General features: G+C 41.5%; 1 protein-coding gene across 3 annotated transcripts; it reads left to right on the plus strand.

Moving 5' to 3' along the window:
- The first annotated feature begins 23,715 nt into the window (after nucleotides 1-23,715).
- map3k7 (mitogen-activated protein kinase kinase kinase 7) lies at nucleotides 23,716-54,703 on the plus strand. 3 transcript variants are annotated; one of them, XM_030722314.1, is made up of 18 exons: nucleotides 23,716-23,986; nucleotides 24,477-24,596; nucleotides 24,718-24,828; nucleotides 24,936-25,001; nucleotides 25,082-25,127; nucleotides 28,398-28,536; nucleotides 30,137-30,261; nucleotides 31,137-31,265; nucleotides 32,042-32,172; nucleotides 33,081-33,162; nucleotides 35,804-35,934; nucleotides 38,063-38,210; nucleotides 38,968-39,048; nucleotides 43,944-44,011; nucleotides 46,542-46,641; nucleotides 49,927-49,988; nucleotides 50,248-50,363; nucleotides 53,081-54,703. In XM_030722314.1, exons 2-18 carry the CDS (start codon nucleotides 24,504-24,506, stop codon nucleotides 53,259-53,261), a joined length of 1,809 nt encoding a protein of 602 aa, XP_030578174.1. In that variant the 5' UTR covers nucleotides 23,716-23,986; nucleotides 24,477-24,503; the 3' UTR covers nucleotides 53,262-54,703. The 3 variants fall into 3 exon arrangements, with proteins under 3 accessions (XP_030578174.1, XP_030578175.1, XP_030578176.1); XM_030722315.1 differs by lacking the exon at nucleotides 38,968-39,048 and having other exon boundaries at nucleotides 53,081-53,261; XM_030722316.1 differs by lacking the exons at nucleotides 23,716-23,986; nucleotides 24,477-24,596; nucleotides 24,718-24,828; nucleotides 24,936-25,001; nucleotides 25,082-25,127 and adding an exon at nucleotides 28,729-28,756 and having other exon boundaries at nucleotides 28,406-28,536; nucleotides 53,081-53,261.
- Nucleotides 54,704-72,089: the final 17,386 nt, after the last annotated feature.

A 72,089-nucleotide genomic window follows, 5' to 3' on the forward strand; every position in this document is an offset into this window, starting at 1 on the left:
GCTGAGTTGTATAGACAAATGCAATTTCTAATTCAGTTCAAAGAAGTAAACCTGGATCTTAGCTGGAAAAGGGTGGAGCGCTCACTCTGGGTCAGGGATGAGTTGTTGTTGTTTATAAGTATCTCAGGGTCTTGTTCACAAGTAAGGGAAGAGGGGAGCGAGAGTTTGACAGATGGGTTGGGGCTGCAGCTGCAGTGATGTGGATGCTGTACTGGTCTGTTGTGGTGAAGACAGAGCTGAGCATAAAAGCAAAGCTGTAGATTTGCTGGCCGATCTACATCCCTACCCTCCCTGATGGTCACGAGCTTTGGGTAGTGAGTGAAAGAGCAAGGCCGCAGAAATAAGCCTTTCTCCTCATGGCTGGCTTCTCCTCAGAGAGAGGGTGAAGAGTGCAGTCACTCAAGAGGGGCTCAGAGTAGACCCACTACTCCTCCACATCCAAAGGAGCCAGCTGAGGTGGTTTGGCATCTGATTAGGATGCCTCCTGGGTGAGGGAGGTCTGAGTTTCTCTGCTTAGGCTGCTGCTCCCGTGACCCAGCCCTGGATACGGGAAGAACATGGATGGATGGATGGATGGATGGATGGATGGAAGTAAACCTTAGTAGTGATCAGAAATCTTGCTTCATTTATGTGTTTTCATGATAAACATGCTTTTTTGAATGACATTTTGTAACAAAAAAGGAATAGGGTTTTTGTTTATAAATGTGCTTTAACAGGGGTAAATTAAATATTTTAATCATGTATATTGTTTGTATTTATTGGAATTAAGATAACGTAAACATCTGTTAAGTATTTTTGCATAAACTGTTATCAGAATCAGAATCAGAATCAGAATCTTTATTGTCATTGTACACAGAAGTTGCACAACGAAATTTAAAATGCATTCCTTTCTAGGTGCCTCAGACAATAAATAATAAAATAATAAAAATATGAGTGATAAAAATGATTACTAAAATACAGTGCACAATAGTAAATTAACAGACGAATCTAGCCCCAATACACACCAACGCACGCACACAGTCAGCACTACCACCCCACATCACTGTCCAAACCACACAGAGTTCAGTTCAATGATAGCCCTGGCATAAAAGCTGTTCCTCAGTCTGTTTGTTCTGGCCTTCATTGTCCTGAAACGTCTGCCTGATGGCAGTAGCTGAAACAAGGAGTGTCCAGGGTGTGAGGGGTCCTGGAGGATGTTCTGTGCCCTCCTCTGGCAGCGGGCATTGAACAGTTCCTGGAGGGAGGGCAGGGGACAGCCTATGATCTTTTGAGCCGTGTTGATGATTCGCTGGAGTGTTTTCCTGTCTGCTGCTGTGCAGCTGTTGAACCACACGCACAGACAGTAGGTCAGGATGCTCTCTACAGAGCAACGGTAGAAGGCCACCAGCAGATTCTGGGTCAGATGGTTGCTCCTAAGAACCCTCAGGAAATGCAGTCTCTGTTGGGCCTTCCTGACAATGCTGGTCGTATTGATACTCCAGGTCAAATCATCCTGCAGATGTACTCCCAGGAACCTAAAATCTGAAACCAGCTCCACTTCATCCCCCTCGATGAACAGAGGTTGAATGACATGTGTTGTCCTCCTAAAGTCTACTACCATCTCCTTTGTCTTAGTGGTGTTCAGGGTCAAGTTATTCTCACTGCACCACCTTGACAGCCGCTGCACCTCGTCCCGGTATGCTGACTCATCCCCGCCTGATATGAGCCCCACCACAGTGGTGTCATCCGCAAACTTAATGATGCAGTTACTGGCATGTATGGAGGTGCAGTCATGTGTGTAGAGGGTGGAGAGTAGGGGACTCAGCACACAGCCCTGTGGAGAGCCGGTGCTGAGGCTGATGGCTGAAGAGAGGTGGGGACCTACTCTTACCCTCTGGGAACGGTCTGTCAGGAAGTCCTTGATCCAAAGACAGGTGGAGCGTGGTATCCCCAGATCTGACAGTTTAGTCACCAGTCTGCCAGGAAGGATGGTGTTAAACGCCGAGCTGAAGTCCACAAAGAGCAGCCGAGCGTAGTTCCCCCCCTGCTCCAGGTGAGAGAAGGCAGAGTGGAGGGCCGTGGCAATGGCGTCCTCTGTGGACCGGTTGGCTCTGTAGGCAAACTGGTGGGGGTCTAGTCTGGGGGAGAGACTGGAGATGACGTGAGCCCGGACAAGCTTTTCAAAGCACTTCATAACAATTGGTGTGAGTGCTACTGGCCTGTAGTCATTCAAACCTCTGATAGTGTTCTTCTTGGGGATGGGGACGATAATGGAGGACTTCAGGCAGGAAGGGACAGCAGCCTGGCTCAGGGACTGGTTAAAAATGCTGGTAAAAATACCAGCCAGCTGAGCCGCACAGACCTTCAGTATCCGTCCAGAGACACCATCGGGCCCCACAGCTTTCCTGGGGTTCACAGTTTCCAGCATACGCCTCACCTCTTGCTCTTGCAGCCTGAGGATGCTGCTGCTGCCTGCTGATGGATGTTGGATGGCTGTCTCTGGTTGCTGTACCTCAAAGCGTGCAAAGAAGCTGTTCAGCTCCTCTGCCAGATTGATGTTACGCTGATCAACTAACAGGCTGGGTTTGTAGTTCAAAATATGCCGAACCCCTTGCCACACCTGCCTGAAGTCGTGGCTCTGGAAACAGTCCTCAATCCTCCTCTTATACACAGCCTTGGCCTCCCTGATGCCCCTCTTCAGGTTGGCTCTGGCAGCGCTGTAAAGCGCCCCATCACCAGCTCTGAAGGCGATGTTCCTCTCTCTGAGTAAGCTCTGCACCTTTCCATTCATCCATGGCTTTCTATTTGGAAAAACCCGGATATTCTTGTCCACAGTTACAGTGTCGGTGCAGAACTTGATGTAGTCCAGAACAGCTGAGGTATACTGCTCCAGGTCCTGGTGCTTGAATACGTCCCAGTCAGTTGTTTCAAAGCAGTCCTGCAGCTGTTGAGAGGCACCTTCAGGCCAGGTCTGAACAGTCTTAGATGTAGAAAGAGCAGTTTTGCTGAGGGGGGTGTATGCTGGAATCATAAGCAGGGACAGATGGTCTGACTGGCCCAGATGTGGCAGTGGCACAGCCCTGAAACCCAGCTTGATGTTAGAGTAGACTTTATCCAGTGTGCTGTTCCCTCTTGTAGGGCATTTAACATGCTGATGGAACTTGGGTAGAACAGTCTTTAAATCGACATGGTTAAAGTCTCCTGCAATGATGTGTACAGCCTCAGGATATCTGCTCTGTTGACTGCAAACCGTGTCATGTAAGAGACTAACAGCCGAGTTAGCATTAGCATCAGGGGGAAGATAAACAACAGTGATCAAAACAGCTGTAAACTCACGGGGCAGATAGATGGGCCTGCATTTAACAGTCATGTACTCCAGGTCCGGAGAGCAGTGGCTGTTCACAGTCATACTGTCTGTACACCAGCTGTTGTTTACATACAAGCACACACCCCCTCCTCTGCTCTTACCGGAGGTCCGCATTCTGTCATGCCGGTGCGTTGTCCTGCCGGCTAGCTCGATGGCTGCATCAGGAATGGATGAATGAAGCCAGGTCTCAGTGAAGAGCAAAACGCAGCAGTCCTTCACGGTCCTGTTATGGGTGTATTGATTTAATAACACAATAATGTGATGGGTCCACCAAACCCATCAACATTTGCTGATGTGAAAACCACACAAGGCTAGAGAAACAGAGCACTTCATGACCAAAATTATTGCAACCATGTGCAACTTGTGATCTCCCTGCCTATGAAGTTGTCTCTGAAGATGGGGGCCAGGTCGAGACAGGTTGCAGTCTGTTGTGCTCTTCAAACCGACTTTGGTATGTCAATAAATGAGAAAGCAGAGATAAAACGGAGCCGGTCTGCTATCAGTTTTTGATTGAATGGGCTTAAGTGTGCAATTACATGCAGTCTATTTGCAATAATATGATAATGTGATAACTCGCCACTGGTGGAGCGCATAGCATCCACACATCAGGTGTGACTCTATCAGCCACAGAGTGGGCCAGATCTTAACAGGCAAATACATAGAGGTGCAACTATTTAATTTCATTAATAACTAGCATGCTATCAGGAGCAGCACAAATTTACAGCTTAAAAATGAGGGCATGAGAAATATAACAAACAAAATAATACAGTGTAAGTGCAGGTTTTATCTTTATCTCTGAAAACAACATGGCAGTTCAGATAAATCAGAGGAGGCTGAAGACGAATCAATATGTTTATGATATAAATGATTGCTGGGGACTCTGTGGACCTGAGGACTGAGACTCAAGTGGAGTACAGGATTTACCCAGAGGACAGGTGCTTTATTACAAAATATTCCTTCCTATAAACCTGAATTCTATATGTAATGCTTACATGTACAATATGTAGAATAACACAGAACATTATTTACTGTCAGGTCCCAAGCCATCTGTGTGTTAATGAAGATGCTGTTACTGCACTAGGTGCCTAAATACATGTATCATGCTGCGTTTTTTTTCTGTAGTGTATGAAACTGAACTGGAGTAAATTGGAGGGCTGCTGTCGCACATCCTGCAGTTAGAGTTTGCTATGAGGGCATCTCTGAAGAAACGTTACATGCATGGCTTGCTCACTTTGCGACTGATGGTACAGCTGCTGTGATGTGCCGACAGGGAGAAGCAGACACATTCCTGAATGAAAAGATTAACTCTGACATAATCATCATTCACTGCGTCATTCACAGTTAGAACTTAGACTAAAATAGAATAGAATAGAATAGAATAGAATAGAATAGAATAGAATAGAATAGAATAGAATAGAATAGCGTTTTATTGTCACTGAGAAAAACAATGCTAAGAACAATGTTAAAACAGTGAAATGCAGCATCCTCTCTGAGGCAGTGGTTAAAAAGATAAAAAACTGTATATATGTTTCTTTCAACTTGCAGTCCATGATGCTGTAAAACACATTACAGAGCCAAGTCATTATGTATATGTATCGTATATTTATTAACTCTCGAACTCTGAAACTCTGCAGTCGATTTTGGTGAATGGAACAGGATGCCTCCTTCCCTGTACCCAGATTTACACAATATGTGAACAAAAATATGCAACCGTTTGCATGTTGTATTTGTTCTCACGTGTCTGAGAATATTGCACATATTAAAATGGTAAATGGACTAGTTCTTATATAGCGCTTTTCTACTCAGTATGAGCACTCAAAGCGCTTATACAACCTGTGCATTCACCCATGCACTCCCATTCATACAAGCACTTCCATTTTTACGAAGCTAAGTGCTTTTTAATTAACTAACATTCACACACATTCATACTCCGACAGAACGGTCGGAGAGCAACTTGGGGTTAAGTATCTTGCCCAAGGATACATTGGCATGTAGCCTGGAGTAGCCAGGATTCGAACCGCTGACCTTCCGATCAGTAGGTGACCTGCTCTACCTACTGAGCTACAACTAACCCTAACATACTGTAACATTCAGACATTAATCTAGCACACTTACACTGTCCCATTAAAAAGGGCCCTGCCACCAAGGAATTGTTTCACCCCCTCAGTGACCTCACCCCCAGTGATGAACAAGTCATGGGCCAATCCAAGGTGTGTCAGTGGGATTAAGGAGGTCCTTGAAGTATTCCTTACACTGCCTGACTATAGCTGAATAATTGTAGTCAGCAGCAACCCACCTGCACTATAGACTGTGTGAATAAAGCACCACTTTCCCTGAGTCACCTGATGGTTTGCCAGAATCGCTTCGAGGCCATCTGAAAGTCTTTTTCCATGGCCTCACCAAACTCCTGCATCACGTGTGTTTTTGCTTCGGCCACTGCCCAACTGTGTTCCGCTTGGTCTGCCAGAACCCATCAGCTGCCTCCAGAGTCCCACAGGCTAACCAAGCCCAATAGGACTCCTTCTTCAGCTTGATGGCTCCCTTCAGTGGCCACCATCTACTTTGTGATTACCACCACATCAGGCACCAACCACCTCAGAGCAATCACAGCTCTGAGCAGCACCCTCAACAATGGAGGTGCAGAACATGGTCCATTCAGACTCAGTGTTGTCATCCTCACACAGAATGGTGTCAAAGATCTGCCGGAGGTGGGAGTTGAACATCTTGCGGACTGGGGCCTCTGCCAGGCGTTCCCAGAGCCTGGGAGATGCACCAATATATTTAGGTGCACCGGGTCTGTCCAGCATCCTCCCCCACCACCTGATCCACCTCACCACCAGGTGGTGATCAATTAACAGCTCAGCTCCTCTCTTCACCCAAGTGTCCAGGACATACGGCCACAGATCTGATCATACAATTACAAAATTGATCATCAACCTGCCACCTAGAGTGTCCTGGTGCCACGTGCTCTTATGGACATCCTTATCTTTGAACATGGTGTTCATTATGGACAAACTGTGGTTTACACAGAAGTCCAATAACAGAACACCATTTGGGTTCAGATCAGGCAGGCCGTTCCTCCCAATCACACCCCTCCAGCTCTCACTGTCACTGCTCACACAAGCGTTGAACTCTCCCAGTAGGACAATGGAGTCACCAGATGGAGCACCCTCGAGCACCCCACCACACCCCACCCCCGCCCCAAGCAACTCCAAGAAGGGTGGGTGCTCTGACCTGTAATTTGGTGCACAAGCGCAAACAACAGTAAGGACTAGTTCCCCTGCCCAAAGGCACAAGGAAGCAACCCTGTCATCCACCGGTGAAAACTCAGACGTGCACACAGCAAGCCAAGAAGATTCAAGAATACAGTAAAAAAACAAGATGCATACATAAAAAAGATGTATGTATCTTGTTTTGGGAATCTCCTTCTCCCTCGCTCTGATGCTCCATTAAGTTCAGTACAGTTCTCTGTTTCAGTAAAATACCAGTATTATTGCATAGCAGGAATGTGTGGGGCTTGGCTCTAAACGCTCAGTGTATGCTGTCCACCACATTCTCCAGATCACTGAAAAGCTACCCAACAGTTTTAGTTGGTGATTGATTCTAAAGAAACGAAAAATTCAGTTAAAGTTGTGCTGAATGCAGAGAAAGTAAGGTAAAAGTTTTCATTTCATTTTTCATACTACATTGAGATATGCAGGAAATGAAAATGCTGACTGTACTACTGAAAAGAAATACAAAAGAACACAGTTACTCATTTATGTTCCTGTGGCGCACAAAATATACATTGATTTGGGATGAAGGAGTTCTGTGTTTAATCCATGTAATCTCATGAGGCTGACTGAGGCATCACACTGAGATGTGTGTGAGAAACAATGATAGTTGAGTCGCATGACCCAAGAGGAAGCCACTCTAGAGAGGATATTAAGCCACTCTGAGCTCATCAGGGAGCAATGGATGGATTGTTAATGCTCAGGAAATGACTTCAAAGTCTGTCATTTAGAAAATGACTGACAACTTTACCAAAGGAAGAAATCTAATTATCTTGCAACTACTCTCAGTGAAGTATAGTTTGTCAAAGAAATACAGTGTTGTTGAACTGCATCCAAAGCTCACATAGAAAGTGGGTGTTATGTGTTCATATATGGCTTTAACTTAAGCCAATTTACTACAATGAAAACCAGATCCATCCCTAGGACCTGCAGTGCAGCATGCTACAGTGTATTCAACTTAATGACTAGGGTATATAGTTTCTTTTTTTTTTCTTTGACAGGGTTTTATGATGAGTATAGGCATAGCCTTGGGAAAGGAACACATTGTTTAAATGTTGTAAATTGTAGTAATGGAGAAGAATTAGACCGCATCAAGCTGAGCAGTTGAAAATAACACACTAACAATGTGTAACGTAAATTAATGTTCCACTTTGAAAAAATTATCTTGCACATGATGCAACTTACTAGTATCGTCTATTAAATCTGTTTTGGGACTGTTTTTAAAGGCTGAAAAGGACATGCTTGCTCCACTGCATGTTTTTATGTTTAGTTTGTTGTTATATTTTTACTAAAAAGTAACTCAGATGAATCAGATATCTTTTCCATATCTGTTTAACATCATCAATCCCAGTGGTCCCAGTCAGTGGAATTAACGTGGAAAGTCCACCCAGGGTTTTCTTGTTTAGAGCGCTCACGTTAAAGGGAGTGTTGTGGGCAGTATATATTAGGGATGGCACAATACCACTTTTTTATGTCCGATACCGATATTTTACATTTGGATATCGGCCGATACCGATATGAATCCTTTATTTAAAATTGATCCAGGCATTTAAAAACATTTAAAAAAAAAAGAAATTAAAAAAAAAAGAAGTCAACAGTCTCTCACACAACAAAAACAAAGTCTTTTAGTTGTCCCACATATAAGACTAAGGACCAGGGCAGGCAGAGCTTTTTAGGCAGTGGCACCAAAGCTCTGGAACTGTTTACCACTCCAGCTCCATTTAGCTGACTCTGTGGCGTCATTTAAAAAATAGTTGAAAGCTTTTCTGTTTAACCAGGCTTTCTGGTTTCTGACTTTATTTTTAATCTTTTTCTTTTAATATGGTAATGTTATTATGTTTTTAACACAGTGTTTTCTGGGGTTGGGGGGGTGATATTGTGTTTTAATTATTGTACAGCGCTTTTCTGTCTGTGAAAAACACTATATAAATAAACTTTACTTACAACAATAACTATCACCTGAATCCTGTTGCTTCTGTGTGAGAAGGTGATGCTTATGGCATGTTGCAAATTTCATTAGGGCTGCAACTATCGATTATTTTAGCAATTGTGTATTCTATTTATATTGATTACCCAAGTAACTGGATAAGAAATACTTTTTTCATATTAACAGTTCATCAGCATATTTTAACTTCCGTACTGCAGTTTTTCCCTGTGTGAAACAAACAGGGTGGATGGAGCAGCTACAAAGTTCTCTTTTCTTCACTTACTGATCAGGTGGTTGATGAAGGACCTCCAGCTATTTCCCAGTAAAGGTTTAATGGAGGTTACAGGGACGAAAAGGCTTCTTTTGTACACTAGAAAAACATTTCCTTCTGCTCCATCTGAGCGCGCCGGCTCCGCCTCTTTCCGCTTGTGCAGACAGACTGCATGTAAATCAGCTGATTGCTGCTGTTGCGTCATCAGTGTTCACGTGAAAAACTAGGGGCTGCGTGAGCGCAATCTTGTAATGCTTTATATTTACAAGCATTCTCCTAAATATGTTTCTACTGCAGGTCTATATTTAGTCACAAATCAGGGATTAAAGTATCAAAAATATTTTGACGGGGAAGGGGTTCTTCCGGTACCGGATGGTCACTAGTGCTAATAGCTGCGCTCGCTAGCAGTATGTCTGAGAGCTGAATTAGAGAAAAAAATAACAGCTGATTCTCAGCACAGCGAGCACAACACACAAACAAGGCAGAGAGCGGTGGAGGCGGAAAAACATGTCAGCGATGATCGCTCAGTGTCAAAGGGAATCCGTCGCAGCGACGGAGGATCTGAGGGGGTTGTTTTCTAACTCCTGATCCCCCACTCCATTCCAGGAGGTGGGGGTAATGCAGCTCTAAGCTGGTTTGGTCAACCGCAAACTCACAAGAAGAAGAAGACGACTGATCCCTGTAATGCAGCTAATGTGAGCGAAACGTTATTTAATGTATCGGATTACATTTTTTTATTTCTTTCCGATATCCGATCCAGTAATTTAGGCCAGTATCGGACCAATACCGACACTGAATATCGGATCGGCGCATCCCTAGTATATATCCAGGAAGGAAAGATGGCAAAAAAAATGCTGTTAGTCAACAGGCTTATCAGTATTACTGTCCTGTCATAAAGAAGTGGGAGGTTCTGTCTGTAACTGCAATTCTATATTCCATAAGATTAATGTATTTCCAAAATGAAGGATTTTCTATGGTGTGTAACACAATTTTTTGTCTTATTTTATCAATAGCTTCCCCAGCAATTAATGTATGAGAGCAAGTAAAGAACTAAATTTTATAAAAATATCAGTAACTATAGAAGGCTTATATTTTAAAGTTGCTGCTAAGAATCTGGTTTTTGTTTTGGTTTGTTTTTTTTATTGATGCTCATCAAGGAAAGACAAAATCTTTGGGCAGTTTCTAAAATATATAAACCAATATACTCGCATGACATGGCTGGTGGCTGTTGACGGCGATGAAGACCTAATGAAGGCTGGCAACAGGATATCTCTACAGGCTTAGCTGAGGGCCGATATTAGCTTTGGTAATGGGGCCCCTACAGAGGCTCGGCCAGTGGCCCAGAACGAAGGCAGAGACCCGTAGAAAAAGGTGGTGCTGGACTGGAACCTTTGCACTCTAACAGGCAGAGCTGAGCTGGACCTACTGGCTCTGAACGCTCTGGCTCAGGCAGAGCAGGACCTATCAAAAGTCTTTGAACTGGCCAGGGCATAGGCAGGCAGAAGGGGCCTGGCATCAGCAGATGTAGGCAGAAAAGCAGTCTTTGGCTGGGACCTGGTTGCACAGGCTGCAACTTTGCAGGGCCCACAGCTGACTCCTCTGATGACTGGGGCAGTGGTCAGTTTAGCTCAGGCTCAGAATATACAGGATGCACCAGGCAGACATGGCTGTCTGCCTGGTGCAAAAAGCCAGTTTCACTTGCACCTGTGGTGGAATCTGGAAAACCAATTTTGGAGACGCAAACTGAAGAGCAGTCTCTGTTTGTGGCAAGGAGCACCAATAGCAAGACCCTCCTTTCCCACGGGAAAAAGGAGATCGAGGAGCAGTGGATATCCCCAATGGGCCCCCCAAAGGTGCAGAACCTTCGACAAGTTGTACAGTGTCATTGAGGCAGAATCACTGGATGTCGTCAAGGCAGAAGATCTGGCCAACACAGCCTGGAATCCCCAGAAACCAGGCGAAGGAGAGTTTTGCTGAGATGCTGCAGGTCTCAGGCTCATAAATTACTCTTCCGTCTCTCATCCCCTCTCTCTCAAGCAAGATGCAGGTGTTGGCAGAGGAGAAGAGCTAGCGAGCAGGAAGGTTGAGACTGAGCAGCTGGTGAAAGGCTGAACCTGTCCACTCTCATCACTGGAGGATCAAGAAGTGTTGGCGCACGCGCCTGCTTGCATGCCTACAGCTGTAGACAGCTTAGAGAGATTGGTGAGCAGTGTCACTGAGGACCACACCTTCCAGCAGGACCTCCTAGGGCTAGGTGAGAGAGCAACTCACAAACTGGGGCAAGCCACGATGGCTTCGACCGTACAGTCTCTTTCAAGAAAGAAAGAAGTACCTACTGCTGCTTACACAGATCTGAGTCCACTGGGTCTATTCTAATGGTTGCATTCTTCTGTCATGATTCATTTTATGGTAGGCATGGAGAACAGGGAATAAACTCAAGGTCAGCTTTATTACTCGAACTTGTAGGGAAAAAATACAAAACAAGGCTGGGCTGGTCTGGAGCCAAATGTACAAAAACTTGGAGACAAAAGGGAAAACACAGAATGAAGGAGCACAAGGAACTGAGGAGACGGTCGCACTAGCTCTCTCTCCCTGCCCTCCCCATCTCTCCGCTTGCTGCTTGCTGTGAGAGCGTCTCTTGCACACTGTTCGAATAAGAATAAGAATGAGAGCAATATGGATTTGGCAATCTGGGCCTTCACCATCATTGATCGAATTTTTTCCACTATGAGATCGGGGAAAGGGGAGCCTGCGTGTCCGAGTGGAACAGACCCGGTTGGATACGTCATCGATTCTTGGAGCTCGTGGAGACCTGTGTGCTTCTCGGCCCTTGAGGTCGAAGACGTGGAAGACGCCTATATATTCGGCCTTTTGGTAATGGTATCTTTTCTGTTTGGGCTCGGAGGATACCTGATTTACCGGGAAATCAAGAAAATCTGGGCGGCAGTTCGACATCTGCAGAGGCTGCCGACCCAGGTGGACGGGCTGTCCAGAACCGTACAGACTCAGACTCAAAGCCTGGTGGACCTGAGCCGTAAATTTGACGGGCTCGCAGGCGAGAGGGGTTCGATCTGGAGATAAGGTTCGGTTCTGCACAGTGAGGACGGTAACTAATGAATTTGGAATATTGGATTATTGAATGGCTCCCAGTGAGCCTGAAGGCTGTTGGGAAAAAACAAGCAGCCTGTTCCAAAACAACATCTGCATTATCAGGATTCGGCTCCCCTGCCGGCCTTGGCTGGCAACCATATCTCTCCAGGACTATGTGGGACAGTTGCTAGGAGCCGGTATCTGGCTCCACAATGCCCCCAACCTCTCGTCTCCGTCTGCATCCCCTCCTGACCTCACCTCACCTACCGCTGCTATTCTGGCTTTAAATGTGCAAATATGCTTTGCTAAGGTGTTTTTTTTGGACCCTGGTATGGTGCTCTTTTCGAGCACTGTACCAGATGACTTTTTTTTTAACCTAACTACCCCATGATGTGTGTTGTTTTCTTTTTCGGGGAACTGTAAAGGTAGCGCTGCAAGTCGGGTGCATAATCTCAGGACACCTGTCCCCCCGTGTTGTGTTTGTGTTTGTTGTATTCTTGAATGGGTGCTCTGTTAATTGCAATTTCCAATGTGTGAACCTGTTCACCCACATGGCAATAAAACCTTCATTCATTTATTCAAACTGAGGGTTTAAATACACACATGAGGTAATTGGGGGTGAGGACCAGCGGTGGACAGTAACGAAGTACAAATACTTCGTTACTGTACTTAAGTAGATTTTTCAGGTATCTGTACTTTACTTGAGTATTTATTTTTCTGACAACTTTTTACTTTTACTCACTACAATTTTACACAAGTATCTGTACGTTCTACTTCTTACATTTTCAAAACAAGCTTGTTACTTTATTTTTAATGCATCTGAGAAACGTTTGCATTTCCGGTCAGTGCGGGAGCCGGCTTTTGATTGCGAGTGTTTTTTTCTTGGAAGTCGGAACAACAGGGTGGAAGGGAGGGAACAGACACCCCACACGGTAGAGGGAGAGGCTCCTGCAACGCTCGCTCGGAGACCGGAAAGAGCCAGAGGAAGTTGCGCTTTACATAGAGGCTGCACGCCGGAATGGTGAGGAAAATAAATGACAGAAAACCATAAAGGACAAAAAAAGTGTGTGCAGTTTGTCACACAGTGTGTTTGCTAGCTAAAAGAACAGCTGCTGTATTTTAAGGGAGAGCAAAGAATGAGCGATAACTTCACTCAGATGGAGAAAGATGTAAGAAAGAGGTAGAAACGTCCTCCAAGGAGCTACTTTTACTTTCTTACTTTGAGTAGATTTCAGAGCCTGTACTTTTTTACTCTACTTGAGTACAGAAGTTGAACCAGTACTTCAACTTTTACCAGAGTAGTTTCTAACACAAGTACTTGTACTTCTACTTAAGTACAGAATGTCAGTACTTTGGCCACCACTGGTGAGGACACAGCTGGGGAAAACAAGACAAAAGTCAATATAGAATATAACAAATGAGACATGTGGAAACAAAACTAAACACAACGTGCATGAGACCAGCAAAATAAAGCAGGAAGTAACTAAACACCAACAGAGACAAAGACTTGACAGCAAGACATAGAAGAGTCAGGATAACTACAAATCAAGGATCAAAATAGTCTATCGAGAAACTATAAACTCCAGCACATAATCCAAAATATAATTACAAGAACACAGGGACTCTTAACTAAGGATCAAGGATAAACTCAAAACACTGAGTCAAAGCGCACTGTGACAATTTCCTTTGCTCTATCACACCGATGTTTCTGTGTTTGGCTGTAGCATATCAGTTCTTTCACAAGAATAGTTCTTTCCACAGAAGTAGGGCCTGAAGAGGTCTGATAAAAGTGCTGAGTTACTGCTTGTACATGGGAATATGTCTGCTCCTGGCCACAGAGAATATAACATCTTTTTGGAGCTGGAAAATAAGCAATTTTCTACTTGGCTTAGGGCCTCATCCATAGGAAGCATGGATATATGTGACCTCTGCTTGACAGTTTTGCTGATGTGCCTGCTGACGCGGGCATGTATAAATGAATCTCAATTTCCTTTATTAATTTCAAATGTCACTATCAATTTGCCTCTAACTGGACCTGGCCCAACATTTCAGTTCACTATCGCACAAGAGGAAGTAACCACACACACACACACACACACACACACACACACACGTACCAACAAAGACTTCATGAAAAGTCATTGAAGATGATTTTTCCAGACATCTGAATTTGAAACCCTAATGTTTAGAAAACATCTAGTGCCAGAGGGATGACAGCAAGGACTGCCCTCACCAAGCCTGAAATTTAAACATTGTTTTGTCCTGATTTTTTATTTTATTGCTTTGCACCATTTGCATTAGTAAAGTAGTACATGTATTTGCCTTAAACAAGGCCATAGTTAATTAATGGAACCCCTGTATCTTACTAAAATGGTTTACAAAATATTCACCAATTGTTTCTAAAAGTCACCAAAAGCTTTAAAACGTTCATCATTGTCAGTCAAAAAGCTCCACTGGAATCTATCCCAGCTGTCATAGGGCGAGGGGCAGGGTACACCTGTACAGGTTGCCAACCTGTCACAGGACTAACACAGAGAGACAGGCAACAGTTCTCACTCACATTCACACCTATGGGAAATTTAGAATCACCACCATGCTGCCCATGCCTACATAATAATTACTTAATAATACAATAAATACAATATATACTTTGTGACAATACTTCTGTCTTTGCTGAGTTTATTTTATATATATATATATATATATATATATATATATATATATATATATATATATATATATATATATATATATATATATATATACACATGATCAAGATTTGAGTTGGGTACTGTATTTTTGCACTAATACAATAATTCAAGTGTAGAGGCCAAAGAAAGTTTTTCCACTGTAGTTGTATGCTCAGTGTACTATATAATGAAGACCTGAAAGCTTTCAGATTGTGCTGATTTTCTTAAATGTGTTTAAAACATGTAATTACTGAGTACTCTAATTACAATTATGCACCACTGGAGCCTATAAGGTTAAGGATTTACATCAGCCAATTTGTGCAGGTGTTTGTTGTCTTTCAACACTGACTTCATGCAGTGACAGTTGGACTATGCTGAATAAAGTTCTGATTGTCACTTACAGCCATAGCAGTGCTGTTTCCCATTGTCAAAATCAGCACAGTTTGGCTTTGAAACCGGATTTGTCCTGTTCAATTCACAGGCAGTCTTCCAAAGCACAAGACCAGATTTTGCCTTTACTATATGTATAGAGCCAAATTTATACACATGCTGGAAGAGCCATGATATTTACTTCTCCCTTTTTTTGTTCAGAAAAGCAAGCAAAAAAGATTTCAGAATAACCCAGTGCATGGCAGCCACTGGCACACTGCACCTGCCAGGGCCAGTGTGGTCCAACAGAGCAAGGGGAATAACTTGATCTTAAATATAATGGCATCTGTCTTTCAAGCAGCAATCTGCTCATTACAGGCACTTTCTTTGACTGGTTGTTCAGACATCAGCTGTCACAGTTCATCAGCCATGCCAAGGTAGGGCCAAAATAAGCAGCTGCCACAAGTCTCCTCAGCAGCAAAGGAGCCATGTGGAGAAAAAGAAAAGCTGGGCCACGGAGCTCTGGAATCTCTCTAAAGCCTCGATCACTCTGACATCTGTACAGTTTAACCCCACAATTCATTTGGGTTCATGTCACCAAATTAGGTGGTAACAGCTTTACAGGAAAAGAGAAGTGATGCACATTAAGTGTGTAGTGTTAACAGATAAATGAACTCTTCTTGTACTACAAACCAGCAATGCAGCTTTCTAAACTATAAGACAGTTTATATGTGGTCATTTTCATTTGTACTAATGAAGCAGCTTGCTAGTAATTATTACACTCATTTTAAAGCTGAAAACTAATCACCAAGTATTAAGTCTACTGCTCTTTTTTTCATCATTAAAGGTTTGAATAGGGGTTACTGTGGCTCAGGAGCTAGAGCAGGTCATCTCGGAAGGTTGGCGGTTTGATTCCTGGCTGCTCCAGACTACATGCCAAACTATCCATGGGCAAGATACTGAACCTCAAGTTGCTTTCCGACGCAAGTGTTGGAGTGTGAATGAGTGTGAATGTGCCTAACATTCACACTAAGCACTTAGCTTAGTTACACATGGAAATGCTTATATGAATGGGTGAATGCAAACATGCTGTATAAGCGCTCTGAGTGCTCAGAGTAGAAAAGCGTTATATAAGAACTAGCCCATTGGCTCTCATTCATCTGCATCATTATGCTGCAGCTTTTTTCTTCATGGGTTTTAGTGCACGGCTTCTCAAAGATTATTACTGGTTGCCAATTTAGGAATGAATGAGGACTACACAGGAAAAATGTTGGGCCCTTACTGTGGTGGTGTTTTGCTTTGCTTTGCCAACATTAATGAAGAGGCTATTATATTCCTTGACAACAGCTTCACTGGTCAGTGTGAGGTCTGCTATGATAGCTAAATGTTAGAGTTGGAATTAAACAGAAAAGGTCCCTTGGTATCAATCTGAGTTGCCAAATCTCAATATTACATTGATGCACAACACTAATGTGCTCATGTACCAGCTGCTTCCTCAGCACAACATCCTGTCTTTAACACATTCTTTAAGAATTGTCCTTGCTGGACTTGAGGGCCACATAAAATATCACCAGTAGTCTTACTAATTACTTATTACTTTGAATCTCCCCTTGGAGATAAATAAAGTAAGTATCCATCCATCCATCCATCCACCAGAGGCCTGCAGGCTAACAAGTGAATTGGCTCCCTTCGCTGTTTTTCTTATTTAAAAACTCCAAATATTTGTCAAGAGAAAATGGAATTGATTATTTTTATTTGTACTTCTTCTTGAAATTTCATTCAAACCTGCGTTACATATGTGTGAAATCCAAGCTTATGTCAGGTATCAGTGTCATTTCTGCATGGTGTGTAATCTTCAGTGAAATACTTGGCAGTATAGAGAGCGCGCTGTGTACAGCATGGCACAGAGGCCACAGAGGCCACAGAGTGAAGCCTGTGGTCAGACAGAGAGATGGTGCTAAGGGGTGGCCATAATCCCCCTAAATCCCTGAAAGGTTGTACAGCTGACCCAGTGGCACTAAAAAGAAATTAGTTCCTTGCACTTTAACGATTTCTGTGGGGCTTCTAAGTTGAGAGGGAGTAGCTTTTAAACTCTTCCCACTTTTTCTTCAGTATTCCTTATCATCTTTAAAAGCAGTCCTGCAGACACTAGGAGCAATAATCACCGATAACAAGAATGTCATTGATCCCAGTGGATAACCCCACCCTCTCTGGAGACTACCACAGTCTTTTCTTCTGTGTTCTTGCCTTGATACTGTCACCTACTCAAGGGTATGGACATTACCTGACTCTGCTCATCCATGTGCTTTGATACACAACACTGATGTGCTCATGTACCATCTGCTTCCTCAGCATAACAGTCTATAGAGTCACACATTCTTGAATGCCAGTGGAAGAGATGCCAGGAATAACTGATTGCATTAACTTGTCTGTGATGTGGAAAGCAACTGTATCTTTAAAGTCTCTCCGACCCCCACCCTAAAAATCCAATCTTTCAACACTGTTTTTGGCTGTCCTGTCATGGACGCAGCCACTACCACAGTGAGAGCATTCTTAGAGATGATGATCACAGGCTCTGTGAGCCCTGTATTAACCTCTTATATTTCCAATAAAAAACCAAACCTCTTAAATGGGAGTAAAACCTCGTCTGTTTTGAGCAACTGTGTACCAGTGATTTGTTTTCTTAATCATATAGTCCAACACAAGAACAAATCCCCAGACAAGCCTATCAAGCTCGTGGCTCCAGATGAAATGTAGTGTTTACCAAGATGGATCCCAAGAGAGCTCTTTGGAAAACTAATCTACTTTTGAAACTGTCCAGTAGTGTTGCAATTTGTTTAAATATGACTGATTCGTCTGGACAGTATATATTGCTACACTCAGCTAAGAGCAAAAACATAGATAAGGAAAAACAAAAAGCTTTTCAGGGAAAAAAACTAGTTGATGATGGTTACTGTCAGACTGGTCTGGTTTATTTTTATTTTTAGTGAGCTGGACTCATAAGCAACGACATTAAAACCACCAGTCAATTAAATGCAAACTGGCAGGAGAGACCTTCATATAGTGTTTGACATATTATGATATACTCCATGTACAATATGCAAATGGCTGTTTTGTGCTCTGGAATTCATTGTTTGAGTACTCTGTTTGTCCAGTAGAGGCTGGTCAGCAGGGGCATGTAAGCATATCGATTACTGACTACTGTGATTTATGAACTGTTTTCAGGGAGAGTATTTTGATGCGTGATAAGCTTGACATTAGAATTGTTGTTACAGACAGCATGTGATGTTTCCATTAAGATGTCGCCAAGTACACTTGGATTTCCTTGGCTGAAAAGTGTGTGTGTATGTGTGTGTGTGTGTGTGTGTGTGTGTGGGGGGGGGGGGGGGGGGGGGTATTTGATCCCCTGCTGAATTTGTAAGTTCACTCACTCACAAAGAAGTGTCTAATTTCTATGGTAATTTCATTTAAATTGAGTTTCTGTAAAGTAAAATGGGCCAAAATCCCAACTGAGCTGTGTGCAAACCTGGTGACCAACTACAAGAAACGTTTCACCACTGTTTGTGCCAGCAAAGGTTTCTCCACCAAGTCCTCAGTCATGTTTTGCTCAGGGATCAAAAACTTATTTCACTCAATGACATGCAAATCAAGTTGTAACTTTTATGTAATTTGTTTTGGGGTTTTTTTTTATGGATTTTGATTGTTATTCTGCTTCTCTCCATTCAAATAAAACTACCATAAAGATTAGACTATGTATTTCTTTGTAAGTGAGCACACTTACAAATTCATCAGGGGATCAAATAATTATTTCCCCACTGTAAGCACACACAACAGCCGACTTTCCCTAAATAGAACGCAGCCATCATTAATACACCTTTACTTTTCCTGCTATGACACGTCAAATATTCTGCTGTGAAAAAAGTTTATAACTATTTCCTTATAAGTTTTTACAATACATTAAGTTTGCTCTTTGTCACTTTGTTGATAAATTTATTCAGCTGTTTTGTTGTTAGCATGATTTTATCTGTTGTACGTCTTTGCACTCCTGAATGGAACCAGGTCTTGGACTTTACTTACTGCGTTCATTCATTCTTGGGTGAGCAATACAGTATGTTATCAACCTTATTCTATGACTGGCTTTAAAAACATTAAAAAATGGAATGACTCAGTGCAGAGAAGCATTTAGAGAATAACTTACTCCAACGATTACACCTGTGACATCAAAATGGACAGAATTTGCCTCAAGACATTTAAGTTAAAAAAAAAATACAACCAAAAGTAAATTCAGTAATACAAACTGATAGAAGTAGAGGGCAACTGAGTGTAATATTATTGTCTCACATGAGGAACGTTTATTAAGCACTGAGCTGATCACAAATGTGTCCCCACACCAACCTAAAAACTGTCTAAAAATGCACCCAAAAGGTAGCAAAAAGGTCAGCCAGATAAACCTGAGTGGGTTCATTATCCCACCTAAGAAACTTCAGTAGGTCCATCACGCAGAATGGAGGGGAGGGTGAAGGCACCGTTGTCTCCTTTTGCTACTCCTCTCTGAGCCACTTATCAGCTCTGAGGCATTGAAGGAGCAATGCAGAAAGGTCACTCTCAGCTGGTTCTCTGTGGTGGTACAGCCACCATCAACTGTGTTGGCCTGCAGCTGTTTTGTCATCCTGTGAACATGGGTGGGGGCGGGGGGGGGGGGCATCTAATTAAAACCAGCTCTTCAAATGAGAACAGAAAGAAGGCAAATAATGCATTCATTTTTACCTGGGCTTTGAACATGCATTGGTTGTAATAGTCCCATTGCTTCAAAGAGACTTCTACTGGATTTAAGCCACCCTTTCAGGTGTAGCTCTTTGATTCACTCTGCTGGGTATTCAGCCATGTGCACACTGTAGAAACACTTGCTCAGGCTAGTACTAATTAGCCTGTGGGATTATTTTTCAGGTGATGGATTTCATTTGTCAAATAAATTCAGCACAAGTGAAAGAAGCATTTAGATAAATTTAAAAGGATTTTACAAAATGACTTTGCAGCAGTCCCCAGTGTCTACACTGTTTACTTGTTGGGGATGGAGGGAGGGTGGCAGCGACGGGAGTTGCTCCACTTACAGGAAATGATTTGGGTATATATTTGCAAACAGTGGTCTTTTTTCCCTTCACTCTCATTAAACAATGCAAGTCTTCTCGGGGACAAAGATATCCATAATACTAACCTGCAGCGGTCATGGCACTTAAAAGCCATAAACACAAGACAAATGTTCATCAGTTGCATGAGTGAACCACAATCAATCACCCAGCTTAGCAGAGGAAATAGATTATTTACCATGAAGCAGAGTGCTGATGCTGACATAAGAATGAATAAATGAATGCATCCTAATTGTGAGAAATTTCTGTGCATAGTGCCACACAAACAGATTAAATATGCTGGCCGAATAGAAGTGGAGAAAAAGAGGGAACTGTGACTGATCACTATTCGGCTCGTCTGAAAGAGAGGCCAGCAGTTGGAAGAACAACAGCAACACCCTGTGGCTGTGATAACTCATAACATGCTGACTCCTGATCATGCGCGTGTCCCCAGATTGCTTCACATTGAATGTACAATTTACATTTGATGCACAGACAGCAAAAACTAAACAGATTAAACAAAACAACTGTGGACTACAATCCTGATCAGCTGACCTCTAAAACTTAATGAACAGAAATGTGTGGATTTCAGTCAGTTGTTTATGCCAACATCTAAATTCACTCGAATGTGTATTAGAGTGAACTGCAGTTGTGTGTTGAACTACTGAATAGCAAGGCATGACTTGCCCTGCTATACTTATGATATTAAAAAAAGTTCTAAAAATAAAAAATGAGGACGGTTATATAAGTTAATGTCCCCAATTTAGGCATGGCTGTAATTAATGTGACTTCAGTCTGAGAAAACATTAACAAAGGCTCGTTCATCATTCCAGCGGGAAGAGAAAACATGAGAGGACAAGATGGGCACCTAATACCAATGTTGTCCTTGTATACAGCCAGCATGGTAAGAACACATGGGACAAATGATCTAAGACGAGCTTTTTGTAATCTAGTTTGAGGTAGTTCCAACACAGCAGACAGATTATTAAGGAGCCTATTATAAATATAGTCATATTCTCTGAGCAATGTGGGTCTCTGTTCCTAAAGTCCTTATGAAGTCTTTTTCACATCTTTCTTTGATCTCAAGATGTTTTCTATTGAAGTCAAGGAAAAGTGATTATCAAAATACATAGGAGCAATAGTCAGAGAGTACTGCTGGGAACACCTCCAGTTAGAGTCAGTGGTTCTCCAAGTTCTAGATGACAGTAAGAAAAATATTGGACTTGTGGATGCACTATGCCATTGTCCAATGTATAACTTCCTCCTTTGATAGTTCTGTAAAGATAGAAGATAAAAATTCAAAAAGGGGCCTTGGGGTTGGAATAAAAAATAATATTAATAAAATAATTATTTATAACACAAAATGTTTATTTTTTTGCTGGTAAGAATACACCCTTTTCAGCTATTGATGCAAGTTGACATCTGTTCAATAGTCAATGCCTCACCAGTGACATAGAGAACTAAAACTTTCCATCATTTTTGGGACAAGGCCCACTACGGCCAAAGTGTCAAATTGCTTCTGATCAACATTGATCCGATTAGATTTTCCTTTATTCCTGTTAATTTTCAAGTGAAAATCTGACTGCAACTCTTGTGTATCATCCTATTTCTAGGATTGTTTGGATATGTCTCTTATCCATGGCAGCAGCATCAACGTCAATCTCCTGCTGGGGTGCCATATGAACTATACTGTTAGGTCATTATATAGTATACAGGCTATGGTATGATCTACTTTTCTTGCCTCTTTCAGTCCGGTTAGTCCTCATAATCAAAAGCTTCACTGAGGTCAAAGTACCAGAACCTTTTCCTATATCACCCAAGGATTCAGAACATCATTAGAGAACTGGAGAAGATCAAGAAAACTTTGCCTACCTTAGGTAACTATAAGATGATTGGACTCTAAGTGTAATCACTGTGAGTTCAATATCAAAGCTTCTTGAATTCATCATCCAGCCCTGAAGGCAGTTCAGTTTTGTCCTTCTGAAGATCTCAATAATTTCCATCCCCAGCTGTTACGTGTCACTTTGACATTGCAAGAGACTACTCACCTTCATCACTTCCATCATGATGCTGCCTGATGATGACACACAGCTTCAAGGACATCTCTTTTGGAAACAGTGAAAGTCACCAGTGCAGAAGATTTAGTTAATTTGGGGTTTACTCTTGAAAAGTATTTAGGCAACATGCATCTTAATTTTGACAGGGTCCCAAAACATATGCCTGTGGAGGTAGTTCCAAAAGAACTGCCAGGTGAGAGCATTCTAATCACCTTTGAAATAAGTGATTAGAATAATTATTTCAGGCTAGAGGGATGGCTCCTGCTATTAACAACCCTCAGTTCAATATCACAACAAATTAGTTCATGCTCATTAGTATGAGTTGTGCTTGCTTAGTGGTTTGAAAAGCCTCTATTGGGAACATGCTTTATTACTCCCTGTGTGTAGAGCATGTAATTAACATTCATCAAATGCTGTGTTTATATAACATCCCTCCTCACAAATGTAATTTTGGTATTATGTAAGTGTTATTTTCCTGATCAAAAAATTGTTACATCAAAGATCAGCAGAACTGCTCCTGAACTCATAAGTCTATAGAGAAAAACTGGCAAAGATACTTCAAACTAATACACTGTATTTAACATGAAGTCATGCCAGAACCTAACCAAACACTGGCAAAGTATTCAGATGTTTTCATGACCTTCCAGGCTTTAGTTTTATAGACAACTGTGAGCAAAATACAGTACAGTATTCATTCAGTGATTTTTCAGAAATCCTCCTTGTGTGTGCGGTAAATCAGATAAATGAAACTACAACACAAAAGATAATAAAATTACAGAGACATTTAACAAAGTTACAAATGCTGATAAAAAACAGTGAAAGAAAAGAACTGAAAAAAAAAAAACTTGGCTATTCTATGAGATTACACATTCACTACAGAAAGCACAAACACATACTCTGAGAAATGCATAAGAAAGAAATGCAAAAGAAAAATTTTTTTTATTTTAAATATGTGGGATTCGAGTCACAAAATTTAATATATTTTTTGTTCGGTTTTTAAGGAACTGTAGGAGTTACGTATAATATGTAATGTATTATACATATTTCGCCTTGAATTGAATTATTATGCATGCAGTGGCTGAACTAATAGAATTATAGCCTACTTTCAGACTGAGCAACTAGAAAATCTCATGACTGCAGTAACAAGAATTCTCTTGCCTTCTGGTTTAATTCTTTACGTCGAATAATTGTTCTGCATCCATTGTGTGAGAAATTACAAGTTTAGCCCTGAGCCTACAACTTACTAATAATGAATTTATGGAAGTGTACTAATAATAAGACAATGAATATCTCTGAAATCCAATTTAAATTAAAAATTAAATTAAATAATAAAAAAGATTAACTAACAAGGTGTTAAAATCATGAATTCGCTGGTACTGACTTGAAAGCATGTTTACTCAGCAATTATCTACTTAGCGTTTTTTAATTGGAAAAAATCTCGAAATTTCCGAATTAATCATGCATTAGCGCAGAAAAAGAGAACATTATTTTGTGAAGCTAATGTATTACACTTGCGTACCTTTTTCGGTGTCCAGGGGACAGAATTACAATACGCACACACTTCCTGGTGGAGCTCCCCCCCCTGCGAAGAATCAAAATACATTCCTAGCAAGCCAGCTGGACAAGTTGTGAAAAAGTTATGTCTGTTTGTCAAGTGGATAGACAAAAGACTATTTCCAAAAATGGACGTTATTCCAGGGGTTTTCTTACATGAACAATAGAAAGCATCCTCATGTCCACAGAGCCGGCGCTGGTGACAAGTCATCTACGAAGGGTTGGATTGTTGAAGCTAAGAAAGTCCTGGTAGCCAGCGTTAGCAACCAGGCCAGCCAGCTAACGTAAGCTGGATAGCTAATAGGCCTCGAATAAATTGTTTTTGCTTAAGGTTGTGTGGTGATAATGTCAAACTGTGTAGATGGCCTACACTTATTATGTCGTGCCCGATCTTTAGCTTTAACTATACAAAAAGCTAACTTTGAACACTTATTCTGAACAGTACTTTTTCGGGGCAGCTGCATTTAACTGAGCTAGTTAAGCTATGCCGTTAGCCAGCTGGAGGACTGCATCACCGGGGCTGCCAGTAGGCTAACGCTGTTCCGCTTTACCTTGTTTGACGGAATATCGTTTAGTATTGTTTCAGCCTTTAACGTATTTGTTTTATTGAGTAGCCAGGTCCCCTGAAGGTATCAGTCATAATTACGCAACGTTATACGATTGCGTAATTATGACTGATACCTTGAAGCATACCTGAGAATCCTTGTGCTGATTTTAGCCTTAATTACATATTAAAATTGACTTTTTGCCTCTGTTGTTTGCTTGTTTTCATAGTAAGTTACTAGCTGACTTAAGCTAGTAATGTCTCTAACGTTGCCATCAGCGGATATGCTTGAAACACCACCTGGGTATCCATTTGAAGAAATCAATTATGAGGATATTGAAGTTGAAGAGGCAAGTTGTGATTATTTTTGTCCCTTGCTTGTGTCCCTGCTGCATGAATAGAGCTAGTTTCTGCTACAGATGAAGCTTTGATCTATTGAGTGGAACTTCGATGCTAACTACATATTTTCAGGTGGTGGGGAGAGGAGCTTTTGGGGTCGTCTGCAAAGCCAAATGGAAAGGCAAAGATGTTGCAATAAAGACTATTGAGAGTGAATCAGAGAGGAAAGCCTTTATTGTTGAGGTATTGTTTGTCATTTACTTTGCTTATGAGAGTTTAGATTGGTCAAGATTTGTTTAACTGCATGCCTGTAGGTGGAACGGTGTGTAATGTTTCCTCCTCATCTCCAGCTCCGACAGCTTTCACGTGTGAATCACCCCAACATTGTGAAACTGTATGGCTCTTGCAATAATCCAGTAAGTTTGTTGGGATGACAGTGACTTAAAGTCTGTTTGGTTGATTTTATGGGTTTTTGATGGTGTTCTTTCCACCTCAGGTTTGCCTTGTGATGGAATATGCAGAAGGTGGATCATTGTACAATGGTGAGTCAGTAAGTTTTATTACCACACCATTTGTTTTCCTTTGGTAGCTTTGAAATGAACACAGCCTTGCACAGACATAAGAAGCAGCCCTGTTGAATTGACCCTCCAGTTGTTTGCATGTTCAGCCACTTGTTTGATTCCTTTGCAAGTTTGTGTTTGCACAGTGACATGCAGCCCCTGCATTAAATATTGAAATGGACCTGGGAAATCATGCGGTATAACATTCATCAGTAGTAATATAATATTTTGTGTGGATAGACTTTTAGACTGTTACCTTAACAGATAAGTCACATACACTGGTCAACTATCTAACTGTATATTTAGTTTAAACGTTTCAAAGACATAACATTAAAAATGAGATCCTTACTTATTCTTAAAAATACCAGCTTGTTTCTCATGCCAGCAATATGCTGTCACACAGGCATGTATACTGTGTTGAATAACCTGTTTTTAGCTCCGCTATTTCAAAGAAAAATGATTGTTTTAAGAATATTAAGTGTTTAAGCTGCTCAACATTTCAGGGCCCTGTCCTATAAAGCAGGCTTAGTAAACAGTGAGTTTTCACTAAACAGGTTCAGACTCTGAACCTGCTCTGCTCGGTGGCAGGTTTTCCTCAACAATCCCTGAGTTTCTCCATGACTCCTCCCTTACCACAGACCCTGAATCAGCTGATTGACACTCTGTTTCATTTCCTTAGTCAGCTGATATCAAAGCAAATATCAGAGTTCATTAATCTGCATATGTTTATGTCTTCATAACCCAATGTTCTAGCTAGCAGTTGATCACCCAGCACTGTGCACGGGGCTGAGAATTTCAGACCCCACCCCCCCATCCAATACCGCCGGCCTGTGAAATGTTTTTGGCTAGAACCCTGTAACCATTATAATCCCATTTATATGTAGACTTGTAGTTACTTACATTTAACATGAGTGCAATTTGTCATCATTTTAACAGCAGAGTCTGCGAGCACTGGATATCACAGATACAGTAGATACAGGGTTATTTGGGGGTTTCAGCCTAGTGATGGCCTCCCTCACATCTCTTTCCACCTCACTTTCAAAATCACTTTAAAATTGTAGTGAAAAGCTTTAAAATACAAGTTCAACACTTTGAATCACCTACAGATATTATGTCTGCTTCATTTGTCCTCCAATAACAAGGGAGCAGGCCTCACCTGGTCATAAAACTGCTCGTCAGTCAGTTGTCCCTTTAATTTTGAACCTCTGAAAATGGGGAAATGTGTATAAAATGGCTATAATTATTAAATGGTTCATGAAAAAATTGTTTGGTTTAAAATATAGGCAAACTACAAAAAATTGCATTTTTTTTCCGGCACTGTAAATACTTATTTGTATAATGTTCATAATGTTCACTGGGTTTACGAGAATTCAGTGATCGATCACAATCCACACAGCGTTTCCGCCACAGGCCAAAGATGTAAAATTGGCTAATTTCAACTACATTTTTCAGATATAGTTTTGGGGGAAATTCTGGACAGTGCAGCTAAGATAACAAGCATGGGAAGCTATTGGAAAGTCTGGTTGTTCTTGATACATTATTGCTTTGGCAGGTGTGTGCGCAGCTGGGATTCTTGGTGTGCGTCTTTGGCTTTTGCCTTGCTGCGCCACATTTGTCATGTTGTATTGATGGAGAAGTGCTTTAAACCATTGGCATCATGCTGTAGGTGATGTGGAAATTTCTGAGTACAGATGAGTTTTAAATGACTTTTGCATAAAAAAAAAAATTAGGACAAAATTAAGTATTAAAAGAGAGTTTTTGAATCCAGGCTGCAGATAGATTGAATGTGTTCAGATTGTTCGTGTAGAAATATGCGAACACTTGGAAATGCAGTCATAAAATACTGTCAAGCAACATTTTTAGATCACTGAAATGTACATTTTGAAGCCTCCATAGCATCATGCTGACTTTTGAACTGAACTTCTTTATCTTGGTCATCGTTGTATTACCTCCATTATTATTAGCAGCATTTCTGCATCTTATTCATTTGTTTCTGTCTTCACATTGTAAAGTTTAAAACTGGATGCTGTGAGAACTGTGTTCATCCACAGTGGTTCTTGGAGGTGTTCATGAGCTCATGCAGTGATTTCTACAACTGAATCATGTCCTTTTTTAATTCACTGCTGCCTGAGAGGGCCTGAAGATCATGGCCATTCAATATTGGTTTTTATCCATGTCTGTAGAGATTTCTCAGTATTTTCTGAACCTTTTAATGGTATTATGTTAGACTGACCAAGAGTACCTCTTTATATGGGACTGCACAGCATTTTTAGTAACACTGTCTCACATACTAAGACAGTGTCCCACATTTTGATTAGCTCTAGTTTGCTGAAGCCAGCACTGCCGGGAAGATTGTCAATATATGTCAAGTGCAGGTTAACATGCCAGTCTTTTGCTGCCTGTGCCCACATTTTAGTGGAATACTATGGTATATGCCATGGTGTGCTACAATAAAGACTGAAACAGTCTTTATTGTTGGAAGGCAATTGTGATTTTTGTTCCCTTTATTTATTTATTTATTTGCATAATGGAGAATAGACAACAGAATATGGAAAGAAAAAGAAAAAAAAGGAAAAGAAAATGAGATGTGCCAGTGTGTGTGTATCCGTACTGAAACGCAGAGATAATCATCAGACAGAACATCAGCTGAAATAAGAGTAAAGCAGTTATTATGATAGATGGGATGTAAGTTTAGCTGAACACACGTTAGTTTATTTTATTGTTCTTGTATTTACATAGACGGGGAGCTGGGAAAATCGTGTTCAAATGAACGACCCTGCGCTTGGCCTTCACATGTAAAATTTCAGAGTAACAAGTGCCACATTGTCTCAAGCAGCCTAATTATTTGTAAGCTATTTTTCCAGTTGTTTGTATTACACATTATATGTATTTGAAATCTTTTCCAGTGTTTGCTTTCACCTGTCCTGACTTTGTGAAACATGCTGCTGTCATTACAATCTAAATTCATTTATACTTTCAAAATGAATTTTGTAATCTGCACATGTTGCTATGATTCCTTTGTTTGTAAATAAATAGTTGTTAAGTATTTGTAAATGATAGCAGTCTGTTTTGTTTTTTTATTTTTTGTATTTGACACAGTGTCCCAACTTTTTGGGAAATATGATTGTATAATATGAGTGTTTCTGTCTGTATGACAGTGTCATAATTAGTACAGGGCCCAGCACTCTGCCCAGCTGATCTGAAGGTATGTTGTCTGTGGTGGTGTTTGTGACTGTGTTTTCTTGTCCACAGTGCTGCATGGTGCTGAACCCCTCCCCTATTACACTGCTTCCCATGCTATGAGCTGGTGTTTACAGTGTTCCCAGGGTGTGGCCTATCTCCATGGCATGAAACCAAAGGCTCTCATTCACAGGGACCTCAAACCACCCAAGTATGCTCCTCCTCACCTTACACACCTTACACACCTCCTGAATGCCTCCAGCAGAGTTTATCATGTCTTTAAACTAGTTTGATTTAAATGTTGTTCTTTTGTTCTGATCACCCTGTCTGATATTTGAGAGAGGTGCAGAGGTTCTTCAATACAGTTGAAAGATCTTAACATACTGTTATTGCATTCTAACAGGAATGCTGAGGTGTGTGGAAGTGTCAGAGTAAGATGTTCGTTTTGTTTTTTAATTATAGCTTGTTTTGTTTCTAAGATATTGAAGTGTGTTCACACTGCATTTTAATGTAAATAGTTGTATATAACTTTGTTGTTTCAACACTAAAAGCAGTTACTTTTCCTGTGTTTTGATAGAGCCCCAGCAGTTTCCCAGAGCATGTCATTTTTTTCTCTCTTTTATAAGTCAAATCCTACTATTGCTATTATATGATTAGAGAATTTGAAAAAAACACTGTTTTAAAAATCAGTAAAACCTTAAAAGACAGATTGGAATACACTGACTAGCTAAAACATTATGGCCACAGATAAAACGACGTGTGGATGTGTCCGGTACAGGCAAAACGGGCAGTTGTTTATCAGCTTTGGGCTTGTTTAGAATGCTAGCCTAAATTGATTTTAGCTTATCCAGATTGTATCGTGATTGATTTTAGAAAGTGTAGACAACAAAGAACCACATGAAAAGCGATGGCTGCAAATCAGTCCAGCTGCTGAAAATCCAGATTCAGGATGTCTTTTCTGTCTCTCGCATTGCATCACATGCCGACAGCGTCAAATTGAGATCAAAGGAAGCGGTGAGGCAGAATCCATGCTGCTACCAGGAGACTCCCATGGAAGATAAAATAAAGAAAACAGACTGTAAAGAAGAAAAAAAAATGTCTCCTGCTACTTTGAGGAGAGACTTCTGTAAGCTAGAAGGAAACCCCTGTGTTACCAGCGTGGCTTATGGAGTTAGTTACACCTGCTTTGTAATCACAGTTGGTTCAGACCAAGACACCCCTCCATTAATTTCAGTTAGAATACTGCATTAGTAAAGCGGGGGTATCCAGCAAAAATGCCAACTGTAATGGGGAATCCACAGGAAGGGAATCACAGCCAGCAGTTGCTTCACCCATTCACTTGAATCCCTTAAAGTCACTGAATGTCATTGTGTAACTGTGATGTCGCTGCGGGTAATTTCCTGTGTGGATACCCCTTAAATGCATTGCACTGAAAAGTCAAACACATGCAAGTACAGAATAATGGTAGATTTGATGGATTTTTGTTTTTGCTGTTATAAAGGAGCAGTAATTATTATAATGTGTTGTGATATCTGGATTATATTCCATTTTTAGACCATTATGAAGCATTAATGGGTAAAAAAATTTGATCCCCAAAGTTGGTAAACTACTTCCATTAGTATCCTGTAAGAAAAGATGACCAGCTGGCTAAAACAGCCTGAAAAAGACAGTCATTAAAGTGAAGCGCTGTCATACCTCTAGATTAAAACAGTACTTTTTTTTTAACCAAACAAGTTATTAATTTAGTCATTTTTAATTTAGTTCAAGGCACTGTTTGCGTCTAATGGGGGGGTATATCTGTCTTGTTTCAGTCTGCTTCTGGTGGCAGGAGGCACTGTGCTGAAAATTTGTGACTTTGGAACAGCATGTGACATTCAGACCCACATGACCAACAACAAAGGAAGTGCAGCGTGGATGGCCCCAGAAGTATTCGAAGGCAAGTATGAGTGGCATTAAAGCTGTTTGAAATGTTTTGGATAAAAGGGTTTTTTGACCAAAAAGCACTGACGTGTCTTTGTAATTATCTCGGTAAGTTTTCACAGAATCACAACAACATGTGATCTGTCTTATATCCAACTTTGCTCTGTCGCCTTTCATCTAATTGGAGATCGTGTTCCTAGCAAGGAAGCATTCTTGATTCACCATTAGCCACCGTACTCTGCTGCTTTATTGATGGTCGTTAACCAGCCGCAGTAAGATGATGAATGGAGCGATGCTATAGTGGCTTTCCCTTGGTAATCTACATTGTAGAGGTTTTGTTCTTATGATTGGTGCATATATATATATATATATATATATATATATATATAATATGCATGCAGCCAAGAGCCTAATGTATCTCTACATGAAGAGACATGTTACTGGAGAGGGGGTCACAGGGAAAGATGAATTACTGCATAGTCATCAACTTGTTTTTGGAGGCAACTTACAAGACTCCAGTGCAATTAAACAACCCACTTTTGCCCTCTCAGTGAACCCTTCGCAACTAATTTGCATCAGTGTGAATGTCCCAGTGCAGCAAGTTTGAAATAGTTGTGTGATGTGCACTTTAATTCTGCAATAACAGGCCCACTAATTAAGCAACACAGAAGCTGTTCCTTGGTTTAAAAAAATTGCTCCCTTATTTTCATCTTCCTCCCCACTGAAAGTGAGATGAAAGCTGGTGTACTTTCACAGGCACATTGCTCACTCTCTTCTCAAATGTGCCACAGAGAATTCCCTTTATCAGTCTGTCACTGATGTCAGACTGAGCCTTTTGCCCCTCTTTGAAAAGGACCTAAGTGTTGCTGTGGGGTTTTTTTCTACTCACAGGCAGCAATTACAGTGAGAAGTGTGATGTGTTCAGCTGGGGGATCATTCTCTGGGAGGTGATCACCCGCAGGAAGCCCTTTGATGAAATTGGAGGACCAGCTTTTCGCATTATGTGGGCTGTGCACAACGGTGAGTCACTCTGTGTGCATGTGTGTGTTTGTTTGGTGAGGGTGATGCAGAGGTCACGTCCAGCTGTCAGCCACTGTGCGTGTTCAGACGTGCCTGCTAGAAGACTTTCAAAGTAAAGCGGCTGACAGAGGAGGGGAGCTAAAAGACATGTTGACCTGTTCACTTCTCCTTGCAGTTTATCCTGATCCAGATATGGATGGAGGAGAATACTAATGATTTTAATCTTATTGACTTTAATGTACGATGTGCCAAAAACTTGACCAAAGTTAGTAGTTTAATACTGTTGCCATTTCTCACACAACGATCTCAAATTTTTACAAAATGGGTAAAAATTAAGCTTAATTTTTGATGTGTTTTTTCAGGTTGGAGAATGGCGTTCACTAGAAGTGAAAGGCATTTTGTGTGTTAGAAAGTGCCATGCCCAAATTTGCTTTCCGGTTGGTGCATTTTTAATGAATTTTCTCAAAAACGCACGCTGTTGAGCAAATTCTGACACAAAAAAATGCCTTTCATTTCTCGAGAATGCCATTCTTCAGTCTGGAAAAAAAAAAAACATTAAAAATTAAACTTAGTTTTTACACATTCTGTTAAAATTTGGGCTTGGTTAGATGTCAGTTTTTTGGAACACCCTGTATTTTTCACCCACTCCTCTGCCTGCCTCCTACTGACTCAGGAGGCAGGGAAATGTAATATTTCTTTGACTTTTTTTTTGTGTTTAAGTTATTTTTTCCTTTAAATGTGCGAGTAATTATTTTATTTCTTTTTATTTCTTTCAGGCACAAGACCCCCTTTAATCAAAAATTTGCCCAAGCCCATTGAAAGTCTAATGACTCGCTGCTGGTCCAAAGACCCATCTCAGCGGCCTTCCATGGAAGAGATAGTGAAGATCATGACTCATTTGATGAAGGTGATCTGTTCTCTCAGACTGCCTAACATGTGCACAGGGCTTTCATTAAAATGGAGTGAATAAATGAAGAAACTGGAGCCTGTTATGGCACCACTGGCCACTAACCAGGCACACTGGACTCTTCTGTCTCTCGCTCTCTCTGTGAATGTAAATGTTGTAAATGAGTGAGAGGGAAAGTAAAAAGATGCCAGCACAGCGCTACAGTATTTTACTGTATTTCAGTTCTGTCAGAATAAACTGGAATATAACCAGGCAGCCAAAGCCAGGTGTAACCAAACTCTGCACTTTGACTAGCATGAAAGAAACCAAGGGTACTGCTGCTAGCATTGCTAAGGTTAGCCAAACTCTCCAGACTAATCTGACATTGTGCTTGTGTCATTATACACCACAAAGTGCCACACATTTAAAACATGATTTATAGCTCATGATTAATGGTTTCATATACATTATTTTGCCAAATGTTTTTCTCTGTTTTGCTATCAAAATATCAGTGTTATGTTATTAAGGATCTGCTGCAGTCTTTGTTATTGTGTGACTTTGGTGGTTTAACACATTAATTAAACCTAACAAGTTAAAACGAGTCACTCAGCAGTAGTCCAACAATTCTGCAGATTAAAAATATCTATTTATATCTATTTAATATCCACTTTGTCAGTTATTACATCTGAAATTGTAACATTAAAACAACATATATCTTAAACTTTCAAGATATTATTTATTATTTGACCCCCTGCTGTGTCTCCCTCTATGCAAGCTCAGCTTTCAAAGGCTGAGTCTCTGCTATTTAAAATCTCAATACATCTTCAGCTCCTGCTCTCCTGGATTAAATCCCATACTAGTACTAACAGGGTTTTTTCATCCGCAGTGAGCTTGGATTGTTTATTTCCTGTTCTCATTTGTTTTTGCAGTACTTCCCAGGGTCTGATGAACCCCTGCAGTATCCATACCAGTATTCAGATGAGGGACAGAGCAACTCTGCGACTAGTACAGGTTAGAACAGTGATGGTGACATTCTAGATCATGTTTAAATAATTTGTGTTCCCTATACTGCTGATGATCATTTATCTTTAAAGCAAAATTATTGTGCTTGTTAATAATTTTTCTTTTACTACTGAGGAGTTTTGTCCTTTTTAGCTCAAACTTTTTTCTGCACAAATATCACTGATACACTGTGTTCACATAGAAGGTGTACCATGTTATTCCAGCTATTCCAGTGTATCTTAGTGTCTACACAGTGGCCCAGTATTGAGCTGATGTCTTGATATCTAGTGCACTTCTACAATCTCTTGAAACTAAAAAATACTAAATTGAAAATAAAATTCTTAATATATAAATAAAATATAAAAAGCTCACAACATAAATACATACCATATTTTTCGGACTATACGTCGCTCCGGAGTATAGGTCGCACCAGTCAAAAAATGCATAATAAAGAAGAAAAAAACATATATAGGTCGCACCGGACTATAAGTCGCACTTTTTTTTGGGGGGGGGGGGGTTGATAGAATCCGAGACCCAGAGCAGAAATTCCATCTTGAACGGCAATTTAAAATAATAATGGATTAAAGAACAGGACGAACACGGTTACGCCTACGTTATGCTAACGTAGCACATTCAGCTACATGACGCACAACGAACACGTGTTCGGTATGTTAACGTAACATTAAGTTATTCAGATAACCATAGCATAAAGAACATACTAACAAGTTAACCAAACCATCAATCCATTGAATTCTTCATCCTCGGTGTCACTTCTAAACAACTCCGTACACTCCGTAGACGAAGCGCCGCTTCCTCTTCTGTGTCGCGTTAGTCAGACTCGTCGTCAGCTGCAGTTCCAATTATTCCAGCCTTTCTGAATCCCAACAGGATGGTTTGTCACTGAAGCCCATGTTTTCTTGATCCATCCAATGACTTCCAGGAAAGTTGGGTGGCGCATTCTCCCAGTTGCCGTTAAGCTGTGCTCTCCATCCATCATCCACTGCGCCCACAGGTTACGCAAGACTGCCTTAAAGCTCCGGTTCACGGAGATGTCAAGTGGCTGGAGTATTTTGGTTCATGTGTTATAAATGTCACATATACGTCGCTCCGGAGTATAGGTCGCACCCCCAGCCAAACTATGAAAAAAAGTGCGACTTATACTCCGGAAAATACGGTACATTATAAATTAAACACAAATAATAAATAAATAAATAGAAAGGTAACACCAGTTATCATGACTAATAATACTAAGAAGAAATAGGACCAAATACATTGAGAGATCCTGTACATGTTTGCAAAATTGATATTCAATTAATTCCAGTCAGTTACTCAATCCAAGAACGTGGAAGGCTGGGCCATTATAGCCCAGAGCAAACAGACCTTTACACACCGGACATGTAAATTCATGCAAATGTTTCATGCCTTAAAGATATTTTTTGGACTCATCTATTCTTAATGCAGCTGTCCACACTGATAATGTAATGTCACAGGACAAATTTATTTTCTCGGATCGAGTTTGATTTTTGTGACTTTCACAAGCGAATAAACAGATCTGACCAATCAGACCACTGCATTTGGCAACATGTAAGCTCATAGCTTAAAACGTGCACTGATTTACTGAATATACAATGATGTGGAAATAGTAAAATTAATCAATCAATCAAATCAACAGTCAATCAGCTCTCTGACGACAAGTTCACGTGAAAAATTCCAAATTTAGTGTCCTTTTTTTTTTTTTTTTTTTTCTTTTTTTTTTTTCTTTTTTTTTGCAAACACGCTCGGTGTTTAATTGCCTTAAGTTTAATGTCTTTTTTGTTTATTAGATTGTTTTTGCGATCATTTGGAGCCAGTATAGGAGAAATCTGCTCTCTGTTTCTAGTCACTGTCAGTTCTCTCACTGCAGCATTTTGCATCAGCTTCTCGGGGAGTTTTTAGGACAACCTGATAAAACTGAATTACTGGAGTCCAACCTAGAAGTAATAAATGTATGAAGTAGATTTTCAGCATCACTCTGAGAGAGGATGTTTCTAATTTTAGAGCTAATATGCAAATGTAAGAAAGCAGTCCCACTTATTTGTTTAATATGCACATTGAAGGCCACATTCTGCTCAAAAATTACTCCCAAGATTCCTCACAGTGAAAGGCCAAAGTAATATCCAGAGGAAGTATCTGCTTAGATACCATGTTTCTACGATTTTTAGGTCCAAGTACAATAACCTCAGTTTTATCTGAATTTAGAAGCAGGAAATTAGAGGTCATTCAGGCCTTTATGTCTTTAACCGCTTAATGGGACCTAACATTTTCAATCCATTTCAAACTTCTACATTTGTCTGTTCTTTATTTCAATTATTTGATTTTTTTTTTTTTTTTTTTTGTGAAGCCTTAAAGAACACAGAAATTTCACAAAATCAGTGTAGAAATACACCACAGGTGAGGCTGAATCTAAAAATTTTGAAGCTGTCTCATGCATTGGTATAGCTCAGTGGGTTGAGCAGGTGACTGCTGAGGCAAGTGTTTAATTCTGCCCCTGGCCTTTTCATGCATGTCGTTCCCCCAGTTCTCTGTCCCTCCTTTCTGGTCCGCTCTGCTGTCCTGTCATTAAAATGATAAATTACAAAAGTAAATTTTCCTGTGTCTTTGGAAATGACAGGTTCATATGTAGACTACACTGGCAACAGCACAAGCTACAGAAGTGATGCAAACATGGAGCACAGTGATTCTCAAGGGAGCAACGATACTATTAAGATTACACCTCAGTTTGCACCTCATTTCAAGCCAAAGGTAAGGCCATGTTCAAATTTACTGGACATGTAATCACAGATTGCTGTTGGCATATCGTCACCCTCTTTTTAACAAAAATCTTTTTTTTTTTTTCGCCTTATTATGTTTTCAATATTTGGTTCAGTTTTTTGTGTTTTTTGAAAAAAATGACTTAGGCCATTATTTTAGGAGGGTGACGATTTAGAGTTTTTTTTTTTTTCCTAAGCAGATTTTACACAGACATGCAAACTCTGCTGGTTTCAGTGTTGTGGTCGTGGTTGGTGGAATTATATGTAGGGCTGCATTATTTTAGTAAAAGTATTTTATCAATTATTCCATCTGGTAAGAAACACTTTTCTTATTAATGAGCAGTAATATTCAAAAGATAAAACACAAGTCTTTTAAAACGAATGTTTCCATTTTAGGAATTGCAACATTTATAAGCGTTTGACTGCAAACATCTGCCAAAAACTAAATGATTTCGTTCTGTTTAGGTGCCATATTAAAATCTCATTTTAAAAGAAGGCTTTTAAAATACATAATAATCAATGATCACAAGTACAGTGATGTCAAATAAAATAAGGTATACAAACAACCAAAACAAAGGCATAAAATTGCCTTTACTCTGACTTCTTGGAAGGCTGTTACACCAGTAGAGCTCTGACAGTATTATATCTTCTAGATGAAGTCGATTTGGTGTCTGTTCATATGTTTGTGTGTGTCTGTACGTTTAAGTGTGGTAGTGAGTGACTGTGTAGTTGTAGCCTTTAAAGGTGGTGGCTGCAATGAAGAGAAACTGTTCTCAGAAGTGAGGTTTGCCCTGTGCTGTAATACATAGTTTCCTGCTGCAGAAAACAGACAGTATGATGGTGTCAGTTTTAATAATTAATTAATAATAATTCAATAATAATTCAGTTATATATATATATATATATATATATATATATATATATATATATATATATATATATATATATATATATATATATATATATTATATATAATTTTATTTATATTTATATTAATCTAAATCTGCAAAATAATGTTACTAAAGCAGATACTGCTGCAGATTTGTTCTGCTGTACGTGTCGGTAAACTGCTCTTCTCTTAATGCCACTTGGCTGAAGAAGCTCTAACAGAGTCAGCAGGATTCAAAGCCGCTGTCCCGTACGTGCGTGCAGCTTTGCAGGATGTTCAAAAATCCAGCCGGGACCAGGAAACTCATGTCTCTGTGGACATACTCGCTCAGTGTGTCCAGTGATTGCCTGAAAGACATGGTCTTCTGGAGTGGCTGCTTCTGTTTGCTCTTTCTATCACTTATATACTATTCTGTACATCTTGCTAGTACTGGGTCAGTCTCCCCTTTGCATTCAGAACTACCTTAATTCAACGTACTTTATATTCAACAAGGTGCTGGAAACAATTCTCAGAGATTTGGTTAATATTGACATGATGGCGTCACACAGTTGCTGCAGATTTGTCGGCCAAAGCAACTCTCCTATTCTGCTACATCCCTAAAGTGTTTCTATTGGATTGAGATGTGATGAATGCAGAGGCCATTTAAGTACAGTGAACACATTATCGTGTTTGAGAAACCGATTTGAGCTTTGTGACAGTGCATATTATCCTGCTGGAAGCAGCCAGTAGAAGATGGATACACTGTAGTCATAAAGGGTTGGACTATTCAGTTCAATTAAATCTTATTTATATAGCACCAAATCACAACTGTTGCCTTTATATTGTAAGGTAAAGACTTCAGCTTGAAGTATTCTTCAGCAAGCCCAGAGAACTGCCACTCACAGGATATTTTCACACCATTCTCTGTATACCCTAGAGATGGTTTTGCGGGCAAATCCCTGTAGATCAGCAGTTTCTAAAGTACTCAACCCAGCATCAACGACCGTGCCACCTTAAAATTCACTTAAATCACATTTGTTCCTCAATTTGCTCAGTTTGAACTGTGATGATGTCTTATCTCCACATAACCAGCTCCTGAGCAGCATGTTACCATGACTCTGTATCCAGTAAGAATTGAACCACCTGCACTGAAAGCCCAGAGTTAACCATGAAGTGACACAGATAAGCACTTAATTCTGCTTTGCAGTACTGGCGTCTGTGCTGCTGTGAAAGTTTTGTATTTGTCTTTCAGGGAGACCCATTAAGGACGCTGCCTCTGTCCAGAGGGGGCAGCGTTGAGAGTCTGCCAGCACGGACACAGTGTCTGGCTTCTTCTGACAGCAAAAGAATGAGTGCTGATCTTTCAGAGTTGGAGCCCAAGATGCCATTTGCACCTGCAGGTAATGCCAGATTACACAGCATAAATCAATACATGAAATACATAGAAAGCAGATAGACAAGCTTGACAAAGCATATTGGGCTGATCACATCATGATTTGTTTTTAACCTCCTATTGGACAAAATTAGGTTGGACAGGAAATGCATGCAGCATTAATACTGAGGCAATCTTTGTTGGAATGAGGCATTTCCACATCCAGAAGAAGCTTCTTTCTTGGCACCTGAGTCTCTTTTTTAATTTGATATCATTACATTGAATTGAAGATTGATTTTTCATGAATGTGTCCTTAAACACTAGGACCTCTCATAATCAGCTGTCACCAGTCTCCCTTCACAAGGCAGCAGATATAGAAATTCAATCATAAGTTCCCCCAGGGTAGTTCTGATTTAAACTTGTCTGTCAGTTTTTTGTTTGGTTTGGTTGTTTGGTCGGTCGGTTGTTTTTTCTTGTTGTTGTTCAGACTTTGATGTAGCTTTAATTCCTGGAGTTTCTTTAATTTAATCATCCAAACCCTCAGTTCTCAGATCAACTTTTGATTCAAAAAGCATCGGCGCTAAACACCTGCTCTTGTCTGTGCTGAGGAAGGTAGTGCATTGGCTGCCGACTGACTACGCTCCACAGCTCCTGCAATGGGCAGGGTGCATGTTTCCCTTGCATGTGCACTGTATGTTCTGCATGTCTGTGGCCCACCTTTCCAGTCTAACTGTGGGCATGCTTGTCCTGTATGCAGCTGTATGTGTGTATATGTGTTTTTGCAGCACACCCCCAGTATAAGCGAGGCCACCGTAAAACTGCATCATTCGGAACCATTCTGGATGTCCCCAAGATCGTCGTTACAGGTATCACTGGACTACTGGGCTTTCCGGTGACACGGTGGAACTGGCTTGGCTGAGCCTGTGGGTTACTGTCTTCAGACATGGCTCTCTTTTGTGTGTCACTCCATATGATTTCCTCAAAGGATGCAGACAGTGTTCATTACTTTTAAATTATCTTAGCAATTCAGTCTCTATTTAAAAAAAAAAAAAAAAAGAAGAAGAAGGAGAATTCCTTGGAGCTGATCTTAGAGTTACATACATCAGAGCGGTCTCATGTCCTTGTTCTCTGTGATTTGTTTGTTTTGTTTAGTTTTTAGTCAGCAGAAGCAGCATATGAGTTAATAGTGGAGTTTTCTCATCTGTTTTCAACTAATTTTTTAGAGGTTGGTGTAGACTTGTCAACTCAAAGCAAATGGCTCACAGCACATTGCAGCTGATAAGGTGACACAGATGAGATAACTTTCCTAACTCATGGCTCTGTCCTCTGTCATATCCCTGGCCACAGCCAATCATGGGTAGCAGGACTAAATCAGTTCATTTGAGCTTGTTCTTGCCTTTCATGCTTAGAGGGCATTGAGAAAGCATGGCTATTTTTTTCCTGTCTCTCTCTCTCTTTACATCCATTAACTTTAAAAAAAAAAATTTGATTCATTTCTCTCATATTGAGGATCAGAGCTATTATTATAAGCAGAGATATGGATGAAAGAGAATGGGAGTGCTTAATTTAATCCATTGGCTAAAGGGAGTCAGCTTGGAATTGTTATTAATGGTAAGGCAGACGCCACTGGATCTGCAAACCTGGCCAAGAAGAAAAATTGTAAACCCAGGTAGAATTTCTGTAATTAGTATCAGTGTGGTCTGATCTTCATCTAAGTGACAGTTATAAAGTTGTTGCTGCTAAGACGTTCTACAAGTTTCTCAGTTCAATAATTCTCTTGCTTTTTTCAGCCCACTCTGTGAAAAGCGCAGCTGTCTGGGACAGCTGTGGCTCAGGACACAGAGTGGGCTGTTTATCAATAGGAAGTTCGATAGGTCGATCCCTGGCTCCCATGGTCTCCATGCTCAAGTGTCTTTGGGTTAAAGTACTGAACCCCAAATTGCACACCAGTACGTCCATCGGTGTATGAGTGTGGGCATGATTGTTGGAAAGCACTTAAGGCATAGAATAAAGCGCATGATAAATGTGTGTGTAAATTAGGTGAATGTGACTTTTAGTGAAAACCCTTTGAGTGCTCAGTTAAAATAGAAAAGCGCTGCCCATCTACTACTTTGTTTTTGGATTTTTGTTTATAGTTGTGATTTAGATGAAGATCAGATTCATTTTATGAGTAATATAGAAATCCTGGGAATTCCAATGGGTTCCCCACAATTTTCCTGCAACTGTAAATCTGGTGGTTACTGGCAAGGGTTGTAGAATTAATAATTAAACTTTATTATTGAGCTTGTAGTTGGTGATTTCTTTCTTTTTCCTTAAACAAAATATATATATTTTTGGCTAATATTTGTATTTGATTAGTTTAGTTCTGTCTAATATTAAGATTTGTGTGAATCTGGTGTTTCAAGTCATTTATACAGAAATTTATAACATTCCAAAGGATTCACAAACTTCTCCCTTTCCCCGTTTGCTGCCCACAGACTAATGCATAGAACACTGGACCAAGTTGGTGTGTCAAATTTATTACGACAACATTTGAACAAATTGATTTTCTGTGAATAAATATACTGCTACACCCCTGCCAGTAAGTAGCAAATGAAAAAGAGAGTAATTATGAGTGTAATTACCATCAAAATTTGTTACTTTCTTTACGCTGCATGTATCCTGAAGTTCTGTTTAAATTGCAGCAGTAGTTACAGAAATTGAATATCCACTCACTTTGTATTCTTTGCTGGCTGCTTGTGTGTTTCTGTCTGTACAGTATCTCTTGTTGTGGCTTCATTGTGCCTTAAACAGAGCTTAGAACCTCGCCTAGAGTAGAGAAACCTAGGTAGTTTTGAAATTTGATCAGTGTGAAACATTAAGTTTAGTCAACTCCAGGTCATCGTTGTGCTGCCCTAATATGCATGACTTCATTTTGCGTGTTGCTGATATCAAAGTTGATATTGCTTGTTTTATTATTAATTTTAATTTTAATTTATTTTAGTTGGCGAGTGTTTGCTAGAGTTTGCTGTCGGTCCCTAGCATGAAATTGGTCACAAAGATGTGTACACAGCTACACCAAAAATGTCCTTGCGATTTCTTTGGTCACTAGCAGGTTGCCGTGGTCACCAGTGGTTTGCATAGAAGATGCTGACTTGTCTGCAGACTCGCAAACTACCTGCCATGCGGTAGTGAAACTAAAAAGTCTGACACAAACCAGAAACGGAGAACATTTGCCTTCAAAGTAAAAGTGCATTTTGAAATGTGTTGGTTGTTCATTGCTACTGGGTGAAAACCTGCTGCAAAATGTCAGTTTCAAAAGTCATTGTTTGCCACAACACTGATTACTGAATTTGCTTTTGCATTATTTTCAGCCTAGTGTATGATTATTTAAGGCCTCAGTCAGTCGGGCCTAGAGAACGGAAGACGACCCCCAGCAACTAGCGATCGTTAGGGAAAAATGTCTGTTCCCCGACTGGTTGGCAAGTGGTTGCTGTAGGTTGCTGGCTGAATTTAAGTAGGGCTGAACTACGTGCGTTGTTGCTTTGATAGTCATTAATAATCAGCATGCAAGTGAGTATTGGAATGCTGCATTACAATTTCTTTCTTTCATGGACTAATGGAAGAAAAATAGTAATGCAGCATTTTCATGGTGCCATTAATTTTTATTGGCTATATTAATACAAAGATATTTTATCCTGGTCTGTCCCAGTTCCCATTTAATGTTGCCATTGCTGAGACTGTAATCACATGGCTTACAAGTTATAGCTGTGTTAGTAAAATGTCAACAGAAGTCTGTGGTTTGGAATAATATTTAACATTTTTGATGAACTCCCAGAAAGTTGAGTGCCAGATCATCGCTTACATTGACTTTGCTGTTAAGAACTTTTAGCAAAGGCTCGAACGGCTTGCAGCTGTGACCTGCTTGTTAACAAAATTAAATTTTAGGTTACGACCTGTGGCTGATTGTCATGATGTTGTTGCTGTGTCTGTCATATCTTAGCTTCAGAATGACTGAATCTTCAAATCCTATGAGGTCATTCTATCATGAAAAGTCTGGAAAATTAAGAGATTATTATTAATAATAATAATATACAGTAGGTTGTTGCTATCAGGTCCTTAATTTACACGTTTTGATGCTAGTCTGTGACGTCTGTAAGTGGAGGAAGAAAAGGCTGCAGGGCTGTCATGACTTGAAATTATTGGATATGACTGAAGAATCTGGTTCCTGTAAGTTGATGGTTGATGATATCTGTTGACTGCAATGACGTCATAGTTGCGACTAGGGCTGCAACTATCGATTATTTTAGTAATCGGATAAGAAATAGTTTTATCTTATCATCTGTATATTTTAACTTCTGTAGCTTTACTGCAGATTTTTGCTGTGTGAAACAAACAGTGGTTGGTGGAGCAGCTACAAAGTTCTCTTTTCTTCACTTGCTGATCAGGTGGTTGATGAAGGACCTCCAGCTGTTTTCCAGTAAAGGTTTTAATGGTGGTTACAGAAAAAGTGCTGCTGCATTGGACACTAGAAAAACGTTTCTTTACGCTCCACCTGAGCTCACTGTCTCAATAACGGCTCCGCCTCTTTGCACGTACCGCGCGTGTGCAGACAGACTGCACCTAAAACTGCTGCTGTTGTGTTATCAGTGTTTTTGTTGAAAAACCGGGGGTTTCATGCGCTTAATGTTGTAATGTTGTAATAGATTCAGTTTTATTCAAACACCAAATCAATTAGTCACTAATCAGGGATTAAAGCATAAAAAATATTATAACTGAGCCCCTCGGTCTCGTCTCTAGTGCTAATGGCAGCTCCTGCTAGCAACCTGTGGTGATAGCGATCCATTCAGGCCAGTGAGCACAACACACACACGCGGGTGTAGAGCAGTTCAGGCGTGGGAAAATGTGTCAGCCATGATCCACTCAGTGTTAAAGGGTCGTTTTTCCAAATGACAGTAATGCTGCTAATGTGAGTGAAACGCTCCACTTACATGGAGACACCTGAGCGCTGCAGAGTTTAAATGATGCATCAAAGCAACAAATTTGTGTTGACGATTTTTTTATAATCAAATTATTAGAGTTACTAAAATAATTGTTGCAGCCGTAGTTGAGACTCGAGAGATATTAGCTCAGCATGGCGTTAACCTGGACAGCAGGTGAATCACTGATTTCTAGGGAGAGTACCTGTCATTTTGGACCTTGTCTGAGACCACAGCTCATCTTCCCCCAACCTAAATTAGCCCATCAGTTCACACTCTTCACATCAGCAGGTTGAGCCACTGATGTGGACTGACTTTTGTCTGAGGTGATGTGTTTATGTTTGTGTGTATGCTGTGTTGTGTGTCAGTGGGGGAGGTTGCTTACAGTGCTGTGGTTTGTTGCTTTCTTCTCTTCCCCTCACCCCCAACCGGCAGCCCCTCCCTGAGCCCGGTTCTGCTGGAGGTTTCTTCACCAAGTGTTTGCTCATAGAGGGTCGTCTGATTTTTGGGGTTTCTTTCTAATATTGTAGGGTCTTTACCCTATAATATAAAACACCTTGAGGTGACTGTTGTTGTGATTTGGCCCTATATAAATAAAATTGAATTGAATTGAATTGGTTGTTTCCATCACAGCACAAGTTGACTGGCCAGTACATAGGTGGTTAAGTAAGCGCAGCTGTCACAGTGTGGGTCTGGATCTCCTTCAAGCCACAAGCAAATACAGGGATCAGTCCCTCACTACCACTACCCAAAGTACCTCTGGTCTCATTCTTTCTCTCGTCTGTCCTTTATCATGTCCACAGCCACATGTGAGCCTCAGAGACGTCGGTCTGTGCAGGATCTGCCAGGCATTAGCACAGAATCCAGCCAGGTAACACACACACACACACACACACACACACTTTCAGAGGACCTGTGCAGTTTTAGCTTTCTGATGAATTGTAACTTTAGGGACACAGTGTTTAAAGAGGTCAAGCTTTAATCACACTTGTAATCTGTAAGAGAACAGTTTTTCTATATTCAGACTCTTTATGGTTTGACTAGAATCTCATCATCTTATCTAAAATATGTTTGTGTAGCTTTTACCACCACTGTTCTGTCCTTGGCAGTTCAACAAAACCATATTCATTGCCACTGTAGCTGAAATGCACCCACCAAGAAAAAAAAAACATCTGCATTTGGGTTATGGCTCCTTGACCGCATGGAGACAACAAAAACTGTTACTGATTAACTGTTACTGATTAACTGGGGTTGCTTTGTTTTCTCTCAAGAGTTTCTGACAGTAGTTCAGAGTAATACCACAAAACATCACATAAATCAAGTGAATTAAAGGCTCATAAAGAAATGAGCACCATCCGTACAGTCATGGACAAATGATTTGGCAGTGGCAGCCCTGCAAAAACAAAATGTATTTATTTGCCAATAAAAGTTTTTGTAACTTCTAAAATCTTTCACTATATCATATAAACATGTAAAAATGCAACAAATTAAAACTGCAGCAGGAAAGTGCATGAAAAACAAATTTTTTATTACTGCCAAAACTTTTGGCCACAACAGTAACTATGAATAAACAATTGTGGAGTCACAGCTTGATTATATCACAGCATAATACATCCCTCTACTGTACTGGTAGTTTTATCGGTGCATAGATTCATTAGTAAACGTTATACCTGCACAGTATCTCTGATAGGACTGCCTTAATCCCGTGTATCAGGTGCAAAGTATGAGAGCCACATTGTGACACAGAGCGAGCTTAATTCACCTCAAGTGACTAGACAAACTAAAAGACATGCAAATGTGAACATCAGTGTGGCTGTGAAGTGCTCGTTATTCTTCACTGTCGTTGGTAAGAAAACACTGTTTGCGCCACTGTTAGTTTGAGCCTCTAAAGGAGCATCTTTAAAGACACGATTCCCTTTCAGTAATTAAAAATATTCAATTAAAAACTTTGAAGAGTTTTCTGGTTTCAGATGAAACTTTATATATATGTCATTGAAGTTGCTAAATTCCCATGAGCCAAAGCTGGCTAATGTTATTTCTCTTAGTGCAGGTTTAATTGAGCAGATTATTAGACTGCTGCTGTATCTTTCTCTAAATGAATAATTAAGAAAAATGTTTCTTTGTTTTTTGTATTTTCAAATTAGGTTTTACCTCTTAAGGCCCTTTCACACCGGACGCGTAAATTCCGTGCGAATGTTAAAAATATTTTTCGGACTCGCCTGTTCTTAATGCAGCCGTTCACACTGATCGCGTCATTTCACAGGACAAATTTGCGGCATTTATTTTTTCGGATCAAGTTCGATTTTTCTGACTTTCGCAAGCGAACAAACAGGACTGACCAATCAGAGCGCTGCATTTAGCAGCATGTGAGGTCATAGCTCAAAACGCGCACCGATGTACTGAATATACAGTGATGTGGGAACAATAAAATCATAATATTTTACCTCGGACACACAGCTACACGCTGCTCCGGGTCAGTCGGCTCGCTGATATTATCCTCTGCCTCCTCACATGTGATCCCAACTCTGCCAACAAGAGCTCAAACTGTCCCACTGACATCCTGAAATATGTGCGAAAGCATCAGTGATGCAGCTTCAACTCCGGGATCAAACCATGAAACTCTCCCTGCTGCTGCTTTCTTATGAGTTGGATGAACCCATAAACTCTGTTTCTTCCTTCTCTTGTTTAGAAACATCAGGGCCTCATTACATCATCGCTTGATGTCGACTGCATTTTTTTTCCCACCATGCGTTATATAGGGAGGATTTAGTCAGAAAAACGCGTCCGGTGTGTATATAGGTTACACGACAGCTGGGATAGGCTCCAGCCCCCCCGCGACCCTTAACAGGATGTGCGGAAGTGAATGGATGGATGGATGGATGGATGGACAGGTTTGCATCCGAAAGATTCGGAATTTCGTGTCGTTTTTACGCAACGCATCCGGTGTGAAAGGGCCTTTAGCCTAAAAAGCTGATGGGGTTTTGTTGTATCCCACCAGGCGGGCGGCCAACTTTCAACTTTGTGAACTCGGTAACTGAGATGCTGTTTTAGGATCTTCAAATTCATACCATAGATGCATCGAGTTCTTACCATAATAATGCCAATCACAGAAAGTGACAGTATTCTCAGTGGTTCGTGTTTATTGTGATTTTAAAATTTCTTATTTCTGGTTCTTACTTAGCCATTTGCTTTTGAATTGATATAATGAATAAAGTCACTGAGGCTCATATGGACCATTAAGATCTACTGAGACCTGGTAATTATGTGTTCTAGAACTTGTACTTCCAGGGGACTTGTGCCATCTAAAGATCCTGCTGCCAGGAGGCTGACTGGAAGTATTTGTATTTTACATCCAGACATTCAGAGTGTGGCCATTTTGGGGCTTTTTTTATCCTCTGCAGGGGAGCAGGAACAGCAGTCGATCTTCCAGTCCAAGCGTGAGAATGATGCCGCCTGACAAGACAAGTGGCAGAGGATATTTCTCTCCTGATGACCCCACAGGTAATCAGAATTGCATTTCCAATATAGTCAGCTTCTACTGACTGGGGCAAAGGGGGGGAGGGCGTTCAGTCGGTGGAGAAACGGGTGGACAAACACCATTAGGAAACTGTTGCATTTTACTTGTTACAGGTGATGAACAAGAATAAGAGAAAGAAATAAAGAACTATTATAAGTATTAAGCTTTGTGCCAAATGAAATCCCCACACTACCACAATACTTTCAGGGAAAATATTTTATTTGCTGTGGGTCTTGCTATCAGAAATATTCCAGACTTGAACCTCAGTAGTTCTGTGGTTGTTCTGTATCACTGAAACTAAAAGCCTCTCAACTAATAAAACGTTGCACCTCCAAAGCACTCTCAAGTGCATGTTGTTTGCAGAACAGTACATGGAAAAAGAACACAGCCCCTTCAAGAGAAAACATTATGAGTGCACCTCAAAGGGAGAAGTATTATTGGGATTTAATATATGAAAGTATGTGTTTCATGTATTTCTATTCAAAAGCTCAGCTGCTGACTTTAAGAGAAGCAGGCCGTGTGGGTGTAAATGGCTGTTTAGGACATAAGTTCTAACTAAATGTTAATAGTTGCCACTTTCACACATGCACCCCTTTCCATCACTGAACATGACTGCTTCATATCTGAAGATTGCTGGCACAAGAAATTTTAGTCTAAAGACGTTGGCATGGCAACAACATATCATCTTCAACACAGTCCAGAGTCTGTGCAGTAGATTCTTGCAGGAAGCAGATTTATTTTGAGCTCATATCCTTCTGCCCAGGCAAGATCACAACCTATGAAGAAACCTATCGATGAATAGCTAAAAAATAAGCAGTTACTTGTCATTTACAGTGAGGAAAATTATTTGATCCCCTGATTAATGTATTTGCTCATTTATACAGAAATGAAACCTCTCTGGGCGCCGCGGTGGCTCAGAGGTTGAGCAGGCGACCATATACATATACCACGTAGCGGTGCGGGCAGTGTAGGTCCGAATCCCGGCCTGTCGCTATTTCCCGTGTGTCTTCCCCTGTATCTCTCCTCCCTATTTCCTGTCACTCTCCACTGTTAATAAAGCCACTGTGGCCAAAAAATTAAAAAGAAATGAAACGTCTCTTAATTTTTATGGTACTTCCGTTTTAATGGAGAGAGACAGAATATCAACCAAAAATCCATAAAAACATATTGCATAAAAATTTTAAATTTATTGGCATGTCAGTGAAATAAGTATTTAATCCTTAAGCAAAACTTGACTTAGTACTTGGTGGAGAAAGACTTGTTGGCAAATACAGTAAGATGTGTCTTACAGGTGTCACCAGGTTTTTATGCATCTCAGGAGGAATTCTGGCCCACTTCTCTTTACAGAAACTCTCTAAATCCTTTAGGTTTCTTGGCTTCTGCATGACAGCTCAAAACTTCAGCTCCCTCCACAGATTTTCTATAGATTGCAGTCTGGAGACTGGCTAGGCCACTCCACGACCTTAACCCGTTATTTACAATGGGCCCATCGGCCTGTGAACATCAAAAGTGCCGCTTTTTGAGGACTTCTGGCAACAGTTACCATAATAACCAAATGTTGAGTGTGAAGTGCCATTTCTCAGCTTTCAGAAACCATTTGAATTTTTCCAATAGGACAAATGGTCGCACATTAACCCCCAGGGTTAATGTGCTTTTTCTTTAGCCACTCCTTTGATGCCTTGGTAGTTGTTTTGGGCCACTGTCATGCTCGGGAACTGTACACTGAAGATGTGCTCGAACACATCTTCAGCGTTTGAGGAAGGAGGTTCTTATCAAAGATTTTATGGTACATGGACCCATCCATTGGTCCCTCAATGTGGTAAAGCAGAAAAACAGCCTGAAAGCATAATGTTTCTGCCTCCATGTTTTACTTTGGGCATAGTGTTCTTTGGGTCATACTAGCATTGCTCTTCCTCCAAACGCAGCAGGTCGAGTTGATGCCAAAGAGCTTGATTTTGGTTTCATCTGACCACAGCACTTTCTCCAAAGCGTTCAAGTCATTTAGTTGTTCACTGACAAACTTAAGACAGTCCCACACATGTGCCTTCTTGAGCTTCTTGGAGACCTTCCTGGTGTTGCAAGATTTTAAGTCATTAAGACATAGTATGTCACTGATGGTATTCTTGGTGACTGTGGTCCCAACTGTCTTCAGATCACTAACAAGCTCCTCCCGTGTAGTTCTGTGCTGATCTACCATCTTTCTCAGGATAATCCTCACTCCATGAGGCAACATTTTACATGGAGCTCCAGACCGATGTCATTTTGTATTTCTTCCATTTCTGAATAATCTCACAACAGTTGTCAGCTTCTCACCAAGCTTCTTGATGATGATCTTGTATTCCTTTCCAGCCTTGTATAGGTCTATAATCCTGTCCCTGATGTCATTTGACAGCTCTTAGGTCTTGCCCATGGTGGTGTAGAGGTTTGTATGGAGGAAACTGATTCTGTGGACAGGTGTGCTTTATACACATAAATTGAGATCAGGAGTATCTGTGATTGGCTGACCCAGTGGGAACCAGAATTCTGGCTGGATTGTAGGGGATCAAATACATATTACACTCAGTGACATGCAAATCAATTTCTCTATGACAATTACCATAAAAATTAGAGACTATTAATTTCTTTGTGAGCAAACTTGCAAATTCAGCAGGGGATCAAATATTATTTCCCCCATTGGATGCAGTGGTGTTAATTCAGTTCACATTGCTGAACTGATTTGATGATGAGCAGTAACAGCTGGAAATGTAACAAAATGTTGAGTAATTTCAGCAAGCAGAATCTCCACTGGCTTTCTGCCATTCTGTCATTTTCTCTCAGTTGAAAAGGGTATTTGTGCAATTTGAATTGAATTTGCTGAATGCTGCAGACTTCCTGTCAACAGAGAATCTATCCAAAGCACTGAACTACTTGAACTCCCTTCATTGAACATCCTTTCAGTCATGAGATGCTCATCAGTCTCGATTCATACACAGACCGTCATCAGAAAACTTAATGAGCATTTTTGGTGGAGATTGAAATGGAACCTATAGGGATGCAGCTTAATTTCTGATGAAAACTGCTGAAATACTTGTAGACACAAACATCTACATTTGAACTACTGTTAATCAGTTTGCTCTGGGAACGTCTAAATTCACTGAAACAGATCCTTTCAGGACCATATCAAAAGGTTTAAGTGTGAAGAATCAAGGTGTGTTTAGGACACTGTTTCTAAACAGCAGTGCTTCTATGAATTTAAAAAAGCAGCCTGTCATCTCTTTTTCTTCTCTCAGACACCAATGGCTCAGACAACTCCATTCCCATGGCTTATCTCACCCTAGACCACCAGCTGCAGGTACAGCATCCAATCAGCCGCCGGCACACAGAGCACTGCTGTGCAAATAACCTGTTAGCTGTGTGTTAGCTGTTTTGAATCAGCTTTAACTCTGCTGCAGTTCAGCTGTACTGCCATCAGTCATCACGTCATTATTATTCCTGAGAACATGATGTTCACTAAATGTAATGGAATGTAAATGTAAATATGTGCTGGCTGATATTAATACATGAGTAGACCATTTTTAAGTCAATTAAGAGCAGTGTGCATTTTTTTCTAGCCCCTTGCTCCCTGTCCTAACTCCAAAGAGTCCATGGCTGTGTTTGAGCAACATTGCAAGATGGCCCAAGAATACCTGAAAGTACAAACAGAGATCGCCTTGCTTATCCAGAGGAAGTAAGTGCAACAACTAGTGGCAAATGTTGTGTATTTTTATTTGTTTTTTCCTTAAATGATGCACATATTTTGTCTCCAGAGCTGGCAGAATACACATGGCCACACTGAGCTAACTTACATGAGGTATTTGAGTGTGTGGAAAGTTGCTCAAAGGCAGTGACCAATGTAGCAATCAAACAGACAACTAAGCTCTAAAGTGGTCAAATATTTTTTACAGCATCCGTTCTGAGAGGCTGCTTTCTTTCTTTTTATTCAGATTCAGATTGAAAAAGTGAAAAAAGTGAAGTAGCTGCTGTTATTTTCAGACAACATTACAGTGCTTGCAAAAGTATTCATACCCCTTGAACTTTTCCATATTTTGTCACATTACAACCACAAACATAAATATATTTCACTGGAATTTAATGTGAAAGACCAACACAAAGTGGTACACAATTGTGAAGTGGAATGAAAATTATACATAATTCAAAACATTTTTTACAAATAAAAAACTGAAAAGTGTGGTGTGCAAAAGTATTGAGCCCCCCTGAGTCAATACTTTGTGGAACCACCTTTTGCTGCAGTTACAGCTGCAGGTCTTTTAGGGTATGTCTCCACCAGCTTTGCACATCTAGTGACTGAAATTTTTGCCCATTCTTCTTTGCAAAGCAGCTCAAGCTCAGTCAGATTAGATGGAGAGCGTTTGTGAACAGCAGTTTTCAGACCTTGCCACAAATTCTTGATTGGTCTGGACTCTGACTGGGCCGTTCTAACACATGAATATGTTTGGTTTGAAACCATTCCATTGTAGCCCTGGCTTTATGTTTAGGGTCGTTGTCCTGCTGGAAGGTGAACCTCCGCCCCAGTCTCAAGTCTTTTGCAGACTCCAACAGGTTTTCTTCCTGTATTTGGCTCCATCCATCTTCCTATCAACTCTGACCAGCTTCCCTGTCCCTGCTGAAGAGAAGCAGCCCCAGAGCGTGATGCTGCCACCACCATATTTGACAGTGGGGATGGTGTGTTCAGAGTGATGTGCAGTGTTAATTCTCTACCACACACAGCGTTTTGCATTTTGGCCAGAAAGTTCAAATTTGGTCTCATCTGACCAAAGCACCTTGTTCCACATGTTTGCTGTGTCTCCAACATGGCTTCTGGCAAACTGCAAACGGGACTTTTTATGGTTTGCTTTTAACAATGGCTTTCTTCTTGCTGCTCTTCCATAAAGACCACATTTGTGCAGTGCACAACTAATAGCTGTCCTGCGGACAGATTCCCCCACCTGAGCTTTGGATCTCTGCATTTGGTCCACAGTCACCATGGGCCTCTTGGCTGCATCTCTGATCAGTGCTCTCCTTGTTCGGCCTGTAAGTTTAGGTGGACGGCCTTGTCTTGGTAGGGTTACAGTTGTGCCATACTCTTTCCATTTCTGGATAATGGATTGAACAGTGCTCCGTGAGATGTTCAAAGCTTGGGAAATCTTTTTCTAGCCTAAGCCTGCTTTAAACTTCTCCACAACCTTATTCCTGACCTGTCTGCTGTGTTCTTTGGACTTCATGATGCTGTTTACTCCCCAATATTCTCTTGACCAACCTCTGAGGCCGTCACGGAGCAGCTGTATTTGTACTGACATTAGATTACACACAGGTGGACTCTTTTTAGTCATTAGCAGTCATCAGGCAACTTCTGAATGCAACTGGTTGCACTCAAAGAAAGGGGCTGAATACTTTTGCACACCACACTTTTCAGTTTTTTATTTGTAAATAATGTTTTGAATGATGTATAATTTTCTTTCCACTTCACAATTGTAACCACTTTGTGTTGGTCTTTCACATTAAATTCCAGTGAAATATATTTATGTTTGTGGTTGTAATGTGACAAAATATGGAAAAGTTAAAGGGGTATGAATACTTTTGCAAGCCACTGTACTTGTTTTGCAGCATGAAACACTTGTTTCATGTCTTGCCTGGTATTCATTGTGTAATCAGGGGTAATTCTGCTGATTTTCAGCTGCTCATTCATTGTGCTGTTCAGTATCCATTAAATTACAATATAAGCTTTAAGTTTGAATGGGACTAACACTGCTTATAGGGACTGATATATCAGCAGGAGCTTAGTTTACAAGAATTTGCTAGATTTTGTGACAAGTAAAAAACTAAGCCAGCAGCTCAGAGGGAATCTGTCTTCCTTGTTAAAGGAGACCTGACTTCTTCAGTTACAGGAGTTTTGGGGAAAACATCTCTTAGACTTAAAGCAGATCTAAAGATGGGTTTTGCCCTCATCTGAACTTGACTGTGTTGATACTGAATGGAAATGTTCATCTCCTCTAATTCTGTTTTAGGTGACACAATTATAGATAATGTGAAGATACCTTAAAATACGATTAATTTTGTAATTCATTTTCATGTAACTTGATCAGTGTTGTAGGCACTTTAATCATGCTTATTTAGTTTTATTTCAACATGCTGGAGGACATTAAGCTGCATTCAACTTGACTGGTCCATTAGCAGCCTCACATTATAACTAGTATGCCTGTAGCACAATCACTGTAGATACTGAAGTGCTTTTTCTGGTCCACTGAGGCCTAGTGGGGCATCAGGTCTCACCAGATATTAAAAATTTGGTGAGACTTTTAATATTTTAATATTTAAATTGTGTAAAAACTAGCAAAGCCATGTGGCAGAAACTTGTAAATAAAATGCCTGTAGAGCTAAACGCAGCCTTCCTCCGTGTCTGTGCAGAAAGGAGCTCATTGCTGAACTTGACCAAGACGAAAAGGACCAGCAGAACACGTCCCGTCTGGTGCAGGAGCACAAAAAGCTGCTGGAGGAGAATAAGAGTCTGTCCACATACTACCAGAAGTGCAAAAAACAGCTGGAGCTGATCCGGGTTCAGCAACAAAAGAGACAGGGCACGTCATGATGAGATGCAGACACACAAACAAACTTCTGCCACCCCTGCCTCACCTCTGCCCCAACTCTTCACCACTGAATTGCAACACTACCCACTCATCTGCCCTGCACACACACACACACACACATACACACACTGCTCCCAGTCCAGCTTTGGAAAGAGACCTGTATTCTACTGTGTCCTGCATGTTGCATTGGAGACCCAACAGGAAGACCTTTGTCCCCTGTACATACATTTGCACATCCTCACAGTGTCTTCTGTCAGTGCAGACCAAACAATCACTACTCCTCCATCCTGATGAGCCCAGACGCTGCTGCTGCTGCTGCTGCTGCTGCTGCTGCTGCTGCTGCGTTCAGGACAGAGCAAGATGGCTGACACCCGTGAGCAAGACCACTTGCTGATGAGATGCAGGCTGTGTTTTCTCTGTGTTTGCTCTCAGGGCCTCTGGGCTAACCAGTCAGTGTGTGTTTGCACTCCTCAGTGGCTGACAGCCACGCCAATGTCCTCAGAATGTGAAACTCAAGACAAAGGCTTTACAGCAGAATGTGAGAGTTGTGTGCAGAATTGTGAGAAACAACGAAGATGTCTGAAATGTCGCTGCAGTGCGTGTTTAGAATCCCTGTTATGCAAATCATAGCCCCTTTTTAAATTGACATATTTATCTCTAACCCCTTTTTAATTGTGAGCATGAGCCCTTCCATAGACCTCCAGTCAGATGTCTGAGCAGATGGAAAAGCTTGGGTTTGTGATCTGTTCCTCATGCTCTTTCAAAAATATATATACATATTAAAAAGTGGGCTAACTTCCAGAAAAAACATGAGGAACTGTGGTTTCCCTTATTTGACCTCAGTATTGTTTTGCGTGTTCATGTTTTTTGTCTTTTCTATTGAGTAGTTCACTTTGTGTCATTTGTTTGCATTAGATCATATTTTATCTGGTCTGGGAATGGCCTAACAGAGGAGACTAACCTCCCTATACAGTATAGTTTGTTTTTAGGTCACATGTTGCCTTAGAAGTTGCCTGCATTTTAAGTGCTTGTGTTATGTGATATTTAGTGGGGATAAAAGTTTCTTTTTTTTTTTTTTTTTAAAGATATTTTTGATGTACTGAACATGAATGAAACAGATAACGGAGATGGGGGAGAAGGATGTGTGTCATTGAACTGATAATGTAAATGTCTCCCACCAGCTTTATTCCCAAGAACATGACGTACTTTTTTCCTTGGTGTCTCATATCCCTGATGTATTTTTCTCATTATGTCCAAATTTTATTTCTCATTTATCTGGTTTTAAAAATCCAAGGCTTAACGAGTCTTACTTTTAGTCCCCCCATGAGATTGAATTTCCACTCACACACCTCTTTTAGAACTCTTTCCTAAGTTATTGGGAAGGGCAGTACAGTATATGACAGCAAGGAAGGCGTTATGAAATAAACAGAATGGTGTAAAGATGCTACTGTGTGTGTGAGATATGTGTACAGTGTATTTCTAGAAGCTTTTACTTTACCAAACAGGTGATCTTTTTCCTGTGTAAAAAGAACTGATTGTGTGAGAAAACACTATCATTCTATTTAAATTAGAAAAATATATTTAGTTGATGTGTGTCTGACATGACGGTAACCTGTAATTTGAAAATGCCCTGCCCTTCAACAAGGATGATGCTCCTATTTCCACTTGGTATTAACATGATCTGGATGTGTTTAGATTTTTAGTTTTTAATGAGCATATTTATTTAGCAAACTTCAGAGCCAGTACATAGACAGTACAGAGGGTATAAAAGATTCACACAACTATAGTGACATCACCCATTTTCTGTTAGGTGTTAGGGTTTTGGCTGCCACCGTGTTTTTTTCAGGGAGTCAGAAGTGACCACATTTGGATCAAAGACTAGAGTTCAGTTATCAGCTAATACAAGCTAGCTTGGTTAGCAAACTGCATCTTTAGACTATATTGGAATGATGCAATTATGCTAATTAGTGCTAAGTAACAAACTAATAAAATTGTGGAATTTCACTCACCAAAACTTGGGCTTAAATTTCTTGGATGATCAATACACAGCAAGTAATCCTTTTAAAATGCTCTAAAAGCTGCTCACAGCGCAATGGCAGAGGTCCATTTGAGTTGCTCAGTTTAGATTAGATTCAGCTCATTGTCATTGTGCGCACAAGGCACACAACGAAATGATGGTTCCAGATCACTCATCCAGAGACGAGCATCTGCAGTCATGCAGCCAGAGACCGGCGCTACCGTTAGGCAATGTGGTTTAAGTTTCTTGCCCAAGCACACAACGCAGTGCAGGGACAGGGGCTCGAACCTGCCCTTGCACTACCCAATAGCTACAACTATTGGGTGGATGGGTTATAAAAACAAGAATCACAGTTACAGATGAGGAAACCATCCATAGAGGCCCAAAACATTTGGGCATATGCTTTTTAATGCTATAAAGTTAAACATTTTAAGATAGGAATCGATGGGGACTGACTTGCTTTTTGAGACAGTCTCAAGTAGCTGTTAGAGCAGTGCTTCTCAAATAGTGGGGCGCGCCCAGTGGGAGGGGGTGCAGTGCGCTGCCAGGGGGGGCCACGTCTGACCCCGGGGAACATGCTTTTTTGTTGCCATACTAGGATAAATTGTAATTGCACATCCACAACAGTAGTTGGCAGTGTACATAGTAAGTAATAGCTCTATGGTGCACGTTTTTCTTTTTTTTTTTGCTTACAGCGTAGAGCGGGTTCCGCCGTGACTATTTATAGTCACGGCGGAGAGTGAGGGGGTGCAAAAGGTTTTCTTCTTCCTAAGGGGGCATAACAGAAAATAATTGAGAAGCACTGCATTAGAGGAACTTCAGTTTTTGGCACTTTTGCAATAGCTTCATGTTTTTAGAGCTTTCAGCTACCCTCTTGATCCATCCATCCATCCATCCATTCATTCTCTTCCGCTTATCCGGGGCCGGGTCGCGGGGGCAGGACCCTAAGCAGAGAAGCCCAGGCTTCCCTCTCCCCAGCCACCTCCTCCAGCTCATGCGGAGGGACCCCAAGACATTCCCAAGCCAGCCGAGAGATATAATCTCCCCAGCGTATCCTGGGTCTACCACGGGGCTTCCTCCCGGTGGGACATGCCCAGAACACCTCACCCAAGAGGCGGCCAGGAGTCATCCTAATCAGATGCCCGAGCCACCTCAACTGGCTCCTTTCGATGTGGAGGAGCAGCGGCTCTACTCTGAGCCCCTCCCGGATGGCTGTACTCCTTACCTTATCTCTAAGGGAGAGGCCACCCTTGGAAGGAAACTCATTTCTGCTGCTTCTATTCGCAATCTTATTCTTTCGGTCACTACCCAAAGCTCATGACCATAGGTGAGGGTAGGAACGTAGATCGACTGGTAAATCGAGAGCTTCGCTTTTATACTAAGCTCCCCCTTCACCACGACAGACTGGTGCAAAGGGCAGCCCTGATGGAGTCCAACACCCACAGGAAACAAATCCAACTTATTACCGGCTATACAGACCAAGCTCTCACTGCGGTTGTACAGAGACTGAATGGCCCGCATCAACGGGCCAGACACCCCATACTCCCGCAGGACCTCCCACAGGAGGTCCCCGAGGGACACGGTTGAATGCCTTCTCCAAGTCCACAAAACACATGTAGACTGGTTGGGCAAACTCCCACGCACACTCAAATATCCTTGAGAGGATAAAGAGCTGGTCCAGCGCCCCAGAGCTCCATGCGATGTTGCAGAGGCGTGTCAACCAAGACAGCCCTACAACATCCAGAGCCTTCAGGAACTCAGGGTGAATCTCGTCCACCCCAGGGGCCCTGCCACCAAGGAGTTGTTTAACTGCCTCAGTGACCTCACCCCCAGTGATGGGCAAGTCATCTCCCTCGTCCCCAGACTCTGCTTCCACTACAGAAGGCATGTCAGTGGGATTCAGGAGGTTCTCGAAGTATTCCTTCCACTGTCCGACTATAGCCTCAGTTGAAGTCAGCAGCACCCCACTCGCACTATAAACCGTGTGAGTGGAGCACTGCTTTCCCCTCCTGAGTCGCCTGACGGTTTGCCAGAATCGCTTAGATGCCGTCCAAAAGTCTCTTTCCATAGCCTCTCCGAACTCCTTCCACACCCGAGTTTTTGCTTCAGCCACTGCCCCAGCTGCATTCCGCTTGGCCTGCCGATACCTGTCAGCTGCCTCCAGAGTCCCACAGGCTAACCAAACCCAATAGGACTCCTTCAGCTTGATGGCTCCCTTCACCTCCAGTGACCACCATCTGGTTCAGGGGTTACCACCATGACAGGCACCAACCACCTTGCAGCCACAGCTCTGAGCAGCAGCCTCAACAATGGAGGTGCGGACACACACTGCACCTGACCCCTATGATGCCTCCTGCGGGTGGTGTTCCTACAGAAGGGCAGGCCCATGTAACCTCTTCGGGCTGCGCCCGGCCGGGCACCACGGGCTAATGCCTGGCCACCAGATGCTGTCTCTCAAGCTCCCTCCCCAGACCTGGCTCCAGGGTGGGGCCCCGGTAACCCTATCCCGGGCAGGGTAAACTGTTTCCTCGTTGTTGCAGCCATAGGGGTCTTCTGCTCTTTGTCTGGACCTTCACCCAGGACCAGTTTGCCATGGGAGACCCTACCAGGGGGACAAGCCCCCGGGCAACATAGCTCCTGGGATAACTGGGACACACAAACCCCTCCACCACAATAAGGTGGCAAGTCAACTCAGGATGACTTACTCATGTTTACATAAAAGAGGCAGTCTTGGCATCACAAACATAACCAGGTCTATTGGCTTCAAACAAAAACTACTGTTAGTAGTAAATTGTATATGATGTACAAACATAATATTCCAAAGAGGTAATCATGCAGACTGAACACAACACAGATGCTGCAGTCATTGAATGTGTGGGTGCTTTAAGCACTTTCACTGGTCTCTAAAACTGGAGTGCTTTGTAAAGAAAGTCCGATTGAAGCTGACTGTCAGTCAACAGACTGATCCCTATCACTGAGAAGATCAGACTAATTTTGTACATGTTAAGCTCTTATCTCAAATGTAAAATGTTATCTTAGAACAACACTACTAACAAAGAAACTCTAAAGGTCATATTAAAGAAAATCAATGTTTAATAAAAATGAAGGAATGATATGCATTTTTGATGCAAAGTGGAAAATACAAACTTTGAACTAAAGAATCATTGACACTCTACCAAAGTGACATACACTGGCATACTACCAAAACATACTAACAAGCATTCAGTGATTCCTATTTATCATATATCGGGATTTGTTGCTTGGATCAGTTTCATATTAATGCTCAACACTCCACCTCTGTGAAAATACAGAATTTTGAGTCCAAATATCTGCTGCAGTACCTCCAGTCAGCCAGAAGGTGGCGTTAAACACACAGTCTTTGTAATGAAGCCACATAGCTGTGGAACTGTTTCTCCTCAGATAAAGAACATGTTCAGTGTATCAACTGCAAGGACCAAAGTGAATCTGTATTTTTCACATGCTACAAGGCTGCTTTACCAATTCTGTGCAATGTGTGTTCTTGTGAGTGCCGCTGATTCAGCCACTATAGAATTAGATTCACTATGTAAGGTGCATCTGGCCTTTGATGGTAAAGACCCTGAATGTGACCCCCAGGCTGCTGGTTTAGATTTCAGCTCCAAATTCTGTCAGAATTCTGCTGACAAAGACTTTCTATTATTCTTTTTCTTTCTTTTGTGTGTGTGTGTGTGTGTGTGTGTGTGTGTGTGTGTGTGTGTTGGGGGGGGGGGGGGGGGGGGGGGGTTGACAGCTAAATAGGGAACAATGAGTCACTTCATTGTCAAGAAATGATGTCATCTTCCTTCCCCTGCCAGGTATTGTGTGTGTGTGTGTGTGTGTGTGTGTGTGTGTGTGTGTGTGTGTGTGTGTGTGTGTGTGTGTGTGTGTGTGTGTGTGTGTGTGTGTGTGTGTGTGTGTTGGTCCTTACTGACCCGGTAAACACAAGGTAGACAGCCGATTGTTGACAGCTTTGCCTGCGCTTTTTTGTTCTCAGAAGGTTGTGTAAGGTTTGGCCAGCTGTAGGAAATCCAGTTCGGAGGTTTATTTTTGTGTGCAAACAAGGAAGGAAGGCTACTGTCCACAGGGCTTGTCTGTGGTTGACTGAATTGCAATTCAATTATATTTAATTTTTGCAAGGATACCTTTATATCTACAGCTGGTTAGGACTTAAATTAAAAAATTAGACAAACGTGAGCATGATTTTGGAAAAGTCTGATTTGATTCATGATTCGTAGTTTCTTAGTTTCAACAACACTCAGTATTGGAAGCCAACAGCCTTACGGTGTATAAAACAACTGTTCAAATTAAAACATTACAAAAATGGAAAAAGTCAAATTTGTGTGGTCAAAAAATAACGAAACAAGGTTCTAAAACCTTTGTCAGACAAGCACTGCGGCCCTATTCCTGACATTACCTGGAAGAGCTGTATGTGAGAGCACAAATATCTGATGCAGTCAGACTGGATGTTAAACTGATTCTGATATGCCAGCTCCCTAATATAAAGTGCATGTAAGGTCTGACTTGTGCACATCTGATAAAAGTGCAAGTAATTGTCTGGTGAATTCTCCATGTGTAAGTGTATAGTGTGTTCTGCCTCCTGCACATTCAAACCCAACCCCAACTGAGTATTTCTTGTAGTCAGAAGGTATACTCTCTCCTGTGAGATAGGGTGATTTCAGACACCTGACTGATTAACTTCATGTGTGGAACATAGCTTAAATAGCTTCAATTTAATTTCAGTTCAATTCAGTTTTACTTGTATAGCACCAAATCACAGCAACAGTCACTGGCACTTTATATTGTAAGGTAACGACCCTGCAATGATACAGCAAAGACTCCAACAATCAGACGACACCCTGTGAGCAAGCAGTGGGAAGGAAAAACTCCCTTTTTATGGGATGAAACCTCCAGCAGAACCAGACTCAGGGAGGGGAGGTCATCTGCTGTGACCAGTTGGGGATGAGGGGAGGGACACTGTATAAAAGTCACACTGTGGAAGAAAGCCAGAGATTGATAATGACCAACAATTAAATGTAGAGTGGTGTATAAACACAAAGAGAGTGAAAAGAGGTGAGTGAAGAAGAAACACTGCATCACAGGAACCCCCCAGCAGCCTAAGCCTATTGCAGGGTAACTAAGGGAGGGTTCAGGGCAGGGTTATAACAGTTTTGGATTTTACATTATTATTTAGTTTTAGTTAGTTTTTACTTTTTTTTCTCTAATTCAGTTAGTTTTAATTAGTTTTCAGAGCGGTTTTGCTCGTTTTTATTCGTTTTTATTTTTGGTTTAATGCTTAGTTTTAGTTTAGTTTCGTTAGTTTCAGTATTAGTTTTAGTATTTTTATACTTTGTCAGGTGCAAGATTCAATGCGCAAAAGTGACTATTGTGTAATAAAAACTCAACAAAAGATACCATAAAGAAATATATTCAACAACCAACAGTTCACAAGACAGAAGCACTACATGCTAAATGTGTAATAATTAGGACACACATGAACATCAACAGGGAGAAACAAAGAAAAACATGAACTCCCAATAAATTCTACAATAAACTCCACAATAAACTCCAGTGTCAGTGCAGTAGATTAACAACACCTACATGTGGTGTTTGACAAAAACAAACTCTTTGAAGGAGTCAAAGCTCAAATCCAGCTGCATCCTGATGTTCTCACCACCCGAAGCTGCTTCTGTTTTGGAGCTAGCTTGGTTAGATGCTCGCTGATTAAACTTGCAGGGTCTTTGTACACAACCTACAGAAGTGTCCGACCTCATGTCCGCATTTCTGCTTGTGTAGCTGTGAGTGTTGTGTGTGTTAATTACCTTGTGGTTGTGTGCTGCGGTGCCATCTGGGACTTTTTTTGGTCCTCACTCTTTGTACTCAGTTTTTTGGCTGCAAACATATTTGTCCCTGTTTTTCCACTTCCTTCATTTCCTCACATCTATTCCGACAGCAGTCTCCCTCCAGGAATTTGCTGACATTTGTGAGTCCTTATACTGATGCTTTGATTATTATTCCTGATTGTTATTCTCTCACTGATAAAGTAGACGGAAACGCACAAGAACTGAACAGGTTCATCACAGCGTTGTGGACCCGCTCTGAACCCGGTCGGTTCAGAGCGACTCTGCCGCTGTCTCGTGCACACACACGCACACAGCTGCCCGACGGCGCTCCCAGCTTAAACTCAGAGAGTGGAAAAATGATCAATCCAAAATAATTTCAGTAGTTTTAGTTAGTTTTTTAAACTCACAATACAGTTTTAGTTATCGTTTTTTCCTTTTAATTGTAGTTTTTATTTATTTCAGTTAACGACAATGTTTTTTCAATTTCAGTTTTCGTTATTTCGTTCGTTTTCGTTAACTATAATAACCCTGGTTCAGGGTCACCCGATCCAGCATTAACTATAAGCTTTATCAAAAATGAAAGTTTTAAGCCTGATCTTAAAAACAGAGAAGGTGTCTCCCGAATCTGAGCTGGGAGCTGGTTCCACAGAAGAGGGGCCTGAAAGCTGAAGGCTTTACCTCCCATTCTGTTTTTAAATACTCTAGGAACCATAACTAAGCCTGCAGTCTGAGAGTGAAATTCTCTGTTGGGGTGATATGTTACTATGAGGTCTTTAAGATAAGATGGGGCCTGATTATTCAAGACCTTGTATGTGAGAAGAAGGATTTTAAATTCAATTATGGATTAATGGGGAGCCAATAAAAAGAAGCCAACACGGGAGAAATATTCTCTCTCTTTCTAGTCCCTGTCAGTATTCTCACTGCAACATTCTTGATCAACTGAAGACATTTCCAAGAGCCTATAGGACAGCCTGATAATAATGAATTACAGTAGTCCAACCTAGAAGTAATAAATCTATGAACTTAAGAAGAAGCAGGAGACTTGAGGTCGTCCAGGTCTTTAAGGCATTCCTGCAGTTTAAGTAATTGGTGTGTGACATCTGGCTTCATGGATGTATAAAGCTGGGTATCATCTGCATAGCAATGAAAATGTGTGTAATGCTTTCTAATACTACTGCCTTAGTGAAGCACGTGTAACATAAATAGAATTTTTCCCAGCAAGGAATCCTGTGGAACTCCAGTTTTCTTCACACACTATATGAGTCCCCATTTATTTGAGTCTATTAGACAGGCATGATTCAAACCATTGCAGCACAGTACCTTTAATACCTACGGCAATGATCTTATCTCTGTAATAAAATATTATGATCAGCAATTTCGAACACTGCACTGAGGTCTAGCAGGACAAGCACAGACACGAGTCCACTGTCAGAGGCCAGGAGAGGATCATTTGTAACCTTCATTAATTCTGTTTCTGTACTGTGATGAATTCTGAATCCTGACCTAAACACTTCAAATACACCATTCCTCTGCAGATTCAAAGTCAGGATTTGGATCCTGATTCAGTATTCATGTACAGTATCAGTCAAAAGTTTGGACACACTTCAATTCAATTCAATTCAATTTTATTTATATAGCGCCAAATCACAACAAACTGTCGCCTCAAGGCGCTTTGTATTGTGGGTAAAGACCCTACAATAATACAGAGAAAACCCAACAGTAAAAACAACCCCCTATGAGCTGCACTTGGCGACAGTGGAAAGGAAAAACTCCCTTTAACTGGAAGAAACATCCAGCAGAACCAGGCTCAGGGAGGGGCAGTCAAAACTGAGGGCTGAGGGGAGAGAAAGACATGCTGTGGAAGAGAGCCAGAGATTAATATCAATTAATGATTAAATGCAGAGTGGCGTATAAACAAAGTAAATAAGGTGAATGAGAAGAAACAGTGCATTATGTGAACCCCCCAGCAGACTAGGCCTATAGCAGCATAACTAAGGCTACAGGTGGAGGAGTCTGCTTCTACATAAACAGTGGCTGGTGTACGGATGTGACAGAGATTGCTAAGCACTGCTCTCCCTCACTGGAATATCTTTTCATTCACTGTAAACCGTTCTACTCTCCGCGGGAGTTCGCTTCATTCATACTGGCTGCTGTTTACATCCCGCCGGACGCGGACGTGCACGAGGCCCAGTGCGCGCTCACAGAGCAGATTCTGTGCATGGAGCGGACATACCCGGACTCTCTTATCATCGTACTTGGGGACTTTAATAAAGCCAGCCTGAGACAGGAACTTCCCAAATATAAACAATATATCACATGTCCGACCAGAGAGGAGAAGACATTAGACCACTGCTACAGCACGATAAGCGGGGCTTATCACGCAGTGCCCCGCGCTGCACTCGGCCTCTCTGACCACGACATGATCCACCTGATCCCCGCGTACAGACAGAGGCTGAAGCTCTCAAAACCTGTGGTGAGGACAACAAAGCAGTGGACCCGTGAGGCTGTGGAGGAGCTCCGCACATGCTTCGAAACTACAGACTGGGACTCAATGAGGGCTGCCTGTGACAGTCTGGATGACTACACGGACACTGTAACCTCGTATATCCACTTCTGCGAGGACAGCATTGTGCCATCACGCACCAGGGTGAGTTATAACAGTGACAAACCCTGGTTTACTCCCAAACTGAAGCAGCTGTGGATAGAGAAGAGGGAGGCTTTTAAAAGTGGGGCCAAAGACTGCTACAAAGAGGCCAAGTACAGGTTTAGCAAGGAAGTGGCCACTGCTAGATCACATCACTCTGAGAATATACAGCAGCAGATCTCAGAGAATGACGCGGCCTCTGTATGGAAAAGTTTTAGGCAGATTACCAACTACAAGCCTAAAACCCCCCACTCCACAGACGACCTACAAACTGCAAATAGACTGAACGAGTTCTATTGTCGTTTTGATGGTCAGTTCAGCAGCCTTCACACCTCCACCAGTCCCAACTACAATACAGCCAACACAAATATTCACCCCCCAACCTCCCCCACTCCCCACACCTCAGAGAAGCCCACATCATCAAGGACTCCCACCCCAGAGTCCCCCTCCTCCCCCACCCCCACAGTCTTTTGTATTCAGGAGGACCAGGTGCTAAAGCAGTTCAGGAGTGTCAAAGCTCGCAAAGCTCCAGGTCCAGATGGTGTCTCACCTGCCACACTGAGACACTGTGCTAACGAGCTTGCCCCATTGTTCACGAACATCTTCAACTCCTCACTGGAGGCTTGCCACGTGCCTGTCTGCTTTAAAACCGCTACCATTGTTCCTGTCCCCAAGAAGCCAAGGATCACTGGACTAAATGACTACAGACCTGTGGCACTGACTTCTGTGGTCATGAAGTCATTTGAGCGTCTGGTGCTGTCCCACCTCAAGTCCCTCACAGCCCCCCTTCTGGACCCCCTGCAGTTTGCCTACAGAGCCAACAGGTCTGTGGACGACGACATCAACCTGACTCTGCACTTCATCCTACAGCATCTGGACTCCCAGGGAACCTACGCCAGGATCCTGTTTGTGGACTTCAGCTCTGCCTTCAACACCATCATCCCTGATCTCCTCCAAGACAAGCTGTCCCAGATGAACGTGCCAGATCCCATCTGCAGGTGGATCATTGACTTCCTGATGAACAGGAAGCAGCACGTGAGGCTGGGGAAGAATGTCTCGGACTCCCGGACCATCAGCACTGGCACTCCTCAGGGCTGTGTCCTCTCTCCTCTGCTCTTCTCCCTGTATACCAACTGCTGCACCTCTGACCACCAGTCTGTCAAGCTTATTAAGTTTGCAGACGACATGACTCTCATCGGACTCATCTCAGACGGGGACGAGTCGGCCTACAGGATGGAGGTCAAACGTCTGGTGTCCTGGTGCAGCCACAATAACCTGGTACTGAACGCCCAGAAGACAGTGGAGATTATAGTGGACTTTAGGAAGCACACAGCCCCTCTACCCTCCATCATCCTGACTGACACCCCCATCACCACAGTGGACTCTTTTCGCTTCCTGGGAACTACCATCACCCAGGACCTCAAGTGGGAGCCCACCATCACCTCTGTTGTCAAAAAGGCCCAGCAGAGGATGTACTTCCTGCGGCAGTTGAAGAAATTCAACTTGCCAGCAAGGACCATGGTGCAGTTCTATACTGCCATCATTGAGTCCATCCTCACCTCCTCCATCACTGTGTGGTACGCTGGAGCCACCACTAGGGACAAACAGAGACTACAGCGCGTTGTGCACTCTGCTGAGAAGGTGATTGGCTGTAACCTCCCATCTCTCCAGGACCTGTACACCTCCAGGACACTGGGGCGTGCAGGTCGGATCACAGCCGACCACTCTCACCCTGGGCACAGACTTTTTGACCCTCTCCCCTCAGGCAGGAGGCTACGGTCCATACGGACCAGAACCTCCCGCCATAAGAACAGTTTCTTCCCCTCTGCTGTTGGACTCATGAACAATTACCCTAAGACTGTTACCACCACCCTCCACAAACGCTGATGACCCTATGTCTATGCACCTGTCTGATTGCACTGATGTACATATTAGTGGAATATAGTTTACATTCTTTTATCTTTTAATTAGTCTCTGCACTGTATATTTTGTAATTTTGTAATATTGTGCTATAGTTATAGCTCTAATATCTCTGTATATTTGCAATTTGTATACTTGTATATTGTTTTATAGTTTTTTATACTTATTTGTTTTTTTTTTCTGTAAGCACGAAGTACCGCAGCAATTTCCTAATGCTGTGAACCTGTTCACCCATATGGCAATAAAAACCTTCTGATTCTGATTCTGATTCTGATTAATGATTAAATGCAGAGTGGCGTATAAACAAAGTAAATAAGGTGAATGAGAAGAAACAGTGCATTATGTGAACCCCCCAGCAGACTAGGCCTATAGCAGCATAACTAAGGGATGGTTCAGGGTCACCTGATCCAGCCCTAACTATAAGCTTTATCCTAAAGGAAAGTTTTAAGCCTAATCTTAAAAATAGAGAGGGTGTCTGTCTCCCGAATCCAAGCTGGGAGCTGGTTCCACAGAAGAGGCGCCTGAAAGCTGAAGGCTCTGCCTCCCATTCTACTCTTAAGTATCCTAGGAACCACAAGTAAGCCAGCAGTCTGAGAGCGAAGTGCTCTGTTGGGGTGATATGGTACTATGAGGTCTTTGAGATAAGATGGTGCCTGATTATTCAAGACCTTGTAGGTGAGGAGAAGAATTTTAAATTCTATTGTAGATTTAACAGGGAGCCAATGAAGAGAAGCCAATATGAGAGAAATCTGCTCTCTCTTTCTAGTCCCTGTCAGTACTCTAGCTGCAGCATTTTGGATCAGCTGAAGGCTTTTCAGGGAGCTTTTAGGACAGCCTGATAATAATGAATTACAATAGTCCACCCTAGAAGTAATAAATGCATGAATTAGCTTTTCAGCATCACTCTGAGAAAGGATGTTTCTAATTTTAGAAATACTGCACAAATGCAAAAAAGCGGTCCTACATATTTGTTTAATATGTGCATTGAAGGACATATCCTGGTCAAAAATGACTCCAAGATTTCTCACAGTGTTACTGGAGGCCAAAGTAATGCCATCCAAAGTAAGTATCTGGTTAGACACCATGTTTCTAAGATTTGTGGGGCCGAGAACAAGAATTTCAGTTTTATCTGAATTTTGAAGCAGGAAATTAGAGGTCATCCAGGCCTTAATGACTTTAAGACATTCCTGCAGTTTAACTAATTGATGTGTGTCATCTGGCTTCATACACTTTAAACTGGTACTGTAAATGATGATGTAATGCACAATCCTGAATTGCCTTTGTTGAAGTGCATTATTGAATGCAGGGGAGAAATGTCATTCCTCTTCTTTCTGCAAGGGAAAGTTGATGTTGCACTAGAAAACTGTGCTTTAGATTTTATCTATGGCATGGTAGCCATGGAAACTGGATGACATAAATAGGCTAGCAGTGGCAGAGAGAGATGTTGCAGTTTTTAATAATGGACAGAATTTGGGTCATCATATCTTGCATGTTAGATCTATAAATTGCATCGTGTGCCACTTAGAATTCCATTAAACTGCATGAATCCCTGCTTGGTCTTCAAAGTGACTGCAGGCAATGATTTAAGAACTGAGTGATGTCTCCTTACACTCATACGAGAGATGTTAGATGAGAAAAGAGCCCCATGTTCTTGCACCTAATTCTTTGTTTACTTCACTCCATGTATTATGTAATTACACATTGCAGTTCAGCTACGTAACAGCTTAACTATGCTAATTGTGATTGTGAATTACTTCGCTATTTGGAATTACACTCAACACCATCATCTCCCATTCATTACTGGAAAAGCGTCTGAGAACCTCCCTTGTGATTTGACTGTGGCAGAGTAAGAATAAGGTCAAACCTGTCTGTGCAGCCTCCGTGAGCAAGTGTATGTCAAATCATGACTGATAGTGTTCCACTGTGTGTTTTTCTATCCATCAGAGCTTAACAATTACCAACCAGTCACCCTCACATCACATGTGATGAAGGTGCTACAGAATTTAGAATTTAGTCTTGCCCTTCCCGAGATTGCAGGTGAAAACATCTCTTCATCCGTTGCAGTTTGAATATGTATATGTGTGTGTGTGTGTGTGTGTGTTTCTGTCTAGGTATGTTTTTACTGCATTGGCTGTGTGTTTAGGATCATTGTCATGCTTAAAAACCTTTGACAATCAGATGCTTTCCAGATGGTATTGAATGGTGGATCAAAATCTGATGGTAATTTTCTGCATTCATAATTACTAATTCATAATTCATAATTCATAATTTTGACAAGATCTCCAATACCATTGGCTGAAATGGAGCACCAAAACATGACAAAACATCCACTGTAACTCACAGATGGCTGTAGACACCTTTGTTGTACCTCTCTTCTGACCTCCCTTGTACATATTGAACCAGAACATAAAATTTGGATTTATTATTCAATAAGACCTGTTGCCACTGATTTTATGTCCAGTGCTTATGTGATTTGGCTTCTTTTGACTTCTGCCTCTTCTAGAAAGGGGGTGCGGAGAAGTTACGTGCGAAGAAATTGAAGAGTGTCACTGTAGATGCTACAAAATGTGTAAAGATTACAGACATGTTCGCTGCTGTAGCCTCCACGTCCTCTGTAACAGTAATGCTGCAGCAACAGCAGGCTGTAGGCAGAGCTGGCCATAGGCATAGGCGACATATGTGGCTGCATAGGGCCCCCTGACCACCAGGAGCCCCCCAAGCTCGCCCACATTTGTCATGAAACTTTTTTGGTTTGTTTTAATTTTTTACAAATGCCAATTTTCTAAAAGAAAGAAGAGACTTTTCTAACTGTCCAGATTTGTACACTTGTAACAACACTACTTTAATGAGTAGGCTACACTCTAATATTCTCTAATCTGTCTCAGACTGATGCTAAAAAGCTAATTCATGCATCTGTTACTTCTAGGACGGACTATTGTAATTCATTATTATCAGGCTGTCTTAAAAGCTCCCTGAAAAGTCTTCAGCTGATCCAAAATGCTGCAGCTAGAGTACTGACAGGGACTAGAAAGAGAGAGCAGATTTCTCCCATATTGGCTTCTCTTCATTGGCTCATAATACCGTATCACCCCAATAGAGCACTTCTCTCTCAGACTGCTGGCTTACTTGTGGTTCCTTAGAGTAGAATGGGAGGCAGAGCCTTCAGCTTTCAGGCCCCTCTTCTGTTTAACCAGCTCCTAGTTTGGACTCTCTATTTTTAAGATTAGGATGAACGATGGGTTTTCTCTGTAATTATTGTGGGGTTTTTACCTTACACTATAAAGTGCCTTGAGATGTCTGTTTGTTGTGAGTTGGCACTGTATAAATAAAATGTAATTGAATTGAAAAATTGAATTTAAAAGGCTGAAACTGTAATATATCCTAAAAAAAAAAAAAAAAAAAAAAATCAACATTAATCCTCCAGCATTAATAACGATTAAGTTCAGGGGACAATGAAATGGTATGAAGGGGGCCCCAAATCAAATATTGCTTAGGTCCCCTTCAAGGCTTGGGCAGACTCTGCAGTAGGTGAAGACAGCAGCAGTGTGATGAGCAATGGCGATTGATTAATATCAATATTTATTTACATTTGCATACTTCCCCAAATCTGGCAGCCACGGCACCTTAATCTGATAAAATAGCAAACGGTCAAGGCTGAGAAGTGTTGGATGAGCAGCAAGTGTCCATTTTAGGCTGCATCATAGCATTTTAGATATTTAGGTTAAAGGTGTGTTGAAAGGCTGCACAGTAGTTTGAATTTGTAGCCTCTGTGCTGGTTAAACATGTTTTAAAAAGCCCTCAAGCAGGTGAAATAACAGATTTTAAAAAACTAAATGAAACATCAAAGCTTTGCAATTTAAGCATTACTAAAGTAAGTTAAAAAAAAAGTATAAAAGTATTATTAGCAAAAGGTATGCCCACGCTGAATAAGAGTAAAACAGTGTCAAATGCTTCTAAGACATAGTTGCAGGCCGGTCTAAGCCAAAAATGCCAGGGCCGATTTTTTTGTCCCAGTCTAGCCCTGGAGACTAGGCAGTGCTCCGAACAGTACAGGAGCTCCACGAGGCTGTCGTCCTGTTCAACTTGTATGCCTTGTATGTACAACTCATGCAAAAATACTTTAATGATTCTGCAGTGGTTGTATATGTGATGGGTAGGAGGAGTACAGAGAACTAGTGGAAGATTTTGTGTAGTGGTTTGTTAGAAATCATCCTCTTCTTAATGTGAATAAAACCAGAGAGATGATGATTTAGCTCACGTGAAAAAGGACACCTACATGACCTGTGCCTGTCCTGAGACATGATGTTGATGAGGTGGAGGAGTACAAGTATCTGAGTGCCTACACTCAGCTGCACAAAGCCACAACAACAGGCCAGGAAACTCTCTTTCATACTTCAGGGAAGAAAGAATGTTTCTGGTTTGAATCTCCTTGTAAAATGGCAAATGGATTGGTTCTTATATAGTGCTTTTCTACTCTACTTGAGCACTCAAAGTGCTTTATATGACATGTCGCATTCACCCATTCACACAAGCACTTTTTTCTACACCTAAGTGCTTTCTATATAACATTCACAGTCCAATGAATGCATCATAGAGCAGCTTGGGGTTCAATATCTTCTCTTCTTTGTATTAGGCAAAAAGGGCTTTCCATTGGTCACGGTCAGCAGCGAGGTCTTCAGCTTCATCCCAAGACATGTCGAGTGCTTTGAGGTCATTGATAAAAGTCGGATGCAAGGTCAGTCATGGCTGGCCTCTGCCTCGTCTGCCTCTAGGTGGAACCCATTGGAATATCTTCTTCGGGATTTGGCTATTGTCCATGCAGATGACGTGTCCAGCAAGTTTCAGGCGACAGCTTGTAATGATGATGCTGAGGTTGGGCAGTTTGCTTTGTCATAACACCTTTTCACTGGTGATGTGATTAAATTATCAGACCTCCAGTATTCTTCTGAGGCGACATGATGAAAGATGTCTACCTTTCTGGTAATATTGGACAGTGCTTTCCACGTTTCGGAAGGGGTAAATTGCCATGGGGATGATGATTTAGGCATACAATCAAAGCTTGTTGTTAGTTGAGATGGAGGCAGATGACCAAACATTTTGAAATTGTTGGAATACTGCCGAGGCTTTGCCAGTGCGGCTCTTGACATTGGCCTCTGCGTCTCCATCCCGTCCAACGATACTGCCGAGGTAAGTAGACCTTTCCACCTCTTAAAGTTCATGTCCACCAATTTTGATTTTAGGCATGCCGGTCTGGTCGCCGACATGCATGACTTTTGATTAGGAAGGGCGAGTGGACATACCCTTGCCTGAGGCTGGTCCCAATGGCCTGTCCTGATGCAGCAGATGGGATGGCAGTACAGGGACTTAAAAACCTAGATAAACTTCCGCAGGACATCATACAGGTGGAGAATGCTCCAAAGCGATTCCCAGTGAAAACTGTCAAAACTTTTCTTCAAGTCTATAAAGTTGATTGAAAGGGGCCATCTGTATTCTAGGTTCTGCTCGATGATGGTTATCAAGATGAATATTTGGTCCGTGCATGATTTTCCTTGTCGAAAACCTGAGGATGACACCTTTATGCCAGTCCTCAGGGACGATTTTCATTCACCAACATTTATTGAACAGCTTTGTAAGTGTGCTTACAACAATCTGACCTCCATGCTTCAAGAGTTCTGACTGAATTTTCTCTAGATATTGCACAGAACTCCCAGGCCTCTGGTGGGTCCTCTACCAGAGGCCTGGGGGCTTGAGGGTCCTGCGCAGTATCTTAGCTGTTCCTAGGACTGCGCTCTTCTGGACAGAGATCTCGGATGTTATTCCTGGAATTTGCTGGAGCCATGCTCCCAGTTTGGGGGTCACTGCCCTCAGTGTACGGATTACCCCGGGGGACCACTGTTACCTTCACCTTCCAGTTCCTCTCTAGCACTTCTCTTAGTCCTTGGTATTTCTCAAGTTTCTCGTGTTCCTTCTTCCTGATGTTGCTATCAGTTGGTATTGCTACATCTATCAACACGGCCTTCTTCTTCTTGTCCACCACTACTATGGCTGGTTGGTTTGCCATCACCGTCTGTATCTGGAAGTCCCGCAGGGTCTTAGCTTGGTCCCTTGTAGGTATATACCATTTTGACAATGTGACTTCCAGGTCATACTCAGCACAAATGTTCCTGCATACTATGCCAGCCACTTGGTTATGGTGTTCCATGTATGACCTGCCTGCTAGCATCTTGCACCCTAGACTGGATGGGCAAACTCCCACACAGACATGTGAGTGTAGCCAGAAATTCACAAATCATTGTGTGGTATTTTGTTATGTGGCCAGCTGGATTGTGCCCACATAATAATGGATTGTAGCAAAACATGCAAGGAATACATTGCTGACATATCAGTCAGT

This window comes from Archocentrus centrarchus, chromosome 24 (assembly GCF_007364275.1).
Source record: "Archocentrus centrarchus isolate MPI-CPG fArcCen1 chromosome 24, fArcCen1, whole genome shotgun sequence".
NCBI lineage: Eukaryota > Metazoa > Chordata > Actinopteri > Cichliformes > Cichlidae > Archocentrus > Archocentrus centrarchus.

What these genes read in the sequence shown, in the direction of transcription:
- map3k7 (XM_030722314.1), top strand. Translation starts at nt 24,504, where the DNA reads ATGTCTCTAACGTTGCCATCAGCGGATATGCTTGAAACACCACCTGGG. An exon ending in GATGCCATTTGCACCTGCAG is followed by an intron (nt 38,211 to 38,967) that starts GTAATGCCAGAT and finishes GTGTTTTTGCAG; the next exon opens with CACACCCCCAGTATAAGCGA. An exon ending in CTCTCCTGATGACCCCACAG is followed by an intron (nt 46,642 to 49,926) that starts GTAATCAGAATT and finishes TTCTTCTCTCAG; the next exon opens with ACACCAATGGCTCAGACAAC.